The sequence below is a fragment of the Oncorhynchus mykiss genome, unplaced genomic scaffold (genome assembly GCF_013265735.2).
Source record: "Oncorhynchus mykiss isolate Arlee unplaced genomic scaffold, USDA_OmykA_1.1 un_scaffold_389, whole genome shotgun sequence".
Lineage (NCBI taxonomy): Eukaryota > Metazoa > Chordata > Actinopteri > Salmoniformes > Salmonidae > Oncorhynchus > Oncorhynchus mykiss.
In genome coordinates, this window is record NW_023493836.1 from 1,361 (window position 1) to 73,449 (window position 72,089).

Here is a 72,089-nt window from a genome sequence, read left to right on the forward strand (position 1 = left end):
TCATGAGTGAACAGGGAGTACAGGAGGGGGCTGAGCATGCACCCCTGAGGGGCCCCCTGTGATTAGGATCAGCGTGGCAGATGTGTTGTTACTTACTCCTACCACCTGGGGTGGCCCGTCAGGAAGTCCAGGATCCAGTTACCAGGTTCCTAAGCTTAGAGATGCGCTTTGAGGGCACTATGGTGTTGAAAGCGGAGCTGTAGTCAATGAATAGCATTCTCACCTTTGTTATTTTTTTTATCTAGGTAAGTCAGAACAAATTCTTATTTACAATGACAGCCTATGAAAGTGGGTTAACTTGTCACGAATCCAACACCTGCTGCTTATTCAAACCAGCCCACTGGGCACAGACGTCAGTTCAACATCTAGTTTCTATTTACATTTCTTGATTCGTCAACTAATGTGAATTTAACATGAAATCAACACAAAATGTCACCAGTCATTGGATATTGGTTGCAAGTTGGGTGATACACAAAATGTTACCCGTCATTGGATTTAGGTCGCAAGTTGGGTGAAACACAAAATGTTACCCGTCATTGGATATTGGTCGCAAGTTGGGTGAAACACAAATGTTGCCAGTCATTGGATTTAGGTTGCAAGTTGGGTGAAACACAAAATGTTACCTGTTACTTTCCCCCAGGAAAGTGGAACGAGGAACTCTTCTTTGAGACAATGATAAACAGCAATCTGTGGGAGATCTGTGGGATATTATAAAATAAGGATCTGCTGGAGTCCAAGTCAAACCAAGATTCTTTATTTCTGAGCTCAGAGAGAATAACAGAGTTACACAGCACAGTGTAGACAGTCTGAATTCCTGAAGCATTGGGTGATTAGCACATATCTTTATAGTTTCCTGTTCCTGGGCGGGACTTTATTCATACAAGGACACAGGTGCAAATTGGTTTGCAACACAGAATGATACTCCCAAGAACAGGAGCTTATAATAGGACAGTTTCACAAGGTTAGTCACATACTCAGTTATGTGGACACACAAAACAATTAACATTTTCCATTACAGAGTCTGAACATTTTCATTTCATTAAATCAGCAGTGGGCCAACAATGCAAATGTCAACAATGGAACTAATGCATCACATCCAAATATCACTTGATTATCTGTAGTGCTGGAGGAATGACACACCCAGATAAACACAAAGAGTTTAAAAAAAGGACAGTTTAAAAGAAGGAACCTGATCTTCTTTATATTCAAACTGACAGCCTCCATATTCACTTCATGTCTTCTAATAGAAACAAACAAATATATGTTTGAGTATACCCTGTACCATTTAATTTCATATGGCAAAGACAGGTAAACATATTGTCAGTCAACAATATAAGACAACGGGAGCACTGTGTATGTTCTCTGATGAATTTGAAGTCAATGTGATGTGAAATATCAATATACACGCTAAGAGAAGTAATTTCTCTATTCTCTAATGACGTTTAAGTGACTTATGAGTAATATGTTTTCCCACAGTCTGAGCTTTTCTAAGCCTTCTCCGCTGTGTGCAGTCTAATGTGTTCTTTCAGGCTTCCTAAATGGGCAAAAGCTTTGCAACCTGGGCGGAGTGGTAAGGCTTCTACCCTGTGTGTATTCTCATGCTTTTTCAGGTTTCCTCTCTGGTTGAAACACTTTCCACATTGGGAGCAGTGGTAAGGCTTCTCTCCCGTGTGTATTCTCTCATGTCGTTTCAGATCCCCTGAATGGATGAAACACTTTCCACATTGGGAGCAGTGGTAAGGCTTCTCTCCTGTGTGTATTCTCGCATGTTCTTTCAGCTCCCCCGACCGGTTGAAACACTTTCCACATTGGGAGCAGTGGTAAGGCTTCTCTCCTGTGTGTATTCTCTCATGATGTTTCAGCTCCCCGACTGGTTGAAACACTTTCCACATTGGGAGCAGTGGTAAGGCTTCTCTCCTGTGTGTATTCTCTCATGAGCTTTCAGGTTTGCTTTCCGGTTGAAACTCTTTCCACACTGGGAGCAGTGGTAAGGCTTCTCTCCTGTGTGTATTCTCTCATGAGCTTCCAGGTTTACTCTCTGGTTGAAACACTTTCCACATGGGAGCAGTGGTAAGGCTTCTCTCCTGTGTGTATTCTCTCATGTTGTTTCAGCTCCCTCGACTGGTTGAAACACTTTCACATTGGGAGCAGTGGTAAGGCTTCTCTCCTGTGTGTATTCTCTCGTGTTGTTTCAGCGCCCACGACTGGTTGAAACACCTTCCACATTGGGAGCAGTGGTAAGGCTTCTCTCCTGTGTGTATTCTCTCGTGAGCTTTCAGGTTTGCTTCTGGTTGAAACTCTTTCCACATTGGGAGCAGTGGTAAGGCTTCTCTCCTGTGTGTATTCTCTCATGAGCTTTCAGGTTTGCTTTCTGGTTGAAACTCTTTCCACATTGGGAGCAGTGGTAAGGCTTCTCTCCTGTGTGTATTCTCTCATGTTGTTTCAGCTCCCCCGAACAGACGAAACACTTTCCACATTGGGAACAGTGGTAAGGCTTCTCCCCTGTGTGCATTTTCTCATGTTGTTTCAGGTCCCATAACCGGTTACAATTTTTTCCACAGTGGGAGCAGTGGTGTCGTCTTGCTAGTTTGGACGTCCCTGGCTCTGGTTCCTCTGAGTCTGGTCTTTCTCCTGCCAAAGACAGTGTTATTTTTAAATAGAGACCCGAATGAATGAAACCACATGATAAAACAACCTTGCTACGAGGGTAAATCCTAAATCAGATCTCTCAATAACCCGAGGCCAGTTTTAACAATCTTAGTGTGATTTTAAAACAAATGTAGAGCTTCCTGGTAATTACTGATATGTTTACATTACTTATTTTATTCATCCTGTTTTACAAGTCAGAACACAAAAACCTGGACAGTTCTAGGACACTGAAGACACAGACGTCGCTGGATTCCAATTGAACAGGTGGTTCTAAATATATAACTTTCATAGCTATATGATACAGAATGTGACCTACACACTTCCTTAATCATAAAATAACTAAAGAAGTCATTTTGTGTGGAAGTCCAAAACTTGTTTTTACGTCGCAGATACAAAGCACATCAGTAACATCTCCCCGTTGTTGAAAGGGTTCGACACATTGCTGTTTAAATGGACCAATTTCTTATTTAGACATTCACAGATTTTCAACATTTTGATTATCGCTGATGTCATATTTTGGGTAAATGTTCCTAAAACTGATATTAACAACAAAAAACAAAAATATAAACGCAACATGTAAAGTGTTGGATGTTTCATGAGCATCACTGTTAGTCAACATTTATTCTTTGCCAAGATAATCCATCCACCTGACAGGTGTGGCATATCAAGAAGCTGATTGAACAACTTGGTTATTACACAGGTGCACCTTGTGGTGGGGATAATTAAAGAGAACCCGAAAATTTGCAGTTTGTTCACACAACAATGCCACAGGTCTCTGAGGGAGCGGGCAATTGGCATGCTGATTGCAGGAATGTCCACTGGAGCTGTTAGGAAATTTTATGTACAGTACCAGTCAAAAGGTTGGACTCACCTACTCATTCAAGGGTTTTTCTTTATTTTGACTATTTTCTACATTGTAGAATAATAAAGACATCAAAATTATTAAAAAACACATGGAATCATGTAGTAACCACAAGTGTTAAAATAAAATATATATTTTATTCTTCAAAAGTTGCCACCCTTGCTTTCTCTCAACCAGCTTCACATGGAATCCTTTTCCAACAGTCTTGTAGGCGTTCCCACATATGCTGAGAACTTGTAGGCCGCTTTCCCTTCACCTCTGCGATCCAACTCATCCCAAACCATCTTGATACAATACATTAGATTCAAAGGTACCGAAAAGTACAGTAAAAATTACTTCCATCTCTGGAAATGTGGGGGATTGTGTCGGGGATTGTGTAGGCCAGGTCATCTGATACAGCACTCCATCACTCTCCTACTTGGTCAAATAGCTCTTACACAGCCAGGAGGTGTGTTGGGTCATTGTCCTGTTGAAAAACAAATGACAGTGGGACTAAGCCCAAACCAGATGGGATGGCATATAGCTGTAGAATGCTGTGGAAGCCATGCTGGTTAAGAGTGACTTCTGTTAATCTACTCCTCGTCTCACAAAGACATGACGCTCGGATCCAAAATCTCACATTTGGACTCATCAGACCCAAGGACAGATATCCACCGGTCTAATGTCCATTGTTCGTGTTTCTTGGCCCAAGCAAGTCTCTTCTTCTTATTGGTGTCCTTTAGTAGTGGTTTCCTTGCAGCAATTCGAACATGAAGGCCTGATTCACGCAGTCTCCTCTGAACCGATGATGTTGAGATGTGTCTGTTACTTGAACTTTGTGAAGCATTTATTTGGGCTGCAATTTCTAAGGCTGGTAAACTCTAATGAACTTATGCATCAGAAGTAACTCTGGATCTTCCATTATTGTGGTGGTCCTTAAAGTAATGATGGACTGTTGCTTCTCTTTGCTTATTTGAGCTGTTCTTGACATAATATGGACTTCGTCTTTTACCCAATAGGGCTATCTTCTGTATACCCCCCTACCTTGTCACAACACAACTGATTGGCTCAAATACATTCAAACCTGCTATAGCACATTAACTCTTGAAACTAGGGGGCACTATTTTCATTTTTGGAAAAATAACGTTCAAACGGGCTATTTCTCAGGACCAGGTGCTAGAATATGCATATAATTGACAGCTAGGATAGAAAACACAAAAGTTTCCAACACTGTAAAAATATTGTCTGTGAATATAACATAACTGATATTGGAGGCGAAAGCCTGAAAAATATCCAATCAGGAAGTGACTCTCATTTTGAAACCTATGCGTTCCTATGCATCCCTATTGACCATTGAAAGGGATATCAACCAGATTCCTTTTTCTATAGCTTCCCTAATGTGTCTACAGTCACTAGACATGGTTTTTATTTTGAAAAATGAGCGTGAACGACAACATTGCGTCAGTGGTCAGGTGGTGGCTCTCAGATTGATTTGTGCGTAATAGACAAAGGCGGCCATTGTGCCTCTCGCTCCTCGTGAAAAGCCAATTGTCCTGGTTGATATATTATCAAATAGATATTTGAAAAACACCTTGAGGATTGATTATAAAAAAGGTTTGCCATGTTTCTGTCGGTATTATGGATCTAATTTTGAGTTTTTTTGTCAACAAAACGTGAAGAATAAACTGAGGTATTTTGGCTATAAAAAATAATCTTTATGGAACAAAATGAACATTTGCTGTCTAACTGGGAGTCTCGCGAGTGAAAACATCCGAAGCTCAAAGGTAAACGATTTAATTGGATTGCTTTTCTGATTTTCGTGACCAAGCTCCCTGCTGCTAGCTGGACATAATGCTATGCTAGGCTATCGATAAACTTACACAAATGCTTGTCTTGCTTTGGCTGTAAAGCATAATTTCAAAATCTGAGATGACAGGGTGATTAACAAAAGGCTAAGCTGTGTTTCACTACATTTCACTTGTGATTTCATGAATATGAATATTTTCTAGTAAGAATTTTTGTCTGTTGCGTTATGCTAATTAGTGTAGTTGATGACAATTCTCCCGGAAACGGGAGGAGTAGTTCCAAAAGGTTAAAACACATTAAAACCTGCTAGCGGAACGTTGACAACATCCGGTGAAATTGCAGAGTGCAAAATATTTATTTATTTGAACTTTAACTTTCATACATTCACAACTGCAAAGCTTAACTTCTTGTTAATCTAGCCACCGTGTCAGATTTCAGAAAGGCTTTGCGGCAAAAGCGAACCATGCGATTATCTGAGGACAGCACCCCATCAAACAAACACACGACAATCATATTTCAACCCGCCAGGCGCGACACAAACCTCAGAAATAATGATATAATTTGTGCCTTACCTTTGAAGAGCTTCTTCTTTTGGCACTCCAATATGTCCCATAAACATCACAAATGGTCCTTTTGTTCGATTAATTCCGTCGTTATATCTCCAAAATTTCCTTTTATTTGGTGCATTTCATAAAAAAAAACACTGGTTCCAACTCACCCAGCATGACTACAAAATATCTAATAAGTTACCTGTAAACGCTGTCCAAACATTTCAAACAACTTTCCTAATCTAACTTTAGGTATTTTAAAACATAAATAATCGAGAAAATTTAAGACGGGATAAACTGTGTTCAATACCGGATAAAAACAACGTGAAGCGCGTGACCTGGAGCGCGCATCAAAACATTAGAGAGCACTAGGCTGGACCCTCGTTCTGAATAACCGTACTTCTTAATTTCTCTAAAGAAAAACATCAACCAATTTCTAAAGACTGTTGACATCTAGTGGAAGCAATAGGAACTGCAACCAAGTGCCACACAAACCATTTGAAAACAGAGTCACCTCAACAACAAAAAATTCCTCCTGGATGGTTTGTCCACGGGGTTTCACCTGCCAAATAAGTTATGTTAAACTCACAGACATTATTTTTACAGTTTTAGAAACCTCAGAGTGTTCTCTATTCGACTCTACCAAATTATATAAATATCCTAGCTTCTGGGCCTGAGTAGCAGGTAGTTTACTTTGGGAACGCTTTTCATCCGGACGTGAAAATACTGCCCCCTATCCCAAACAGGTATAGGGAAAGAAATTCCACAACTTAACTTCTAAAAAGGCAATTAATTGAAATGAATTCCCAGTGACCACCTCATGATGCTACAGTCCTCCTTTAAGACTCCATAATGTTTCATCATTAGATGCTACAGTCCTCCTTTAAGACTCCATAATGTTTCCTCATTAGATGCTACAGTCCTCCTTTAAGACTGCATAATGTTTCATCATTAGATGCTACAGTCCTCCTTTAAGACTCCATAATGTTTCCTCATTAGATGCTACAGTCCTCCTTTAAGACTGCATAATGTTTCATCATAGATGCTACAGTCCTCCTTTAAGACTGCATAATGTTTCATCATTAGATGCTACAGTCCTCCTTAAGACTGCATAATGTTTCATCATTAGATGCTACAGTCCTCCTTTAAGTCTCCATCATGTTTAGAATGTGTCTGGAAGCGCTACTCTATCTATTCTACTCTCATCCTTTCAGTTTTAATAATATTTAATAATAATAATAATAATAATGTTATAATAGGTAATAACTAACTTTAATAACTAGGGTTAATACCTGCCTGGCGCACCAACAAAATCTTCATATTTACCCCCCTCTAACAATACCGCTACAGAATTAGCGTAGTAGGCCATGTAACTTAAGGTAATCAGAAATATGTATTCCTTGCCACCCATTCTGAAACTAACTGCAGCTCTATGTTAAGTGTTGCAGTCATTTCAGTCGCTGTAGTAGCTGACGGGTATAGTGTTGAGTCATCCGCATACATAGACTCACTGGCTTTACTCAAATGTCATTGGCATGTTGTTGGTAAAGATTGAAAAAAGTAGGTGCCAAACAGCTGCCCTGGGGAATTCCTGATTCTACCTTGATTTTGTTGTACAGGCTTCCATTAAAGAACACTCTTTGTGTTCCGTTAGACAGGTAGCTCTGGGGCGGCAGGTAGCCTAGTGGTTAGAGCGGTAGGCCATTAACCGAAAGATTGCTGGATCGAATCCCCGAGTTGACAAGGTAAAACTCTGTCGTTCTGCCCCTGAACAAGGCAGTCCTAGGCCATCATTGAAAAAATAATTTGTTTATAACTGACTTGCCTAGTTTAAATAAAGGTTACATTTTCAAAGAAAAACTCTTTATCCACAATATAGCAGGGGGTGTAAAGCCATTTTATCATCAATTTCTCTCAGCCAAACAGTCCATTTGCAAGTGCTGTGCTTGTTGAATGAACTTCCCTATAAGCTAAAAGTCTATATTTGTTTAATGTAAAACAGCATTGTATCTGGTCAAATATTTTTTTCCCAAAATTGTAAGGGTTGGTAACAGGCTGATTGGTCGGCTATTTAAGCCAGTAAAGGGAGCTTTACTATTCTTGGGTAGTGGAATAACTTTAGCTTCAACCAGGCCTTAGGGTACACACTTTCTAGTAGGCTTAAAATAAGACAAGGCAAATAGGAATGGCAATATCGGCCGCTATTATCTTCAATTTTCCATCCACGTTGTCAGACACCAGTGACTTGTCATTGTAGATTTTATTTGCCCAAAATTTCATTGAAGATGCTCCAAGATTTTTACTATCATTCTTCATGTAATTTATCTTTGTTTCATTGTGTACTTTCTTATTTTTATTCAGTTTAGTCAAATGATGTCTCAATTTGCAATAGGTTTGCCAATCAGTTATTCAGCCAGACCTATATGCCATCTCTTTTGCCTCCCTCTTCATCATATCATTTTAAAAATTCCTCATCAATCCACGTGGATTTAACAGTTTTTACAGTCATTTTCTTAATGGGTGCATGCTTATTAGTAACTGGTATAAGCAGTTTCAAATGTGTCACGGGCAGTGTCTGGTTGCTCCTCATTACACACCACGGACCAACAAATATTATTTACATCAACAACATAGCAAAAATGTATGACCTCTTATACACAATATTAGTCCCAGCCTTTGGAACTGTGGTTTTCCTAGACATGGCTCCTATATTGTGATCACTACATCTGGTGGATCTGGATACTGCTTTAAAACCCATTTCTGCAGCATTAGTAAAGATATGATCAAACCATGTTGATGATTTCATTCCTCTACTGTTTGTAACTACCCTGGTAGGTTGATTGATAACCTGAACAACCTGAAGGTTGCCGGCACTGGTTACAGTTTGAAGCTTTCTCTTGAGTGGGCAGCCTGATCACAGCTTTCCTCCAGTATTAGTTAATTAATTAACAGTGTCTTGAGTTTAGTTTGCCTGTTCTACAGTCTAGTAAAGATAGGGGGTTTGACTGCGACAGGCAATGTAACATCCATAATGTTTTAAGGAAAAGTTTTTGTAAAACAAGCACCTTACATTGGATCATCTTGAAACTTTCTCTCCAAAGCTACCTTTCATCAAGATTTTATATGGTCTATTGGTTTCTCTCTTTCATTGGCAGAATCCTTTTTCAGTGTTATGATATTCATAACATCCATATACACCAGTCTATCTTCCTGTCAACTAACAGAACTCTGCTGGTTATCCTGGTAACAGATACCGGTGGGCAGATCTATTGTATTTGTTCAAACTAAACTACAGCACTTACTTTGATGAGTCAAATCTGATCCTTTCTTCTCTTCTCCTCCTCTCACAGTTCCACTCAGCCCCATTGTTTTCCTGCAGTCCACCAGCAGCACAGACAAACTCTTCATACCCAGCAGTAAGGTGCTACCGGGAGAGGCACGACGCGGGGACTCCGGGAGGAGGAAGGGCTAGCATTGTCCTAGTAACCATAAAGAGGGGACACAGACACATGTCATTATGTGCTTTACAGAAACCCAGCCCAGACAGACCAAGCTGTATGCTAGACCAGACCAAGCTGTACCATCTGGTGTTCTGATCTGGAGAGACTCTTCTCTGCCTCGTCAGCATCAGGATGTTGTTGAGGCTCCCAGAGGATCCAGGATCGTCATGTCTCTCACCTGTGTGAATGACAACATCAAACAGACAGTCAACCTATGATCTTCTATTGCGATCACAGGGTCTTACCAGAGCCATTAATATGTCTAAAAAGGGCCTAAATTTATGCCTTTAAAAAAAATACTGTTTGTGATGCAAGTGTGAAAGGGTCGTTCCATGAAATGGGTGCTTTTACATCCCTTTGATATTTTATGTAGAAATGATGCACCAGAATTGGATTGTAGAATCCTGTTATACAAGATGAAGTGAGCTTTAATATAGACCACATGGAGAATAAAATACATCTAATTTAAAAAAATATATGTACCAATGGCAGTACTGAACAACATATTCAAGTGTAGAACTTCAGTAGAATCCCCCATTTAAAACCACATTAGTTCAACAATTGCATCGTTTGTGCCCCTGTTTTAAGACAGTACTCACGGATGGAAATCGGATATTCTGACTCCTCCCTTTTCACTCCTAAAACGTCGTCCTCCTCTTTTATTGAGATATCCTCCTCTTCCTCTTTTACTCCAAAAGGTTCTTCCTCTTCTTTCGCTACATTCTCCTCCTTCAATGTTACGGCATCTTCCTCATTTTTGATTCTGAAAGGTTCTTCCTCTTCTTTCACTATATTCTCCTTCTTCAATGTTACGGGATCTTCATCCTTTTTGATTCTGAAAGATTCTACCTTCTCATTTTCCACTCTGACAACCTCTTTCCCATCTTCCTCTTTCCCTGTAATATCATCCTCTTGTTTCAATGTGATAGCCTCCTCTTCCATTCTGAAAGCTTCTTCCTCTCCTTTCACCAGATCTTTCTCCGTCTAGTTTAGTGACCTCATGCTCCGGGCGATTAGCCTTGTGCAGTATCAAGTTAACACATTCGCTAATTTAAGAAGCAAACTACGTTTAAATTAACAAGTAGATGCGTAAACAGAATTGTGTTCTAAACACTAAGAATAATATACACAAGATTAGACTAAAGAGCTTAAATGCTCCGGATCTATGTTCGCTAGCAAACCACCGCATTGGTTGAAACGGAAGCCTTTTGTCTCTGTTGAAGAAGCCTCCTGTTCCGTCCACTAGATTATACGTCACGCAAGAAGCATCACCTGAAAAACTCACATCGCCATCTGCTGACTGGAGTGAGCAACACAGATCGGAACAAAATAAAGCAACGTCAAAAGAAGTCATTTAAAAACAACCAGATGTTATGTTCTCTTACTTCTTACAGCAATACTTTCCTCCAGGGCTGACCTGCCATTAGGCAGGATTAGGTGACAGATTGACGAGGGTGGCATATTCCGAGCTAAATGGACCGAGGCTCATCACTAACAACACCTCACATAATTCTGCCCAAAAACAATAAAAAAAACTTCTCACTCAGCGGCATGTGGGCTATTTAGGTGAGTGGTGGTGTTGCCACATGAAGCAGTGCCCACTTTGCAAAAGGCAACATGGACAGGTATGTCTCTCTACCTGTGTAGAGCACATGCCCCTTTACCCTTCCAGTCTCTAAAGTGCCCTGGTATAATTTGTATTCATTTTTTAATATAGTTATTCTGAACTCTCTGCCTCAAATTGTCATTAAATGTGCCTATGTGATTGTATTCCCTTCAACTTTTTGAAGATTAATCAGCCAGGAAATGCCCCTGTCTGAGTGCAGTCTACCACTATGTGTAGCTGTTAGCGATGATGCTAATGATCCACTATGTGTAGCTGTTAGCGATGATGCTAATGATCCACTATGTGTAGCTGTTAGCGATGATGCTAATGATCCACTATGTGTAGCTGTTAGCGATGATGCTAATGACAAACCATCTTCTGGTTGATGAAAAAGCTTTCCCACAAACCTTGTCAATTAAATGTTAACAACAAAGCAGTCTGTTCCTACCTGCAGAATATATAATGAATATTAGCATCAATCCAGTTGTGATTTGTTCAGCAAACTCTGCAATCACATGTGTGCTACAGCCACCACTTACCAAGCAAGGCTCTTGCTGGTGTCACTTCAATTAAAGGGTATCTACACATAAAAATGAACATGTCTTAGATTTTTCTCAGACTTCAAAAGTGGTCTCCTGATGTGGTTTAAGTATTGTTGTGAACTAGAACATCCAATGTTGTTGTTAACCAGAAAATCAGGGACATGTCAGAAAACCTGGAAAAACAAAAAGGAGAAAATGGAATTTAGGTTAAAAAAAATTGTGGTTAACCTCAAATATACTAATTGATTAAAAAAATCAAAGTAAAATGTAATACATAAAAAAGGTTTAAACGTTGTAAATTATATCATAAATAGGACTGGTGGAGTTGTCACACATGCAGATAACAAAAATATATGGAAATGTCTGCACTACCCAAAATTACAACCAAACTAATTGCAGCATTACCACAAAAATGGTGGAAAGGGGAAAAAAGTAAGAAACGTGTCTGTCAGTCCTGCATTAAAGACCAACATTGGTTAAAGAACATTATGAATGACGCAAGATTCAAAACTTGGAACTTTTCAATTTGAATTATTATACAAAATTATTGCAACCAATACAATGTTCTATATATGGGGGATACAATGAACCTCTGTAGATTGGGCTGCGAAGAGACAGAATCATTAGATCTTTTGTTTTAGTTCTGTCCATATGTTAGCTTGTTTTTGGTCGCATGTCAAGGAATGACAACATTTACCTGGAGCTAACTCTGCAGACAGCACTACTGGGGGATTTGAAAAGTCATAGACAATTGATCAATAATATAATAATACTTTTAGCAAACATGTTTATTTTTAATTTACTATCTGCAGCAACTATGAGAATATAAAGGTCAAGAACTTTGTGAAACATCACAGTTAAAAATATATGGCAAATAGAAATCAAACGGGGTGGTCCTTCAGAGATAGATGGGAGAGGTTTAGGGTAACTGAAGGATAGGACTGGATGGTCTTCAGAGATAGATGGGAGAGGTTTAGGGTAACTGAAGGATAGGACTGGATGGTCTTCAGAGATAGATGGGAGAGGTTTAGGGTAACTGAAGGATAGGACTGGGTGGTCTTCAGAGATAGATGGGAGAGGTTTAGGGTAACTGAAGGATAGGACTGGATGGTCTTCAGAGATATATGGGAGAGGTTTAGGGTAATGGAAGGATAGGACTGGATGGTCTTCAGAGATATATGGGAGAGGTTTAGGGTAACTGAAGGATAGGACTGGATGGTCTTCAGAGATATATGGGAGAGGTTTAGGGTAACTGAAGGATAGGACTGGATGGTCTTCAGAGATAGATGGGAGAGGTTTAGGGTAACTGAAGGATAGGACTGGATGGTCTTCAGAGATGGATGGGAGAGGTTTAGGGTAACTGAAGGATAGGACTGGATGGTCTTCAGAGATAGATGGGAGAGGTTTAGGGTAACTGAAGGATAGGACTGGATGGTCTTCAGAGATAGATGGGAGAGGTTTAGGGTAATGGAAGGATAGGACTGGATGGTCTTCAGAGATAGATGGGAGAGGTTTAGGGTAACTGAATGATAAAACACTATTGTATAATACACTGTGTCTGTAAAATGTACATAGTATGTATAAGCTGGACTTAGAAGCCAAAAAGTTGTTGTGCATTAGTTTCCTCCAATCAGGGAAGGGGTGATAGGGTTAGTGGAAAACAAAGGAAAATATATGTTTATACATACAGTGCCTTTAGAAAGTATTCAGGTTTTTAGAAATTATTACAAATGTATATGTATTTTTAAACAGAAATAACTGATTTACATAAGTATTCAGACCCTTTGCTATGAAAATTGAAATTGAGCTCAGGTGCATCTTGTTTCCATTGATCATCCTTGAGATGTTTCTACAACTTGATTGGAGTCCACCTGTGGTAATTTCAGTTGATTGGACATGATTTGGAAAGGCACACACCTGTCTATATAAGGTCCCACAGTTTGCAGCGCAAGTCAGAACAAAATGTAATGACTTCTTATGACATTGTTTGCCAGACTGAACATTGTAAATCATTTTTTTTCCAAACTGCGTTACCCACTCCAGTCAGCAGATGGCGATATGAGTTTTTCAGGTGATGCTTCTTGCGTGACGTATAATCTAGTGGACGTGACAGGAGGACTTCTTCAACAGCGACAAAAGGCTTCTGATTGAAACACGCTGTGCTTTGCGAGCAAACCTAAAACCAAAACATTGAAGCTCTTTTAGACCAATCTTGTGTATTTACTCTTAGGTAAACATAATTATATTCAAAACGCTATCTACTGGTTCATTTAAACGTAATTTGCTTGTTAAATTAGCAAATGTGTTACATTGATACTGTGTAACAGTATGTATAACTTTAATCTGTCCCCTCGCCCATACCCGGGCGCGAACCAGGGACCCTCTGCACGCATCAACATCAGTCACCCACGAAGCATCGTTACCCATCGCTCCACAAAAGCGGGAACCACTACTTCAAGGTGTCAGAGCAAGTGACGTCACCAATCGAAACGCCACTTAGCGCGCACTATCTACGGAAAGATATTCTCACTAATACCCAAGAACAAGGAGGTCTTTTAGATTTCAATACTCTAAATAATACTTTTAAAATAAATTGGAATCTGAAGTATATTATGAACCAGAACAGTATTTGGAATGTCATGCCCTTAGTATTTATTTGACTCTGGTAGTGGTTTAGAATTTTTTGCTTTGATGTCATTTCGATGTTGATAAAATCCTAGTAAAATTGGTCAAATTCTATAAGTCGATTTTAGCTTGGATGTTAGCGTATAAACACAATTTTCCCCCTCACAGATACTTTCTATGGAACAACTAAGATATACAATTTAAAAAGAAGCCAATTTTTTTTGTAACTGGTTTGAGAATAACTGGCTACTGATCAACCTAACCACAAATATTAGTCTCTTAGCTCTTATGGCAGGACTTTGACTGTGGTACATCACCTCCCCAGTCAACCTATTGTGTGTATTGAACATTCATATTCATATAGGGGTGTATTATGACATCAGATAGAACTACTCAGACATTCCAAATATCACTTGATTATCAGAGGGGTGAATTATGACATCATATAGAACTACTCAGACATTCCAAATATCACTTGATTATCAGAGGGGTGAATTATGACATCATATAGAACTACTCAGACATTCCAAATCAGGCTTCATCCACATCATGAAGGTGGATATTGATCCAACCATTTCAAAAGTAATGACCGGGCTGATGGAAACAGGTTATGCCTGTACACTTTAATAAATGGCGACATTTTGTTACTTCATTTGACAATTTGTTTGTATATTTGTGTCAGTAAAAATGTCTAAGCGAGAAATGGCTGTGGAAACTCCTTTATGCGCAAATATTTATATAACAACCATCACATCTTAGTTAACTTGGAGTCACGTGATGATATGTTGTGTGGTCCTCCCACTACGATTCGGAAACCCATGTAGTTTATTAGGCTACAGATGAAATAAGTTATGAACTTCACAGGGTGGTGAAACTACATGTGATGAGCTTGATGCTCCATTCCAATACACTTTGAGGGTCTTATTCTGGTGACATGATGACCGATGCTTGGTTGCCATTTGACAAAGAAAATAATTGCTCTCACCCATAATAATCTCATCATTCAGGTAACAACGTTTATTGAACCAGTGGGAGGTTTGTAAATGCCCCAAGGAAAGTCGAAAGAGGAACTCTTCATTGAGACAATGATAAACAGCAATCCTTGGGAGAGTTGTGGTGGATATTATAAACTAAGGATCTGCTGGAGTCCAAGTCAAACCAAGTCTCTTTATTTCTGAGCTCAGAGAGAATAACAGAGTTACACAGCGCAGTGTAGACCGTCTGAATTCCTGAAGCATTGGGTGATGAGCACATATCTTTATAGTTTCCTGTTCCTGGGAGGGACTTTATTCATACAAGGATGCAGGTGCAGCTGGTTTGCAACACAGAATGATCCTCCCAAGAACAGGAGATTATAATAGGACAGTTTCACAAGGTTAGTCACATACTCAGTTATGTGGACAGACAAACAACTAACGTTTTCCATTACAGAGTCTGAACATTTTCATTTCATTAAATCCTCAGTGGGCCAACAATGCAAACGTCAACAATGGAACAAATGCATCGCATCCAAATATCACTTGATTATCTGTAGTGCTGGAGGAATGACACACCCAGATAAACACAAAGAGTTTAAAAAAAGGACAATTTAAAAGAAGGAACCTGATCTTCTTTATATTCAAACTGACAGACTCCATATTCAATTCATGTTTTCTAATAAAAACAAACAAATATATGTTTGAGTATACCCTGTACCATTTAATTTCATCTGGTAAAGACAGGTAAACACATTGTCAGTCAACAATATAAGACAACGGGAGCACTGTGTATGTTCTCTGATGAATTTTAAGTCAATGTGATGTGAAATATCAACATACACGCTAAGAGAAGTAATTTCTCTCTCCTGTGTGGATTCTCTAATGACATTTAAATGACTGTTATGAGTAATATGTTTTCCCACAGTTTGAGCCTTTATAAGCCTTCTCCTCTGTGTGCAGTCTAATGTGTTCTTTCAGGCTTCCTAAATGGGCAAAAGCTTTGCACCCTGGGAGGAGTGGTAAGGCTTCTGCCCTGTGTGTATTCTCTCATGTCGTTTCAGCTCCCCTGACCGGTTGAAACACTTTCCACATTGGGAGCAGTGGTAAGGCTTCTCTCCTGTGTGTATTCTCTCATGTTGTTTCAGGTCCCCCGACTGGTTGAAGCACTTTCCACACTGGGAGCAGTGGTAAGGCTTCTCTCCTGTGTGTATTCTTTCATGTTGTTTCAGGTTTCCTCTCTGGTTGAAACACTTTCCACATTGGGAGCAGTGGTAAGGCTTCTCTCCTGTGTGTATTCTCTCATGAGCTTTCAGCAGCCCCGACCGGGTGAAACACTTTCCACATTGGGAGCAGTGGTAAGGCTTCTCTCCTGTGTGTATTCTCTCGTGGGCTTTCAGGTTTGATTTCCAGTTGAAACGCTTTCCACACTGGGAGCAGTGGTAAGGCTTCTCTCCTGTGTGTATCCTTTCATGAGCTTTCAGCATCTCCGACCGGGTGAAACACTTTCCACATTGGGAGCAGTGGTAAGGCTTCTCTCCTGTGTGTATTCTCTCGTGGGCTTTCAGGTTTGATTTCCAGTTGAAACAATTTCCACACTGGGAGCAGTGGTAAGGCTTCTCTCCTGTGTGTATTCTTTCATGAGCTTTCAGCTTCCCTGGATGGTTGAAGCACTTTCCACATTGGGAGCAGTGGTAAGGCTTCTCTCCTGTGTGTATTCTCTCATGGGCTTTCAGGTTTGATTTCCAGTTGAAACGCTCTCCACACTGGGAGCAGTGGTAAGGCTTCTCCCCTGTGTGTATTCTCTCATGTTGTTTCAGGTATACTCTCTGGTTGAAACACTTTCCACATTGGGAGCAGTGGTAAGGCTTCTCTCCTGTGTGTATTCTCTCATGTTGTTTCAGGTCCCATAACCGGTTACAACTCTTTCCATAGTGGTAGCAGTGGTGTCGTCTTGCTAGTTTGGACGTCCCTGGCTCTGGTTCCTCCGAGTCTGGCCTTTCTCCTGCCAAAGACAGTGTTATTTTTAAATAGAGACCCGAATGAAACCACGTGATAAAACAACCTTGCTACGAGGGTAAATCCTGAATCAGATCTCTCAATAACCCGAGGCCAGTTTTAACAATCTTAGTGTGATTTTAAAACAAATGTAGAGCTTCCTGGTAATTACTGCTATGTTTACATTACTTATTTTATTCATCCTGTTTTACAAGTCAGAACACAAAAACCTAGACAGTTCTAGGACACTGAAGACACAGACGTCGCTGGATTCCAATTGAACAGGTGGTTCTAAATATATAACATTCATAGCTGTATGATACAGAATGTGACCTACACACTTCCTTAAACATAAAATAACTAAAGAAGTAATTTTGTGTGGAAGTCCAAAACTTGTTTTTACGTCGAAGATACAAAGCACATCAGTAACATCTCCCCGTTGTTGAAAGGGTTCGACACATTGCTGTTTAATTGGACCAATTTCTTATTTAGACATTCACAGATTTTCAACATTTTGATTATCGCTGATGTCATATTTTGTGAAAAAGTCAAAAATAAGGTGAAATATTTGGGTAAAATGTTCCTAAAACTGATAGTAACTACAATAAACAAAAATATAAACGCAACATGTAAAGTGTTGGATGTTTCATGAGCTGAAAAAAAAAGATTGCAGAATTTTTTACATCCCTGTTAGTCAACATTTATTCTTTGCCAAAATAATCCATCCACCTGACAGGTGTGGCATATCAAGAAGCTGATTGAACAGCTTGGTTATTACACAGATGTACCTTGTCCTGGGGGTAATAAAAGGCTACTCGAAAATGTGCAGTTTGGTCACACAACAATGCCACAGATCTCTGAGGGAGCGGGCAATTGGCATGCTGACTGCAGGAATGTCCACTGGAGCTGTTGTCAGGGAATTTAATGTACAGTACCAGTCAAAAGGTTGGACTCACCTACTCATTCAAGGGTTTTTCTTTATTTTTACTATTTTCTACATAGCAAAATAATGGAGAAGACATCAAAATGATTAAAAAACACATGGAATCATGTAGTAACCACAAGTGTTAAAATAAAATATATATTTTATTCTTCAAAAGTTGCCACCCTTGCTTTCTCTCAACCAGCTTCACCTGGAATCCTTTTCCAACAGTCCTGTAGGAGTTCCCATATATGCTGAGAACTTGTAGGCTGCTTTTCCTTTTGGGTGAGGTCGAGGCCAGGTCATCTGATGCAGCACTCCATCTTGGTCAAATAGCTCTTACACAGCCTGGAGGTGTGTTGGGTCATTGTCCTGTTGAAAAACAAATGACAGTGGGACTAAGCCCAAACCAGATGGGATGGCATATCGCTGCAGAATGCTGTGGTAGTCATGCTGGTTAAGTGTGACTTGAATAAATAAATCACTGACATTGTCAATAGCAAAGCACCCGCACACCATCAATCACATCTCCTCCTCCATGCTTCACGGTGGGAACCACACATGCGGAGATAATCTGTTCATCTACTCCTCGTCTCACAAAGACATGACGCTCGGAACCAAATACTCAAATTTGGACTCATCAGACAGATATCCACCGGTCTCATGTCCATTGCTCGTGTTTCTTGGCCCAAGCAAGTCTCTTCTTCCTATTGGTGTCCTTTAGTAGTGGTTTCCTTGCAGCAATTCGACCATAAAAGCCTGATTCACGCAGTCTCCTCTGAACCGATGATGTTGAGATGTGTCTGTTGCTTGAACTTTGTGAAGTATTTATTTGGGCTGCAATTTCTAAGTCTGGTAACTCTAATGAACTTATGCATCAGAAGTAACTCTGGATCTTCCATTCTTGTGGTGGTCCTTAAAGTAATGATGGACTGTTGCTTCTCTTTGCTTATTTGAGCTGTTCTTGACATAATATGGACTTCACCTTTTACCCAATAGGGCTATCTTCTGTATACCCCCCTACCTTGTCACAACACAACTGATTGGCTCAAACACATTAAAAACCTGTTATGGCACATTAACTCTTGAAACTAGGGGGCACTATTTTCATTTTTGGAAAAATAACATTCCCAAAGTAAACGGGCTATTTCTCAGGACCAGGTGCTAGAATATGCATATAATTGACAGCTTAGGATAGAAAACACTATAGTTTCCAAAACTGTAAAAATATTGTCTGTGAATATAAAAGAACTGATATTGCAGGCGAATGCCTGAGAAAAATCCAATCAGGAAGTGACTCTTATTTTGAAGCCTCTGCGTTCCTATGCATCCCTATTGACCATTGAAAGGGATATCAACCAGATTCCTTTTTCTATGGCTTCCCTAATGTGTCTACAGTCACTAGACATGGTTTCAGGCTTTTGTTTTGAAAAATGAGCGTGAACGACAACATTGCGTCAGTGGTCAGGTGGTGGCTCTCAGATTGATTTGTGCGTAATAGACAAAGGCGGCCATTGTGCCTCTCGCTCTTAGTGAAAAGCCAATTGTCCCGGTTGATATGGCTATCGATAAACTTACACAAATGCTTGTCTTGCTTTGGCTGTAAAGCATAATTTCAAAATCTGAGATGACAGGGTGATTAACAAAAGGCTAAGCTGTGTTTCACTATATTTCACTTGTGATTTCATGAATATTTTCTAGTAAGATTTTTTGTCCGTTGCGTTATGCTAATTAGTGTAGTTGATGACAATTCTCCCGGATCCGGGAGGAGTAGTTCCAAAAGGTTCAAACACATTAAAACCTGCTAGCGGAACGTTGACAACATCCGGTGAAATTGCAGAGTGCAAAGTATTTTTTTATTTATTAGAAATATTTAACTTTCATACATTCACAAGTGCAAAGCTTAACTTCTTGTTAATCTAGTCACCGTGTCAGATTTCAAAAAGGCTTTACGGCAAAAGCAAACCATGCGATTATCTGAGGAAAGCACCCCATCAAACAAACACATGACAATCATATTTCAACCCGCCAGGCACGACACAAACCTCAGAAATAATGATATAATTCGTGCCTTACCTTTGAAGAGCTTCTTCTTTTGGCACTCCAATATGTCCCATAAACATCACAAATGGTCCTTTTGTTCAATTAATTTCGTTGTTATATCTCCAAAATGTCCATTTATTTGGCGCGTTTGATTTAAAAAAAACACTGGTTCCAACTCACCCAGCATGACTACAAAATATCTAATACGATACCTGTAAATGCTGTCCAAACATTTGAAACAACTTTCCTAAACCAAATTTTAGGTATTTTAAAAAGTAAATAATCGAGAAAATTTAAGATGGGATAAACTGTGTTCAATACCGGATAAAAACAACGTGAAGCGCGTGACCTGGAGCGCGCATCAAAACATTAGAGAGCACTAGGCTGGACCCTCGTTCTGAATAGCCGAACTTCTTCATTTCTCTAAAGAAAAACATCAACCAATTTCTAAAGACTGTTGACATCTAGTGGAAGCAATAGGAACTGCAACCAAGTGCCACACAAAACCATTTGAAAACAGAGTCACCTCAACAACAAAAAATTCCTCCTGGATGGTTTGTCCTCGGGGTTTCACCTGCCAAATAAGTTATGATATACACACAGACATTATTTTAACAGTTTTAGAAACTTTAGTGTTTTCTATCCAAACCCAAACCTGTATGATACAGAATGTGACCTACACACTTCCTTAAACATAAAATAACTAAAGAAGTAATTTTGTGTGGAAGTCCAAAACTTGTTTTTACGTCGCAGATACAAAGCACATCAGTAACATCTCCCCGTTGTTGAAAGGGTTCGACACATTGCTGTTTAAATGGACCAATTTCTTACTTAGACATTCACAGATGTTCAACATTTTGATTATCGCTGATGTCATATTTTGGGTAAATGTTCCTAAAACTGATAGTAACAACAAAAAAACAAAATATAAATGCAACATGTAAAGTGTTGGATGTTTCATGAGCATCACTGTTAGTCAACATTTATTCTTTGCCAAGATAATCCATCCACCTGACAGGTGTGGCATATCAAGAAGCTGATTGAACAGCTTGGTTATTACACAGGTGCACCTTGTGCTGGAGATAATTAAAGGCTACTCGAAAATGTGCAGTTTGTTCACACAACCTCTGCGATCCAACTCATCCCAAACCATCTTGATACAATACATTAGATTCAAAGGTACCAAAAAGTACAGTAAAAATTACTTCCATCTCTGGAAATGTGGGGGATTGTGTCGGGGGATTGTGTAGGCCAGGTCATCTGATGCAGCACTCCATCACTCTCCTACTTGATCAAATAGCTCTTACACAGCCAGGAGGTGTGTTGGGTCATTGTCCTGTTGAAAAACAAATGACAGTGGGACTAAGCCCAAACCAGATGGGATGGCATATAGCTGTAGAATGCTGTGGAAGCCATGCTGGTTAAGAGTGACTTCTGTTCATCTACTCCTCGTCTCACAAAGACATGACGCTCGGATCCAAAAATCTCAAATTTGGACTCATCAGACCCAAGGACAGATATCCACCGGTCTAATGTCCATTGTTCGTGTTTCTTGGCCCAAGCAAGTCTCTTCTTCTTCTTCTCCTTTAGTAGTGGTTTCCTTGCAGCAATTCGAACATGAAGGCCTGATTCACGCAGTCTCCTTGTTAATCTCCTTGTTAATCTAGCCACCGTGTCAGATTTCAAAAAGGCTTTACGGCAAAAGCGAACTATGCGATTATCTGAGGACAGCACCCCATCAAACAAACACATGACAATCATATTTCAACCCATGACAATCATATTTCAACCCACCAGGCGCGACACAAACCTCAGAAATAATGATATAATTCGTGCCTTACCTTTGAAGAGCTTCTTCTTTTGGCACTCCAATATGTCCCATAAACATCACAAATGGTCCTTTTGTTCGATTAATTTCGTTGTTATATCTCCAAAATGTCCATTTATTTGGCGCGTTTGATTTAAAAAAAACACTGGTTCCAACTCTCCCAGCATGACTACAAAATATCTAATACGATACCTGTAAATGCTGTCCAAACATTTCAAACAACTTTCCTAATCCAACTTTAGGTATTTTAAAACGTAAATAATCGAGAAAATTTAAGATGGGATAAACTGTGTTCAATACCGGATAAAAACAACGTGAAGCGCGTGACCTGGAGTGCGCATCAAAACATTAGAGAGCACTAGGCTGGACCCTCGTTCTGAATAGCCGAACTTCTTCATTTCTCTAAAGAAAAACATCAACCAATTTCTAAAGACTGTTGACATCTAGTGGAAGCAATAGGAACTGCAACCAAGTGCCACACAAAACCATTTGAAAACAGAGTCACCTCAACAACAAAAAATTCCTCCTGGATGGTTTGTCCTCGGGGTTTCACCTGCCAAATAAGTTATGTTATACTCACAGACATTATTTTAACAGTTTTAGAAACTTTAGAGTGTTTTCTATCCAAACCTACCAATTATATGCATATCCTAGCTTCTGGGCAGGTAGCAGGTAGTTTACTTTGGGAACGCTTTTCATCCAGACGTGAAAATACTGCCCCCTATCCCAAACAGGTTAAGACTCCATAATGGTTCATCATTAGATGCTACAGTCCTCCTTTAAGACTCCATAATGCTTCATCATTAGATGCTACAGTCCTCTAAGTCTCCACCATGTTTAGAATGTGTCTGGAAGCATCACTCTATCTATTCTACTCTCATCCTTTCGGATTTAATAATATTTAATAATAATAATAACAATGTTATAATAGGTAATAACTAACTTTAATAACTAGGGTTAATACCTGCCTGGAGCACCAACAAAATCTTCATATTTACCCCCCACCGCTACAGAATTAGCGTAGTAGGCCATGTAACTTAAGGTGATCAGAAATATTTAGGACTAACATTCCTTGCCACCCATTCTCAAACTAACTGCAGCTCTATGTTAAATGTTGCAGTCATTTCAGTCGCTGTAGTAGATGACGTGTACAGTGTTGAGTCATCCGCATACATAGACACACTGGCTTTACTTAAATGTCACTGGCATGTTGTTGGTAAAGATTGAAAAAAGAAGGTGCCAAACAGCTGCCCTGGGGATTTCCTGATTCTACCTTGATTTTGTTGTACAGGCTTCCATTAAAGAACACTGTGTTCTGTTAGACAGGTGTTGGGGAATAATCAGAATTGGTTGGTAACATAGGTAAGATGTTTTATATTCATCATATGTTTGTAAGTTACTTCTCATCAGAATGTTATTTTTGTATAATACTGTGGCGGGGTTGCAGTATCTGTTCTATGTCAAGACTAAGTTGTTTGGGCCGGAGAGAGGGGAGAGGTCAAGAGTGTATCTCTTGGCTCCACAATGTCTGTGTGCCAGTCAGTGTGTCTCTGTGATCTTGTCAAGATAGGATGGATTTGATATATGCCTGGAGGATTGGTTTATGGTTCTGAGTTTGAGAAAATAACATGTTTTAGGAGACAAAGCTGAACGATGAATTATGCCGATAATGCTGTGTTATCCTATGCTGTCTCACTAGGGAACACACTTTCTAGTGGGCTTAAATTGAAGATAATGCGAATAGAACTGGCAATATCGGCCGCTATTATCCTCAATCATTTTCCATCCACGTTATCAGACACCATGCCATTGTTGATTTTTTGACCCAAAATTCAATTGAAGGTGTTCCAAAGCTTTTTACAATCATTCTTCATGTCATTTATCTTTGTTTCATAGTGTAGTTTCTTCTTTTTATTCAGTTTAGTCACATGATTTCTCAATTTGCAATAGGTTTGCCAATCAGTTATTCAGCCAGACCTATATGCCATCTTTTTTGCCTCCCTCTTCATCATAACATTTTTAAATTCCTCATCAATCCACGTGGATTTAACAGTTTTTAGTCATTTTGTTAATGGGTGCTTGCTTATTAGTAACTGGGATAAGCAATTTCATAAACGTGTCAAGGGCAGCGTCTGGTTGCTCGTCATTACACACCACGGACCAACAAATATTGTTTTCATTGTTGGAATCGGCCAAACTTTGAACATGGAGTCATTAAAGAAGTGATAGGAAGTGAAAGAGACTGGCTGTTATGTCAGAAGTTAATGGTTCTCTGAAGAAAGACAGGTGGCTTTGGAATGTGTTGGGTGGACAAGAGGAGAGCAAAGTGTGAAACAGGGGAGGCAGACAAACATCTGTGGATTAGATGAAGGAGAGGTTGAGGTCAGGACAGATTCTCATCAGGGAGATAAAGGTCTGGTATCCTGTTACCCTCTAGACTCTCTTCCTGTGGAACCATAAGATGTAAGGATTGGAGAGAAGGAGGAGTGTCTTAAGTGGGATATATATCTGGATGGAACAAATGTTGGGTTGTCTGAATTACAGATGTACAGAACCTTTGGGAATAATTAAACTTGGTTAAAGCTTCTCTAGTGTCCGTGAGTTAATTACTGTGAAAATAAACAACCTAATAACATCAACAACACAGGAATCACCACAAACAATTGTATGACCTCTTATATAGAACATTAGGCCCAGCCTTTTGGAACTTTGGTTGTCCTAGATATGACTACTATATTGTGATCACAACAGCCGATGAATTTGGATACTGCTTTCAAACACATTTCTGCAGTAATAGTAAAGATATGATCAAAATATGTTGATTCAATTTCTGTACTGTTTGTAACTACCCTGGTAGGTTGATTGATAACCTGAACCAGGTTGCAGGCACTGGTTACAGTTCGAAGCTTTCTCTTGAGTAGGCAGCCTGATCACAGCTTTCCTCCAGTATTAGTTTATTAATTAACAGTGTCTTGAGTTTAGTTTGCCTGTTCTACAGTCTAGTAAAGATAGGGGGGGTTGACTGGGACAGGCAATGTAACATCCATAATGTTTTGAGAAAAAGTTTTTGTAAAACAAGCACCTTACATTGGATCATCTTGAAACTTTCTCTCCAAAGCTGACTTTAATCAAGGTTTTATATGGTCTACTGATTTCTCTCTTTTCATTGGCAGAATCCTTTTTCAGTGTTATGATATTCATAACATCCATATCCATCAGTCTATCTTCCTGACAACGAACAGAACTCTGCTGGTTGTCGTGGTAACAGATACCAATGAATATATCTATTTATTTGTTCAAACTAAACTACAGCACTTACTTTGAGTCAAATCTGATCCTTTCCTCTCTTCTCCTCCTCCCACAGTTCCACTCAGCCCCATTGTTTTCCTGCAGTCCACCAGCAGCAAGGTGCTAACAGGAGAGGCATGACACGGGGACTCCGAGAGGGTGGAAGGGCTAGCGTTGTCCTGGTAACCATAAAGAGGGGACACAGACGCACATCATTATGGATGCTGATGTCACTTGTCATGAAGTGCTCTACAGAAACCCAGCCCAGACCCCAATAGAGAAAGCTGTATGCTAGACCAGACCAAGCTGTATGCTAGACCAGACCAAGCTGTACCATCTGGTGTTCTGATCTGGAGAGACTCTTCTCTTCCTCGTCAGCATCAGGATGTTGTTGAGGCTTCCCAGAGGATCCACGATAGTCATGTGTCTCTCCTGTGTGAATGAGAACATCAAACAGATGGTAAACTTATGACCATCTATTGCAATCATAGAGCAATCGAAGAGTCTTACAAGAGGCATGCATATGTCTAAAATGGCCACTTTCATCATGATTTCCTAAAATATTGTTTGTGATGCAAATGTAAAAGGGTCGTTCCACAAAATGGGTGGCCTTTGTTATTTTAAGTAGAAAATATGCACCAATATAGAATTTTAAAAGCCTGTTATATTAGATGAGGGGAACTTTAATATAGGCCACATGGAGAATTCAATACATCTAATTGAAAAGTCCCTAAAATATATGAACCAATGGCAGATTGACCCTTTAACAATTCCTACAGTACTGAACAACATATTCAAGTGTAGAACTTCAGTAGAATGCCACTTTAAAACCACACATTAGTTCAACAACGGCATAGTTTGTGACCCTGTTGAAGACAGTACTCACTGGTGTTAATCTGATATTCTGTCTCTTCCTCTTTCACTCCCAAAAAGTCTTCCTCCTTCACCTTTATTGAGATAGCATCATCTTCCTCTCTAAACGGTTCTTTCTCTTCTTTCACTATAACAGCCTCCTCTTCCTCCTTTTTCATTCTGAAAGATTCTTTCTCCATACAGCAGACCCCCTCTTCATTAGTAAGGGAGGAGTAGTTTAGTGAGCTCATGGTCAGGGATGTTAGCTAGCTAGCTAGCATTAGCGTCTAGCCTAGTGCTAGGCTCAGTATCAATCTTTAACACGTTTGCAAATTGAACCAGTTGATACGTTAACCGAAAATCGTTTAAAACACTGAGATTAGATAATGTACATTAGCATGGTCTAAAACGTCAATCTTTCAGTTTTATGTTGGCTAGCAAGCTACCGACGTGGTTGAAAGAGTTGGCGCCTTGTTGTTCCTGAAGAAGCGTCCGTCCAGTCCATTATACGTCACGAAAGAAGCATCACCTGAAAGACGCTCGTCGCCATCTGCTGGCTGGAGTTTTTCAGCTCAACAGTTTCCCATGTGTACCAAGAATGGTCCACCACCCAAACAGTGGTGGTCAGTGCCGTTTAAGATGAGGCAGGACGATTTGTGTTTTCATGAGCATGGCCTTAATTCTATTACAGCATATTGGACGACTGTCATTCATATTTCACTCACCCTGTTCAATGTAACAGCAATAGGTTTAGGCTACTACATGATACTCTAATTGTCCCTATACCCATCATGAGGTAGCAACCTAGCCTATGAATGAAAGTTTAGAATGTAGGTTCACACAGGTCGAGAGAACATTTTGCGATGACAGACAGTGACACATAGACAGACAGTGACACATTCAATACTGCCTTGCACACTCTCGCCTGCATCTAGCTGAAATAGAGATATCACTGGACAAATTCAGGTATGTTTATCCCAGTTTTGTTCCATTTAAACGTTTGTCAACAGAATCGGCGGAATGAATACACCCCTGATCATGCATAAACACAGTTCACTTTCATTACAGACACGTTGTATTCCTTCTTGCATCTATGTGCTCTCCTCTTATCACCTTCTCCCTTTGTTTCTGTACTTCAATGCACAACACATCAGCTGTATGTCACCAGGGGAAAAAACCTTTCCAAGCCAAACCATTTCATAACTGCTACACACAGCTTACATTGTTGTCAACATATTAGCTAAAATAACATCATAGTCAACAGAGCTAAAATAACTAACTCGTGAGTAAACCTGCTACAATCATGCAGTAACGTTACAGTGTACAGTCAGTAAGCAGTTTAGCACTTACCTTGGCGGGTCCCAGTGGCAATAAATTAGTAAAACCAAAGGCTAGCCTTGACTTGGAAGAGTTCTAGTGTTGTGTTGGATAGTCATAGCCAGCTAGCTAACATAGCATCCCTTTGTTTGAGCCAAGTGTTTGAGTAGGCTAAACTAGATAGCTGCATTTGCTAGCTAAGTAAGTGAAAATGAAAGTGGAAAATAAATGACGAAATATCTCTCTCTCGCTTCTCCTTCATTTTGGAATAAAATAATTTGTTCAAAACTGTTCAACTATTGTATTTTTCTCTCTTTTAGTCAACTACTCACCACATGTTATGCACTGCAGTGCTAGCTAGCTGTAGCTTATGCTTTCAGTACTAGATACATTATCTGATCCTTTCATTGGTTGGACATCATGTCAGTTCATGCTGCAAGAGCTCTGATAGGTTGGAGGACGTCCTCCGGAAGTTGTCATAATTACTGTGTAAGTCTATGGAAGGGCTTGAGAACCATGAGCCTCCAAGGTTTTGTATTGAAGTCAATGTACCCAGAGGAGGATGGAGGATGCAAAATAGTATGTTTTAATAAATTATTTGGTGACGTGATTATATTTAGTATAGTTTTATCTAAAAAGGACCACTTTTAAATATTTTACCATTTTCATTTTTCTGAAAATAACTGAGGACGATGGTTCTCCCCTTCCTCCTCTGAGGAGACCCCACTGCACCCAAAGGACACCCAGCCAACTTGACACAATTGTGGGAAGCATTGGAGTCAACATGGGCCAGCATCCCTGTGGAATGCTTTCGACACCTTGTAGAGTCCATGCCCCAACGAATTGAGGCGGTTTAGAGGGGAAAAGGGGAGGGTCCAACTCCATATTAGGAAGGTGTTCCAGATGTTTGGTATAATCAGTGGATACATCTGCAATGTAGCAGACACTTTTATCCAAAGGGATTTGCAGTCATGTGTGCAAACACTGTACATATGGGTGGTCCCAGGAATCAAACCCACTACCCTGGTTTAACAAGCACTATACTCCACCAACTGAGCTACAGGACCACAAGGAATGATCAAGGAATGACGCAGATAAACACACACAGCCTGAGTTTCAGAAATATAATTGTATCAAAGACCGTAACATTGAAACTGACATACTTCATATTTAGTTACAATCAAATATTATTTGTCACATGCGCTGAATACAACAGGTGTAGATCTTAACGTGAAATGCTTACTGACAAGCCCTTAACCAACAACGTAGATAAGAAAAATAAGGGTTGAGAAAATATTCCCAAAATAAAAAGTTTTAAAAAGTAGCTCAGTACCGAGGGGTAGCTCAGGCCTGAGGTGTAGACATTACCATGACATTCTTACTGACAAGCCCTTAACCAACAATGTAGTTAAGAAAAATAAGAGGTAAGAAAAAAAGTTACACAATAAAAAAATATACAGTGTTTACAGAGTCAATGTGGAGGCTGTATACAGGGGGTACCAGTACAGAGTCAATGTGGAGGCTATATACAGGGGGTACCAGTACAGAGTCAATGTGGAGGCTATATACAGGGGGTACCAGTACAGAGTCAATGTGGAGGCTATATACAGGGGGTACCGGTACAGAGTCAATGTGGAGGCTATATACAGGGGGTACCGGTACAGAGTCAATGTGGAGGCTATATACAGGAGGTACCAGTACAGAGTCAATGTGGAGGCTATATACAGGGGGTACCGGTACAGAGTCAATGTGGAGGCTATATACAGGAGGTACCAGTACAGAGTCAATGTGGAGACTATATACAGGAGGTACCAGTACAGAGTCAATGTGGAGGCTATATACAGGGGGTACTGGTACAGAGTCAATGTGGAGGCTATATACAGGAGGTACCAGTACAGAGTCAATGTGGAGGCTATATACAGGAGGTACCAGTACAGAGTCAATGTGGAGGCTGTATACAGGAGGTACCAGTACAGAGTCAATGTGGAGGCTATATACAGGAGGTACTGGTACAGAGTCAATGTGGAGGCTATATACAGGAGGTACCAGTACAGAGTCAATGTGGAGGCTGTATACAGGAGGTACCAGTACAGAGTCAATGTGGAGGCTATATACAGGAGGTACCAGTACAGAGTCAATGTGGAGCCTATATACAGGAGGTACCTGTACAGAGTCAATGTGGAGGCTATATACAGGGGGTACTAGAACAGAGACAATGTGGAGGCTATATACAGGGGGTACCAGTACAGAGTCAATGTGGAGGCTATATACAGGGGGTACCAGTACAGAGACAATGTGGAGGCTATATACAGGGGGTACCAGTACAGAGTCAATGTGGAGGCTATATACAGGAGGTACCAGTACAGAGTTAATGTGGAGGCTATATACAGGAGGTACCAGTACAGAGTCAATGTGGAGGCTATATACAGGAGGTACCAGTACAGAGTCAATGTGGAGGCTATTTTCAGGGGGTACCAGTACAGAGTCAATGTGGAGGCTATATACAGGAGGTACCAGTACAGAGACAATGTGGAGGCTATATACAGGGGGTACCAGTACAGAGTCAATGTGGAGGCTATATACAGGGGGTACCAGTACAGAGACAATGTGGAGGCTATATACAGGAGGTACCAGTACAGAGACAATGTGGAGGCTATATACAGGAGGTACCAGTACAGAGACAATGTGGAGGCTATATACAGGAGGTACCAGTACAGAGACAATGTGGAGGCTATATACAGGGGGTACCAGTACAGAGTCAATGTGGAGGCTATATACAGGAGGTACCAGTACAGAGTCAATGTGGAGGCTATATACAGGGGGTACCAGTACAGAGTCAATGTGGAGGCTATATACAGGAGGTACCAGTACAGAGACAATGTGGAGGCTATATACAGGAGGTACCAGTACAGAGTTACATATCAGGAGCAGGTGTTGAAATAAAATACATACAGCTTTATACAGTTTGATTTAATGAGGCTTAATGACCAAAAGCACAATTCTATTTTGTAAACATGAGACAAGTCTACGAGGAGATGCGTGTCTCATGAACTTTAAGTAGCCTTTATTTGTTGTGATATAATCCTTTCGAGACAGGATTGTGTCACGGATCTGGGGAAGTGGACCAAAGCATTTCTGCAGCATTGAAGGTCCTAAAGAACACAGTGGCCGCCATCATTCTTAAATGGAAAGTTTGGAAGTTTGGAACCACCAAGACTTCCTAGTGCTGGCCGCCCAGCCAAACTGAACAATTGGGGGAGAAGGGCCTTGGTCAGGGACGTTACTGAGAACCCGATGGTCACTCTGACAGAGCTCCAGAGTTCCTCTGTGGAGATGGGAGAACCTTCCAGAAGGACAACCATCTCTGCAGCACTCCACCAATTTGGCCTTTTTGGTAGAGTGGCCAGACGGAAGCCACTTCTCAGTAAAAGGCACATGAAAGTCTGTTTGGAGTTTGCCAAAAGGCACCTAAAGGACTCTCAGACCATGAGAAACAAGATTCTCTGATCTGGTGAAACCAAGATTGAACTCTTTGACCTGAATGCCAAGCGTCAGGTCTGGAGGAAACCTGGCACCATCCCTACGGTGAATCGTGATGATGGCAATATCATGGTGTTATTGGGGATATTTTTCAGTGGCAGGGACTGGGAGACTAGTCAGGATCGAGGGAAAGATGTACGGAGCAAAGTACAGAGAGATAATTGATGAAAACCTGCTCAAGAGCACTCAGGACCTCAGACTGGGGCAAAGGTTCCCTTTCCACAGGACAACGACCCTAAGCACACAGCAAAGACAACATAGAAGTGGCTTTGGGACAAGTCTCTGAATGTCCTTGAGAGGCCCAGCCAGAGCCCGGATTTGAATCTGATCAAACAACTCTGAAGAAATCCTGAAAATAGCTGCGCATTGACGCTCTCCATCCAACCTGACAGATCTTGAGAGGATCTGCAGAGAAGAATGGGAGAAAACACCACAAATACAGGGGTGCCAAGATTGTAGTGTTATACCCAAGGCGGCTTGAGGCTATAATCACTGCCAAAAGTGCTTCAACAAAGCACTCTCTGCTCAACAACACTGACTGTGAATCAATCTGGTTGATTCTCTGGTTGATTCTCTGCTCAACAACACTGACTGTGAATCAATCTGGTTGATTCTCTGGTTGATTCTCTGCTCAACAACACTGATCGCGTCAAACTTTTCTGTGTGTCCAGGCTGTCACTTCTGTCATCAGCTACTAACACCAGTGCTGCACCTTTGTCCTTGTCCCTGGATGACGGCTTCCTGCTCCCTCTTCCATAGTGAGAACACTGATGGCTCAACATGGTTTTCTGAGAGACTGGATGAAGGCATCCTGCTCCCTCTTCCATAGTGGGAACACTGCTGGCTCAACATGGGCTTCCTGGTTATGAAAGAAAGTGTGGTGGTCAATGGTAGCCTCTCCCATTGTTTGAAGCAGTTGTAGTCTTTGTTGGCATGCATCCAGACCCCAGAATGGTAGTAGAAAGGAGCCTGTTCCCCGCATGCTTCCTCACAATCATTGTCTGGATCGACCACTCCCCCACCTGACCACAGGACCAGTATTGCTGACTGATCTTCATTCCTACAGCCTTCATCACCGCCCCTGGAGTCTCTTCACTGTCTGATCTTCATTCCTACAGCCTTCATCACCATCCCTGGAGTCTCTTCACTGTCTGATCTTCATTCCTACAGCCTTCATCACCATCCCTGGAGTCTCTTCACTGTCTGATCTTCATTCCTACAGCCTTCATCACCGTCCCTGGAGTCTCTTCACTGTCTGATCTTCATTCCTACAGCCTTCATCTCCATCCCTGGAGTCTCTTCACTGTCTGATCTTCATTCCTACAGCCTTCATCTCCGTCCCTGGAGTCTCTTCACTGTCTGATCTTCATTCCTACAGCCTTCATCACCGCCCCTAGAGTCTCTTCACTGACTGATCTTCATTCCTACAGCCTTCATCACCGCCCCTAGAGTCTCTTCACTGACTGATCTTCATTCCTACAGCCTTCATCACCGTCCCTGGAGTCTCTTCACTGTCTGATCTTCATTCCTACAGCCTTCATCTCCATCCCTGGAGTCTCTTCACTGTCTGATCTTCATTCCTACAGCCTTCATCTCCGTCCCTGGAGTCTCTTCACTGTCTGATCTTCATTCCTACAGCCTTCATCACCACCCCTGGAGTCTCTGCACCGAGTAAGTGAAGATAGTATAAGAAACCTGTCCCATTCTACTTGTCTATTATCTTTGTTTAGAAATAGTCATTTGTGTGACCTACTGATTTTCCCTACAATTTATTTTAAGGATTTAGAAATATAGAAATGGTAGAACGAGGAATGTCAGAGTCTGGAATATAAATATATACAGTTGGTTTAAAATGTATATGATGGTGTGTCTAGACATTATGGACCGTATATGAATATAAAAGGTGTGTACAGCAGTAGTTATATAGGATGAGCCTTGACTAGAATACAGGGTGGAGTACTGGGTGGTAGACGGCTAGTAACAGTGACTAAGTTCAGGACAGGATACTGGGCGGAGGCCGGCTAGAAGTGACTATTTGAACATTCATATTGAACAGCCTTACCTATAGAGTAGCACCACCACCCATCAGACCATTCTCATGTTGATGTCAAAGCTGCAGTGTATTGTTGCTGTAGGAGTTTATGATTAATAATCCTATTTCAAGACACACTAAGATGTCACCATACTATTCATTTAAAGCCCCTCTGTCAGATATAAATCATCAGAGTGGGAAACCAACTGACATGGAAACAATGGAACAAATGTATCACTATCAGAGGGGTCTATTATGACATCATATAGAACTACTCAGACATTCCAAATCAGGCTTCATCCACATCATGAAGGTGGATATTGATCCAACCATTTCATAAGTAATGACCGGGCTGATGGAAACAGGATATGCCTGAATATTTTAATAAATGGTGACATTTTGTTACTTCGTTTGACAATTTGTTTGTCTTTTTGTGTCAGTAAAAATGTTTAAGCGAGAAATGGCAGTGGAAACTCTTTGATGCGCAAATATTTATATAACAACCATCACATCTTTGTTAACTTGGAGTCACTTGATGATATCTTGTGTGGTCCTCCCACTACGATTCGGGAACCCATGTAGTTTATTAGGCTACAGATGAAATAAGTTATGAACTTCACAGGGTGGTGAAACTACATGTGATGAGCTTGATGCTCCATTCCAATACACTTTGAGGGTCTATTATAAAATAAGGATCTGCTGGAGTCCAAGTCAAACCAAGATTCTTTATTTCTGAGCTCAGAGAGAATAACAAACAGAGTTACACAGCGCAGTGTAGACAGTCTGAATTCCTGAAGCATTGGGTGATGAGCACATATCTTTATAGTTTCCTATTCCTGGGCGGGACTTTATTCATACAAGGACACAGGTGTAAATTGGTTTGCAACACATAATGATAGTCCCAAGAACAGGAGATTATAATAGGACAGTTTCACAAGGTTAGTCACATACTCAGTTATGTGGACACACAAACAACTAACATTTTCCATTACAGAGTCTGAACATTTTAATTTCATTAAATCATCAGTGGGCTACAATGCAAATGTCAACAATGGAACTAATGCATCACATCCAAATATCACTTGATTATCTGTAGTGCTGGAGGAATGACACACCCAGATAAACACACAGTCAGAGTTTAAAAAAGGACCATTTTTGGAATCTGATCTACTCTATATTCAAACTGACATTCTCCATATTCAATTCATGTTTTCTAATAGAAACAAACAACTATATGTTTAAGTATACTTTGTACAATTCACTTTCATCTGGTAAAAACAAGTAAACACATTCTTAGTCAACAATATAAGACAACAGGAGCACTGTGTATGTTCTCTGATTCATTTTAAGTCAATGTGATGTGAAATATCAATATTACAAGTAATTCTTCTCTTTTGTGTGGATTCTCTTATGACGTTGAAGTGACTGTGATGAGTAATATGTTTTCCCACAGTCTGAGTATTTAGTAAGCCTTCTCATGTATTCTTTCAGGCTTCCTAAATGGGCAAACGCTTTGCACACTGGGAGCAGTGGTAAAGCTTCTCCCCTGTGTGGAGTCTCATGTGTTTTAATTTTTAAAATGTTTAATTTTACCTCCCTTTTTCTCCCCAATATCGTGGTATCTAATTGTTAGTAGCTACAATCTTGTCTCATCGCTACAACTCCCGTACGGGCTCGGGAGAGACGAAGGTCAAAGTCATGCGTCCTCCGATACACAACCCAACCAAATCGCAGTGTTAAGCAGTGTTAAGGCTTCTCCCCTGTGTGTATTTTCCCATGTTGGTTCAGGTGTCCTTTCTGGTTAAAACTCTTTCCTATTTTTACCAATGACCATACAGTTTTTAAATTCCTCATCAATCCATGGAGCCTTAACAGTTCTAACAGTCAGTTTCTTAACAGGTATATGTTTATCAATAATTGGAAGAAACAATTTAATATGGTAAAAACAGGTAAACACATTGTCAGTGTACAATATAAGACAACGGGAGCACTGTGTGTGTTCTCTGATGAATTTTAAGTCAATGTGATGTGAAATATCAATATACACGCTAAGAGAAGTCATTTCTCTCTCCTGTGTGGATTCTCTAAAGACGTTTAAGTGACTGTTCTGAGTAATATGTTTTCTCACAGTCTGGCCTTTTGTAAGCATTCTCCTCTGTGTGCAGTCTCATGTGTTCTTTCAGGCTTCCTAAATGGGCAAAAGCTTTGCACCCTGGGAGGAGTGGAAAGGCTTCTCCCCTGTGTGTATTCTCTCGTGTCGTTTCAGCCCCCCTGACCGGTTGAAACACTTTCCACACTGGGAGCAGTGGTAAGGCTTCTCACCTGTGTGTATTTTCTCATGATGTTTCAGGTTCCCTAAATTGTTAAAACTCTTTCCACACTGGGAGCAGTGATAAGGCTTCTCTCCTGTGTGTATTCTCTCATGTCTTTTCAGCTCCTTTGACCGGATGAAACACTTTCCACACTGGGAGCAGTGGTAAGGCCTCTCCCCTGTGTGTATTCTCTCATGTTGTTTTAGGTTCCCTAAATTGTTAAAACTCTTTCCACACTGGGAGCAATGGCAAGGCTTCTCCCCTGTGTGTATTCTCTCATGTTGTTTCAGGGTCCCTAAATTGTTAAAACTCTTTCCACACTGGGAGCAGTGGTAAGGCTTCTCCCCTGTGTGTATTCTCTCATGAACTTTCAGGTTTGAGTTCTCATTAAAACACTTTCCACACTGGGAGAAGTGGTAAGGCTTCTCCCCTGTGTGTATTCTCTCATGTCGTTTCAGCTTCCCTAAACCGATAAAACTCTTTCCACACTGGGAGCAGTGATAAGGCTTCTTCCCTGTGTGTATTCTCTCATGCCGTTTCAGTTTCCCTAAATTGTTAAAACTATTTCCACACCGGGAGCAGTGATAAGGCTTCTCCCCTGTGTGTATTCTCTCGTGCAGTTTCAGATGCCCTGGCCGGTTGAAACACTTTCCACACTGGGAGCAGTGGTAAGGCTTCTCCCCTGTGTGTATTCTCTCATGAGCTTTCAGGTGTGCTTTCTGGTTAAAACTCTTTCCACACTGGGAGCAGTGGTAAGTCTTCTCCCCTGTGTGTATTTTCTCATGTTGTTTCACGTCCCATAACCGGTTACAACCCTTTCCACAGTGGGAGCACTGGTGTCGTCTTGCTGGTTTGGACGTCCCTGGCTCTGGTTCCTCTGAGTCTGGTCTTTCTCCTGCCAAAGACAAGTGTTTAAAAAAAATAGGGACCCGAATGAAACCACATGATAAAACAACCTTGCTACGAGAGTAAATCCTAATCAGATCTCTCAATAACCCGAGGCCAGTTTTAACAATCTTAGTGTGATTTTAAAACAAATGTAGAGCTTCCTGGTAATTACTGCTATGTTTACATTACTTATTTTATTCATCCTGTTTTACAAGTCAGAACACAAAAAACAGACAATTCTATGACACTCAAGACACAGACGTTGCTGGATTCCTATCAAGCAGGTGGTTCTAAATACAGTATATCACAAAAGTGAGTACACCCCTCACATTTTTGTAAATATTTGAGTATATCTTTTCATGTGACAACACTGAAAAAATGACACTTTGCAACAATGTAAATTAGTGAGTGTACAGCTTGTTTAACAGTGTAAATTTGCTGTCCCCTCAAAATAACTCAACACACATTAATGTCTAAACTGCTGGCAACAAAAGTGAGAATGTCCAAATTGGGCCCAAAGTGTCAATATTTTGTGTGGCCACCCACCATCATTTTCCAGCACTGCCTTAACCCTCTTGGGCATGGAGTTCACCAGAGCTTCACAGGTTGCCACTGGAGTCCTCTTCCACTCCTCCATGACGACATCACGGAGCTGGTGGATGTTAGAGACTCCTCCACCTTCCATTTGAGGAGGCCCCACAGATGCTCAATAGGGTTTAGGTCTAGAGACATGTTTGGCCAGTCCATCACCTTTACCCTCAGCTTCTTTAGCAAGGCAGTGGTCATCTTGGAGGTGTGTTTGGGGTCGTTATCATGTTGGAATACTGCCCTTCGGAGGGGATCATGCTCTGCTTCAGTATGTCACAGTACATGTTGGCATTCATGCTTCCCTCAATGAACTGTAGCTCCCCAGTACCGGCAGCACTCATGCAGCCCCAGACCATGACACTCCCACCACCATGCTTGACTGTAGGCAAGACACGCTTGTCTTTGTACTCCTCACCTGGTTGCCGCCACACACACTTGACACCATCTGAACCAAATAAGTTTCTTGGTCTCATCAGACCAGAGGACATGGTCCAGTAATCCATGTCCTTAGTCTGCTTGTCTTCAGCAAACTGTTTTTCTTATGCATCATCTTTAGAAGAGGCTTCCTTCTGGCACGACAGCCATGCAGACCAATTTGATGCAGTGTACGGCGTATGGTCGGAGCACTGACAGGCTGACCCCCCACCCCTTCAACCTCTGCAGCAATGCTGGCAGCACTCATACGTCTATTTCCCAAAGACAACCTCTGGATATGACGCTGAGCACGTGCACTCAACTTCTTTGGTCGACCATGGCGAGGCCTGTTCTGAGTGGAACCTGTCCAGTTAAACCGCTGTATGGTCTTGGCCACCGTGCTGCAGCTCAGTTTCAGGGTCTTGGCAATCTTCTTATAGCCCAGGCCATCTTTATGTAGAGCAACAATTATTTTTCTCAGATCCTCAGAGAGACCTCTGCCATGAGGTGCCATGTTGAACTTCCAGTGACCAGTCAGTATGAGGGAGTGTGAGAGCGATGACACCAAATTTAACACACCTGCTCCCCATTCACACCTGAGCCCTTGTAACACTAACGAGTCACATGACACCGGGGAGGGAAAATGGCTAATTGGGCCCATTTTGGACATTTTCACTTAGGGGTGTACTCACTTTTGTTGCCAGCGGTTTAGACATTAATGGCTGTGTGTGGAGTTATTTTGAGGGGACAGCAAATGTACACTGTTATACAAGCTGTACACTCACTACTTTACATTGTAGAAAAGTGTCATTTCTTCAGTGTTGTCACATGAAAAGATATACCTAAATATTTACAAAAATGTGAGGGGTGTACTCACTTTTGTGATATACTGTATATAACTTTCATAGCTGCTTTAAACCCCATTTCTGCAGCATTAGTAAAGATATGATCAAACCATGTTGATGATTTCATTCCTCTACTGTTTGTAACTACCCTGGTAGGTCGATTGATAACCTGAACAAGGTTGCCGGCACTGGTTACAGTTCGAAGCTTTTGCTTGAGTGGGCAGCCTGATCACAGTTTTTCTTCAGTACTAGTTAATTAATGACCAAAGTCTTGAGTTTAGTTTGCCTGTTCTACAGTCTTGTAAAGATAGGGGCGTTGACTGGGACAGGCAATGTAACATCCATAATGTTTTAAGGAAAAGTTTTTGTAAAACAAGCACCTTGATCATTGAAACCTCTCCGAAGCTAACTTTCATCAAGGTTTTATATGGTCAATTGGTTTCTCTCTTTTCATCGGCAGAATCCTTTCTCAGTGTTATGATATTCATGACATCCATATACACCAGTCTATCTTCCTGTCAACTAACAGAACTCTGCTGGTTATCCTGGTAGCAGATACCAGTCTATCTTCCTGGTAACAGATCTATTGTATTTGTTCAAACTAAACTACAGCACTTACTTTGATGTGTCAAATCTGCTCCTTTCTTCTCTGCTCCTCCTCTCACAGTTCCACTCAGCCCCATTGTTTTCCTGCAGTCATCCAGCTGCACAGACAACCTCTTCATACCCAGCAGTAAGGTGCTACCAGGAGAGGCATGATACAGGGACTCCGGGAGGGAGGAAGGGCTAGCGTTGTCCTGGTAACCATAAAGAGGGGACACGGACGCACATCATTATGGATGCTGATGTCACTGTTGTCATGAAGTGATTTACAGAAACCCAGCCCAGACCCAGAGAGATCAAGCTGTATGCTAGACCAGACCAAGCTGTATGCTAGACCAGACCAAGCTGTATGCTAGACCAGACCAAGCTGTATGCTAGACCAGACCAAGCTGTATGCTAGACCAGACCAAGCTGTATGCTAGACCAGACCAAGCTGTATGCTAGGCCAGACCAAGCTGTATGCTAGACCAGACCAAGCTGTATGCAGCATTCCCCAAGAGAGGATGACTTTCACTTTAGCAGTGATAAATTCATGAACTTCTTTGAGGAAAAGATTATGATTATTAGAAAGCAAATTACGGACTCCTCCTTAAATCTGCGTATTCCTTCAAAGCTCAGTTGTCCTGAGTCTGCACAACTCTGCCAGGACCTAGGATCAAGAGAGACGCTCAAGTGTTTTAGTACTATATCTCTTGACACAATGATGAAAATAATCATGGCCTCTAAACCTTCAAGCTGCATACTGGACCCTATTCCAACTAAACTACTGAAAGAGCTGCTTCCTGTGCTTGGCCCTCCTATGTTGAACATAATAAACGGCTCTCTATCCACCGGATGTGTACCAAACTCACTAAAAGTGGCAGTAATAAAGCCTCTCTTGAAAAAGCCAAACCTTGACCCAGAAAATATAAAAAACTATCGGCCTATATCGAATCTTCCATTCCTCTCAAAAATTTTAGAAAAGGCTGTTGCGCAACAACTCACTGCCTTCCTGAAGACAAACAATGTATACGAAATGCTTCAGTCTGGTTTTAGACCCCATCATAGCACTGAGACGGCACTTGTGAAGGTGGTAAATGACATTTTAATGGCATCGGACCGAGGCTCTGCATCTGTCCTCGTGCTCCTAGACCTTAGTGCTGCTTTTGATACCATCGATCACCACATTCTTTTGGAGAGATTGGAAACCCAAATTGGTCTACACGGACAAGTTCTGGCCTGGTTTAGATCTTATCTGTCGGAAAGATATCAGTTTGTCTCTGTGAATGGTTTGTCCTCTGACAAATCAACTGTAAATTTCGGTGTTCCTCAAGGTTCCGTTTTAGGACCACTATTGTTTTCACTATATATTTTACCTCTTGGGGATGTTATTCGAAAACATAATGTTAACTTTCACTGCTATGCGGATGACACACAGCTGTACATTTCAATTAAACATGGTGAAGCCCCAAAATTGCCCTTGCTAGAAGAATGTGTTTCAGACATAAGGAAGTGGATGGCTGCAAACTTTCTACTTTTAAACTCGGACAAAACAGAGATGCTTGTTCTAGGTCCCAAGAAACAAAGAGATCTTCTGTTGAATCTGACAATTAATCTTAATGGTTGTACAGTCGTCTCAAATAAAACTGTGAAGGACCTCGGCGTTACTCTGGACCCTGATCTCTCTTTTGAAGAACATATCAAGACCATTTCAAGGACAGCTTTTTTCCATCTACGTAACATTGCAAAAATCAGAAACTTTCTGTCCAAAAATGATGCAGAAAAATTAATCCATGCTTTTGTCACTTCCAGGTTAGACTACTGCAATGCTCTACTTTCCGGCTACCCGGATAAAGCACTAAATAAACTTCAGTTAGTGCTAAATACGGCTGCTAGAATCCTGACTAGAACCAAAACATTTGATCATATTACTCCAGTGCTAGCCTCTCTACACTGGCTTCCTGTCAAAGCAAGGGCTGATTTCAAGGTTTTACTGCTAACCTACAAAGCATTACATGGGCTTGCTCCTACCTATCTCTCTGATTTGGTCCTGCCGTACATACCTACACGTACGCTACGGTCACAAGACGCAGGCCTCCTAATTGTCCCTAGAATTTTTAAGCAAACAGCTGGAGGCAGGGCTTTTTCCTATAGAGCTCCATTTTTATGGAACGGTCTGCCTACCCATGTCAGAGACACAAACTCGGTCTCAACCTTTAAGTCTCTACTGAAGACTCATCTCTTCAGTGGGTCATATGATTGAGTGTAGTCTGGCCCAGGAGTGGGAGGGTGAACGGAAAGGCTCTGGAGCAACGAACCGCCCTTGCTGTCTCTGCCTGGCCGGTTCCCCTCTTTCCACTGGGATTCTCCGCCTCTAACCCTATTACAGGGGCTGAGTCACTGGCTTTACTGGGGCTCTCTCATGCCGTCCCTGGAGGGGGTGCGTCACCTGAGTGGGTTGAGTCACTGATGTGGTGTGGGGGCTGTGCTTTGGCAAAGTGGGTGGGGTTATATCCTTCCTGTTTGGCCCTGTCCGGGGGTGTCCTCGGAGTGGGCCACAGTGTCTCCTGACCCCTCCTGTCTCAGCCTCCAGTATTTATGCTGCAGTAGTTTATGTGTCGGGGGGCTAGGGTCAGTTTGTTATATCTGGAGTACTTCTCCTGTCCTATTCGGTGTCCTGTGTGAATCTAAGTGTGCGTTCTCTAATTCTCTCCTTCTCTCTCTCGGAGGACCTGAGCCCTAGGACCATGCCCCAGGACTACCTGACATGATGACTCCTTGCTGTCCCCAGTCCACCTGGCTTTGCTGCTGCTCCAGTTTCAACTGTTCTGCCTTATTATTATTCGACCATGCTGGTCATTTATGAACATTTGAACATCTTGGCCATGTTCTGTTATAATCTCCACCCGGCACAGCCAGAAGAGGACTGGCCATCCCACATATGCTCTCTCTAATTCTCTCTTTCTTTCTCTCTCTCGGAAGACCTGAGCCCTAGGACCATGCCCCAGGAATACCTGACATGATGACTCCTTGCTGTCCCCAGTCCACCTGACTGTGCTGCTGCTCCAGTTTCAACTATTCTGCCTTATTATTATTCGACCATGCTGGTCATTTATGAACATTTGAACATCTTGACCATGTTGTGTTATAATCTCCACCCGGCACAGCCAGAAGAGGACTGGCCACCCCACATAGCCTGGTTCCTCTCTAGGTTTCTTCCTAGGTTTTGGCCTTTCTAGGGAGTTTTTCCTAGCCACCGTGCTTCTACACCTGCATTGCTTGCTGTTTGGGGTTTTAGGCTGGGTTTCTGTACAGCACTTTGAGATATCAGCTGATGTACGAAGGGCTATATAAATAAATTTGATTTTGATTTATGCTAGACCAGTCCAAGCTGTATGCTAGACCTGTTGATGCCACTGTTGACATGAAGTGTTTTACAGAAACCAATCCCAGACCCAGAGAGAGCAAACTGTATGCTAGGCCAGACCAAGCTGTATGCTAGGCCAGACCAAGCTGTACCATCTGGTGTTCTGATCTGGAGAGACTCTTCTCTTCCTCGTCAGCATCAGGATGTTGAGGCTCCCCAGAGGATCCACCATAGTCATGTCTCTCTCCTGTGTGAACGAGGACATCAAACAGATGGTAAACTTATGACCATCTATTGCAATCATAGAGTTACAAGAGGCATGCATATGTCTAAAATGGCCACTTTCATCATGATTTTGTAAAATATTGTTTGTGATGCAAATGTAAAAGGGTCGTTCCACAAAATGGGTGGCTTTTGCATCCCTTTGTTATTTTAAGTAGAAAATATGCACCAATATTGAATTTTAACAACCTGTTATATTAGATGAGGGGAACTTCAATATAGACCACATGGAGAATTCAATACATCTAATTGAAAAGTCCCTAAAATATGTACAAATTGCAGATCGACCCTTTAACAATTCCTACAGCACTGAACAACATATTCAAGTGTAGAACTTCAGTAGAATGCCACTTTAAAACCACACATTAGTTCAACAACGGCATAGTTTGTGTCCCTGTTAAAGACAGTACTCACTGGTGTTAATCTCATATTCGGTCTCTTCCTCTTTCACCCCCAAAACGTCTTCCTTCTTCACCTTTATTGAGACAGCATCCTCTTCCTCTCTAAACGGTTCTTTCTCTTCTTTCACTATAACAGCCTCCTCTTCCTCCTTTTTCATTCTGAAAGATTCTTTCTCCATACAGCCGACCACCTCTTCATTAGCAAGGGAGGAGTAGTTTAGTGAGCTCATGGTCAGGGATGTTAGCTAGCTAGCTAGCATTAGCGTCTAGCCTAGTGCTAGGCTCAGTATCAATCTTTAACACGTTTGCAAATTGAACCAGTTGATACGTCAACCGAAACTTGTTTAAAACACTGAGATTAGCTAATGTACATTAACATGGTCTAAAACGTCAATCTTTCAGTTTTATGTTGGCTAGCAAGCTACCGACGTGGTTGAAAGAGTTGGCGCCTTGTTGTTCCTGAAGAAGCGTCCGTCCAGTCCATTATACGTCACGAAAGAAGAGTCAACTGAAAGACGCTCATCGCCATCTGCTGACTGGAGTGGGTAACGCAGTTTGGAAACAATAGTTACTACACTTTTTGTATTGGAAAGAACGTCATAATTATTTAACAATAAGCTGATACATTTTCTCTTCCAAATAATACGTTCCTGTACACAGACTTAGAAGCTCAATATGAATATGTAGATGATGAATAAATACATCTATGAATAGGTAGTGTGTTGATATACATTTTCTCTGTTAATTTTTCACATTCTTTTTTATCTACATGTGACCATACTATTCCCTTAAAGCCACGCTCTATAAGATACAAATCATCCTGTAAACAACAGAACAAATGCATCACATGCAAATAGCACTTGATTATCTGTAGTGCTTTACACTGGGTAGACAAAACATTAAGAACAGCTGCTCCTTCCATGACTTAGAAAGACTAGGTGAATCCAGGCTAAAGCTATGATCCTTTACTGATGTCACTAGTTAAATCCACTTCAATCCGTGTAGATGAAGGGGGGAGACAGGTTAAATAAGGATTTTTAAGCCTTGAGACATGAGACATGGATTGTGCATGTGTGCCATTTGGAGAGTTAATGGGGAAGACAAAATATTTAAGTTACTTTGCACGGGGTATGGTAGTGGGTGCCAGGCGCACCGGTTTGTGTCAAGAACTGCAACGCTGCTGGGTTTTTCAGCTCAACAGTTTCCCATGTGTACCAAGAGTGGTCCACCACCCAAACAGTGGTGGTCAGTGCCGTTTAAGATGAGGCAGGACGATTTGTTTTTTCATGAGCATGGCCTTAATTCTATTACAGCATATTGGATGACTGTCATTCATATTTCACTCACCCTGTTCAATGTAACAGCAATAGGTTTAGGCTACTACATGATACTCTAATTGTCCCTATACCCATCATGAGGTAGCAACCTAGCCTATGAATGAAAGTTTAGAATGTAGGTTCACACAGGTCGAGAGAACATTTTGCGATGACAGACAGTGACACATAGACAGACAGTGACACATTCAATACTGCCTTGCACACTCTCGCCTGCATCTAGCTGAAATAGAGATATCACTGGACAAATTCAGGTATGTTTATCCCCGTTTTGTTCCATTTAAACGTTTGTCAACAGAATCGGCGGAATGAATACACCCCTGATCATGCATAAACACAGTTCACTTTCATTACAGACACGTTGTATTCCTTCTTGCATCTATGTGCTCTCCTCTTATCACCTTCTCCCTTTGTTTCTGTACTTCAATGCACAACACATCAGCTGTATGTCACCAGGAGAAAAAACCTTTCCAAGCCAAACCATTTCATAACTGCTACACACAGCTTACATTGTTGTCAACATATTAGCTAAAACAACATCATAGTCAACAGAGCTAAAATAACTAACTCGTGAGTAAACCTGCTACAATCATGCAGTAACGTTACAGTGTACAGTCAGTAAGCAGTTTAGCACTTACCTTGGCGGGTCCCAGTGGCAATAAATTAGTAAAACCAAAGGCTAGCCTTGACTTGGAAGAGTTCTAGTGTTGTGTTGGATAGTCATAGCCAGCTAGCTAACATAGCATCCCTTTGTTTGAGCCAAGTGTTTGAGTAGGCTAAACTAGATAGCTGCATTTGCTAGCTAAGTAAGTGAAAATGAAAGTGGAAATAAATGACGAAATATCTCTCTCTCGCTTCTCCTTCATTTTGGAATAAAATAATTTGTTCAAAACTGTTCAACTATTGTATTTTTCTCTCTTTTAGTCAACTACTCACCACATGTTATGCACTGCAGTGCTAGCTAGCTGTAGCTTATGCTTTCAGTACTAGATACATTATCTGATCCTTTCATTGGTTGGACATCATGTCAGTTCATGCTGCAAGAGCTCTGATAGGTTGGAGGACGTCCTCCGGAAGTTGTCATAATTACTGTGTAAGTCTATGGAAGGGCTTGAGAACCATGAGCCTCCAAGGTTTTGTATTGAAGTCAATGTACCTAGAGGAGGATGCAAAATAGTATGTTTTAATAAAGTATTTGGTGACGTGATTATATTTAGTATAGTTTTATCTAAAAAGGACCACTTTTAAATATTTTACCATTTTAATTTTTCTGAAAATAACTGAGGACGATTGTTCTCCCCTTCCTCCTCTGAGGAGACCCCACTGCACCCAAAGGACACCCAGCCAACTTGACACAATTGTGGGAAGCATTGGAGTCAACATGGGCCAGCATCCCTGTGGAATGCTTTCGACACCTTGTAGAGTCCATGCCCCGACGAATTGAGGCGGTTTAGAGGGGAAAAGGGGAGGGTCCAACTCCATATTAGGAAGGTGTTCCAGATGTTTGGTATAATCAGTGGATACATCTGCAATTTAGCAGACACTTTTATCCAAAGGGATTTGCAGTCATGTGTGCAAACACTGTACATATGGGTGGTCCCAGGAATCAAACCCACTACCCTGGTTTAACAAGCACTATACTCCACCAACTGAGCTACAGGACCACAAGGAATGATCAAGGAATGACGCAGATAAACACACAGCCTGAGTTTCAGAAATATAATTGTATCAAAGACCGTAACATTGAAACTGCATATTTAGTTACAATCAAATATTATTTGTCACATGCTCTGAATACAACAGGTGTAGATCTTAACGTGAAATGCTTACTGACAAGCCCTTAACCAACAACGTAGATAAGAAAAATAAGTGTTAAGAAAATATGCAGCATTGAAGGTCTTAAAGAACACAGTGGCCGCCATCATTCTTAAATGGAAAGTTTGGAACCACCAAGACTTCCTAGTGCTGGCCGCCCAGCCAAACTGAACAATTGGGGGAGAAGGGCCTTGGTCAGGGACGTTACTGAGAACCCGATGGTCACTCTGACAGAGCTCAAGACTTCCTCTGTGGAGATGGGAGAACCTTCCAGAAGGACAACCATCTCTGCAGCACTCCACCAATTTGGCCTTTTTGGTAGAGTGGCCAGACGGAAGCCACTTCTCAGTAAAAGGCACATGAAAGTCTGTTTGGAGTTTGCCAAAAGGCACCTAAAGGACTCAGACCATCAGATACAAGATTCTCTGATCTGATGAAACCAAGATTGAACTCTTTGGCCTGAATGCCAAGTGTCAGGTCTGGAGGAAACCTGGCATCATCCCTACAGTGAATCGTGGTGGTGGCAATATCATGGTGTTGGGATATTTTTTCAGCGGCAGGGACTGGGAGACTAGTCAGGATCAAGGGAAAGATGTACGGAGCAAAGTACAGAGAGATAATTGATGAAAACCTGCTCAAGAGCACTCAGGACCTCAGACTGGGGCAAAGGTTCACCTTCCAACAGGACAACGACCCTAAGCACACAGCGAAGACAACATAGAAGTGGCTTTGGGACAAGTCTCTGAATGTCCTTGAGTGGCCCAGCCAGATCCCGGATTTGAACCTGATCGAACAACTGTGAAGAAATCCTGAAAATAGCTTCGCAGTGACGCTCTCCATCCAACCTGACAGATCTTGAGAGGATCTGCAGAGAAGAATGGGAGAAAACACCACAAATACAGGGGTGCCAAGATTGTAGTGTTATACCCAAGGCGGCTTGAGTCTATAATCACTGCCAAAAGTGCTTCAACAAAGCACTGAGTTAAGGTTCTGAATACTTATTTAAATGTGATATTTCAGTTTTAATTTTAAAATGCATTTGCAAACATTTCTAAAATCCTGTTTTTGCTTCGTCATTATAGGGCGTTGTTGTGCAGATTCATTGTAAGGGATTTCCTCCTCTTCTTCCGAAGAGGAGAGGCGAGAAGGATCGGAGGACCAATATGCGGCGTGGTAAGTGTCCATGGTTCTTTTAATAAGAAATAGTACACATGAACAACTGAATACAAAAAACAATAACCGTGGAACGAACGAAACCCAAAACAGTACCGTGTGGTGAAAAACACAGACACGGAAACAAACACCCACCAACGCACAGTGAAACCCAGGCTACCTAAGGATGATTCTCAATCAGAGACAACTAATGACACCTGATTGAGAACCACCGAAGGAAATAAAGGAAATAAAGGTCAGAACGTGACATTCTTGAAGAAAACCTCCCAATTTAATCAATTTTAGAATATTCCAGTAAATTCAGGAAGTAAACTGAAAATTCCCAATTCTCTTCTATGGTTTTCAATGAGGAAAATGTGGAATTTGGTTTACTTTCTGAATTGACTGGAAATGAAATGGATTTGACTCCAACCCTGGTTTTACTACAAATCTGTCAACGTCATCATTTAGTCAATCGATGTTATAATGCATAAAGCTCACAGATGTGATCGTTCTCATTCAGAGTAAATTATTCTAATTGAATAAAACAGAATTAAACAAATCAAATGTATTATGTACCTGAATAACTTCAACAACCTGGTTGATTCTCTGGTTGATTCTCTGCTCAACAACACTGACTGTGAATCAATCTGGTTGATTCTCTGGTTGATTCTCTGGTTGATTCTCTGGTTGATTCTCTGCTCAACAACACTGACTGTGAATCAATCTGGTTGATTCTCTGGTTGATTCTCTGGTTGATTCTCTGCTCAACAACACTGACTGTGAATCAATCTGGTTGATTCTCTGCTCAACAACACTGATCGCGTCAAACTTTGCTGTGTGTCCAGGCTGTCACTTCTGTCATCAGCTACTAACACCAGTGCTGCACCTTTGTCCTTGTCCCTGGATGACGTCTTCCTGCTCCCTCTTCCATAGTGAGAACACTGATGGCTCAACATGGTTTTCTGAGAGACTGGATGAAGGCATCCTGCTCCCTCTTCCATAGTGGGAACACTGCTGGCTCAACATGGGCTTCCTGGTTATGAAAGAAAGTGTGATGGTCAATGGTAGCCACTCTCATTGTTTGAAGCAGTTGTAGTCTTTGTTGGCATGTATCCAGACCCCAGAATGGTAGTAGAAAGGAGCCTGTTCCCCACATTGCTTCCTCACAATCATTGGCTGCCTCGACCACTCCCCCACCTGACCACAGGGCCAGTATTGCTGACTGATCTTCATTCCTACCGCCTTCATCACCACCCCTGAAGTCTCTTCACTGTCTGATCTTCATTCCTACAGCCTTCATCACCACCCCTGGAGTCTCTGCACCGAGTAAGTGAAGATAGTATAAGAAACCTCTCCCATTCTACTATCTTTGTTTAGAAATAGTCATTTGTGTGACCTACTGATTTTCCCTACAATTTATTTTAAAGATTTAGAAATATAGAAATGGTAGAACCGGAAACTAATATAAAAGGTGTGTACAGCAGTAGTTATATAGGATGATACTGGGCGGAGGCCGGCTAGAGGTGACTATTTAACAGTCTGATGACCTGGAGATAGACCACACATTAAGTATTGTGGTGGCAGCATCATGTTATGGGTATGCTTGTCACTGGCAGGGAGTTTATCAGGATCAAAATAAATATGAAAGGAGCAAAGTGTAGACTTTGTATAGGCACTGTACAGCCTTAACTGTGGAGTGACCCCATAAAATGGGATATCAGCCAACTCAGTGACAACCACAGAACACAACTATGTATAGTTTACACAAATATGAGTCTCTTAGCTCTTTTTGCAGGACTTTGACTGTGATACATCACCCTCCATAACCAACCTATTGTGTGTATTGAACATTCATATTGGACAGCCTTACCTATAGAGTAGCACCACCACCCATCAGCCCGTTCTCTTCTTGATGTCAAAGCTGCATTGTATTGCTGCTATAGGATTTTATGATTAATAATCCGATTTACTTCAAGCCCCACTAAGATGTCACCATACTATTCATTTAAAGCCCCTCTGTCAGATATACATCATCAGAGTGGGAAACCAACTGACATGGAAACAATGGAGTAAATGTATCACTATCAGAGGGGTGTTATATGACATCAGATAGAACTACTCAGACATTCCAAATATCACTTGATTATCAGAGGGGTGAATTATGACATCATATAGAACTACTCAGACATTCCAAATCAGGCTTCATCCACATCATGAAGGTGGATATTGATCCAACCATTTCAAAAGTAATGACCGGGCTGACGGAAACAGGTTATGCCTGAATATTTTTATAAATGCTGACAGACGATATGTTAGTTTGTCTGACATGGTTGGGTCTTTTTGTGCCAGTATAAACGTTTTAGTGAGAAATGGCGATGGAAACTCCTTTATGTACAAATATTTATATATCAATGATGACTAATTATGTATACATTTCAATCAGGACTGACTAATCAGAATACTAGCGTGTTACTGTATATGTACTAACCCAAATACTATTATGTTACTGTATATGTACTAATCAGAATACTATTCTGTATATGTATGAGTTTTCTTTCTTGATCCCAGTACTGAAAATAATGTGTGTGTGAATGTGGTCAAGAGTTTAGAACAATGACGGTCTGTTCCTTGGTACAAATGAATGAACTATATCTCCAAACTGACTAGAATGCTTATCTACACTAGCTGACCTTGGCTCAAGGCGAGGAGGGAAGGCTTGAGAACTATAGAGCCTTTCTACCAGTGTCAAGAAGAGACGGAACAATTAGAAAACGCTGACGTCATTTTCCGTTTATAACCTGTGGTAAAATGTGTACTCAGTACTCTCTTGAATAAACTCTGCTGTCTGATTTTAAGACTGGGCTCTGTCTATCATTATAGAATAAGGGAATTATTATTCCTTATGAATTGACAGAGTGTTTAATTTTAATTGGGTATTAAAACAGAGAGCAATTTAATTCCTTCAACAAATAACCCTCATATCTGAGTTAACTTGGAGTCACGTGATGATATGTTGTGTGGTCCTCCCTCTAAAACTTGGAAAACCACGTAGTTTATTAGGCTACAGATGAAATAAGTTATGAACTTCACAGGGTGGTGAAACTACATGTGATGAGCTTGATGCTCCTTTCCAATACATTTTGAGGGTCTTAATCTGGTGACATGATGACCGATGCCTAGTTGCCATTTGACAAATAAAATAATTGCTCTCACCCATAATAATCTCATCAATCGGGTAACCACGTTTATTCAACCAGTGGGAGGTTTGTAATTGCCCCCAGGAAAGTCGAAAGAGGAACTCTTCATTGAGACAATGATAAACAGCAATCTGTGGGAGAGTTGTGGTGGATATTATAAAATAAGGAGTCCAAGTCAAACCAAGATTCTTTATTTCTGAGCTCAGAGAGAATAACAGAGTTACACAGCGCAGTGTAGACAGTCTGAATTCCTGAAGCATTGGGTGATGAGCACAATTTTATTTGTCACATACACATGGTTAGCAGATGTTAATGCGAGTGTAGCGAAATGCTTGTGCTTCTAGTTCCGACAATGCAGTAATAACCAACAAGTAATCTAGCTAACAATTCCAAAACTACTACCTTAATTATAGACACAAGTGTAAGGGGATAAAGAATATGTACATAAAGATATATGAATGAGTGATGGTACAGAGCGATGGTATCATCTCCTTAGTTTTGTAGGTCAAATATATGTTTGAGTATACCCTGTACCATTTAATTTCATATGGTAAAGACAGGTAAACACATTGTCAGTCAACAATATAAGACAACGGGAGCACTGTGTATGTTCTCTGATAAATTTTAAGCCAATGTGATGTGAAATATCAATATACACGCTAAGAGAAGTAATTTCTCTCTCCTGTGTGGATTCTCATATGACGTTTAAGTGATTGTTATGAGTAATATGTTTTCCCACAGTCTGAGCTTTTCTAAGTCTTCTCCTCTGTGTGCAGTTTAATGTGTTCTTTCAGGCTTCCTAAATGGGCAAAAGCTTTGCACCCTAGGAGGAGTGGTAAGGCTTCTGCCCTGTGTGTATTCTCTCATGTCGTTTCAACGTCCCTGATTGGCTGAAACACTTTCCACACTGGGAGCAGTGGTAAAGCTTCTCCCCCGTGTGTGTTCTCTCGTGTTGTTTCAGGTGCCATAACGCACTACAACCCTGTCCACATTGGGAGCAGTAGTAAGGCTTCTCTCCTGTGTGTATTCTCTCATGTCGTTTCAGTGTCCCTGAAAGGCCGAAACACTTTCCACACTGGGAGCAGTGGAAAGGCTTTTCCCCTGTGTGTATTCTCTCATGCTGTTTCAGCTCCCCCAAATGGTTGAAGCGCTTTCCACATTGGGAGCAGTGGTAAGGCTTCTCTCCTGTGTGTATTCTCTCATGGTGTCTCAGGGTCCCTAAACCGGTAAAACTCCTTCCACACTGGGAGCAATGGTATGGCTTCTCCCCTGTGTGTATTCTCTCGTGCTGTTTCAGCTCCCCCGACTGGTTGAAACGCTTTCCACATAGGGAGCAGTGGTAGGGCTTCTCTCCTGTGTGTACTCTCTCATGTCGTTTCAGCTCCCCTGAATGGTTGAAACACTTTCCACACTGGGAGCAGTGGTAAGGCTTCTCTCCTGTGTGTACTCTCTCATGTCGTTTCAGCTCCCCTGAATGGTTGAAACACTTTCCACACTGGGAGCAGTGGTGAGGCTTCTCCCCCGTGTGTTCTCTCTCGTGCTGTTTCAGGAGTCCTCTCTTGTTGAAACACTTTCCACACTGGGAGCAGTGGTAAGGCTTCTCCCCTGTGTGTATTATCTCATGTTGTTTCAGACCCCATAACCCGTTACATCCCTTTCCACATTGGGAGCAGTGGTAAGGCTTCTCCCCTGTGTGTATTATCTCATGTTGTTTCAGGTCCCATAACCCGTTACAACCCTTTCCACATTGGGAGCAGTGGCAAGGCTTCTCTCCTGTGTGTATTCTCTCATGCTGTTTCAGATGAAAAGGCCGTTTGAAACACTTTCCACACTGGGAGCAGTGGTAAGGCTTCTCCCCTGTGTGTATTATCTGGTGTTGTTTCAGGTGTGCTTTTTGGTTGAAACACTGTCCACACTGGGAGCAGTGGTAAGGCTTCTCCCCTGTGTGTATTCTCTCATGAGCTTTCAGGTGTGCTTTCTGGTTAAAACTCTTTCCACAGTGGGAGCACTGGTGTCGTCTTGCTGGTTTGGACGTCCCTGGCTCTGGTTCCTCTGAGTCTGGTCTTTCTCCTGCCAAAGACAGTGTTATTTTTAAATAGAGACCCAGATGAAACCACATGATAAAACAACCTTGCTACGAAGGTAAATCCTAAATCAGATCTCTCAATAACCTGAGGCCAGTTTTAACAATCTTATTACAAACTTATTTCATTCATCCTATTTTACAAGTCAGAACACAAAAACCTAGACAGTTCTAGGACACTGAAGACACAGACGTCGCTGGATTCCAATTGAACAGGTGGTTCTAAATATATAACTTTCATAGCTGTATGATACAGAATGTGACCTACAAACTTCCTTAAACATCAAATAACTAAAGAAGTCATTTTGTGTGGAAATCCAAAACTTGTTTTTACATCGAAGATACAAAGCACATCAGTAACATCTCCCCGTTGTTGAAAGGGTTCGACACATTGCTGTTAAAACCAATTTCTAATTTAGACATTCACAGATTTTCAACATTTTGATTATCGCCGATGACATATTTTGGGTAAAGTAAAAAATAAGGTGAAATATTTGGGTAAATGTTCCTAAAACTGATAGTAACTACAATAAACAAAAATATAAACGCAACATGTAAAGTGTTGGATGTTTCATGAGCATCACTGTTAGTCAACATTTATTCTTTGCCAAGATAATCCATCCACCTGACAGGTGTGGCATATCAAGAAGCTGATGGAACAGCTTAATAAAAGGGGGTAATAAAAGGGTAATAAAAGGCTACTCGAAAATGTGCAGTTTGGTCACACAACAATGCCACAGGTCTCTGAGGGAGCGGGCAATTGGCATGCTGACTGCAGGAATGTCCACTGGAGCTGTTACGGAATTGAATGTACAGTACCAGTCAAAAGTTTGGACTCACCTACTCATTCAAGGGTTTTTCTTTATTTTTACTATTTTCTACATTGTAAAATAATGGAGAAGACATCAAAATTATTAAAAAACACATGGAATCATGTAGCTCCCCACAGGTGTTAAAATAAAATATATATTTTATTCTTCAAAAGTTGCCACCCTTGCTTTCTCTCAACCAGCTTCACCTGGAATCCTTTTCCAACAGTCTTGTAGGCGTTCCCACATATGCTGAGAACTTGTTTTCCTTCACTCTGCGATCCAACTAATCCCAAACCATCTCGATTTGTTGTACAGGCTTCCATTAAAGAACATTCTCTGTGTTCTGTTAGACAGGTAGCTCTGGTGCGGCAGGTAGCCTAGTGGTTAGAGCGGTAGGCCAGTAACCGAGAGATTGCTGGATCTTATCCCCGAGTTGACAAGGTAAAACTCTGTCGTTCTGCCCCTGAACAAGGCAGTCCTAGGCCGTCATTGAAAATAATAATTTGTTCTTAACTGACTTGCCTAGTTAAATAAAGGTTATATTTTAAAATAAAAACTCTTTATCCACAATATAGCAGGGGGTGTAAAGCCATACGTTTTTTTCAGCAGCAGACTACGATCGATAATGTCAAAAGCCGCACTGAGTCAAACAAAACAGCCCCAACAATATTTTATCATCAATTTCTCTCAGCCAGTCAGTCATTTGTAAGTGCTGTGCTTGTTGAATGAACTTCCCTATAAGCTGAAAGTCTATATTTGTTTACTGTAAAATAGCATTGTATCTGGTCAAATATTTTTTTCCCAAAAATGTAAGGGTTGGTAACAGGCTGATTGGTCAGCTATTTAAGCCAGTAAAGGGGGCTTTACTATTCTTGGGTAGTGGAATGACTTTAGCTTCCCTCCAGGCCTGAGGGCACACACTTTCTAGTAGGCTTAAATTAAAGACAAGGCAAATAGGAATGGCAATATCGGCCGCTATTATCCTCAATTTTCCATCCACGTTGTCAGACACCAGTGACTTGTCATTGTAGATTTTATTTGCCCAAAATTTCATTGAAGATGCTCCAAAGATTTTTACTATCATTCTTCATGTAATTTATCTTTGTTTCATTGTGTACTTTCTTCTTTTTATTCAGTTTAGTCAAATGATGTCTCAATTTGCAATAGGTTTGCCAATCAGTTATACAGCCAGACCTATATGCCATCTCTTTTGCCTCCCACTTCATCATACCATTTTTAAAATTCCTCATCAATTCACGTGGATTTAACAGTTTTTACAGTCATTTTCTTAATGGGTGCTGCTTATTAGTAACTGGGATAAGCAGTTTCAAATGTGTCAAGGGCAGTGTTTGGTTGCTCATCATTACACACCACGGACCAACAAATATTATTTACATCAACAACATAGGAATCACTACAAAAAAATGTATGACCTCTTATACACAATATTAGTCCCAGCCTTTGGAACGGTGGTTTTCCTAGACATGGCTACTATATTGTGATCACTACATCTGATGGATCTGGACACTGCTTTAAAACCCATTTCTGCAGCATTAGTAAAGATATGATCAAACCATGTTGATGATTTCATTCCTCTACTGTTTGTCACTACCCTGGTAGGTTGATTGATAACCTGAACAAGGTTGCCGGCACTGGTTACAGTTTGAAGCTTTCGTTTGAGAGGGCAGCCTGATCACAGTTTTCCTCCAGTATTAGTTAATTAATAACAAAGTCTTGAGTTTAGTTTGCCTGTTCTACAGTCTTTTAAAGATAGGGGTGTTGACTGCGACAGGCAATGTAACATCCATAATGTTTTAAGGAAAAGTTTTTGTAAAACAAGCACCTTACATTGGATCATCTAGAAACTTTCTCTCCAAAGCTACCTTTCATCAAGGTTTTATATGGTCTATTGGTTTCTCTCTTTTCATTGGCAGAATCCTTTTTCAGTGTTATGATATTCATAACATCCACTCTATCTTCCTGTCAACTAACAGAACTCTGCTGGTTGTCCTGGTAACAGATACCGGTGGGCAGATCTAATGTATTTGTTCAAACTAAACTACAGCACTTACTTTGATGAGTCAAATCTGATCCTTTCTTCTCTTTTCCTCCTCTCACAGTTCCACTCAGCCCCATTTTTTTCCTGCAGTCCACCAGCAGCACAGACAACCTCTTCATACCCAGCAGTAAGGTGCTACCGGGAGAGGCACGACGCGGGGACTCCGGGAGGGAGGAAGGGCTAGCATTGTCCTAGTAACCATAAAGAGGGGACACAGACACATGTCATTATGTGCTTTACAGAAACCCAGCCCAGACCCAGATAGAGCAAGCTGTATGCTAGACCAGACCAAGCTGTATGCTAGACCAGATCAAGCTGTATGCTAGACCAAACCAAGCTGTATGCTAGACCAGACCAAGCTGTACCATCTGGTGTTCTGATCTGGAGAGACTCTTCTCTGCCTCGTCAGCATCAGGATGTTGTTGAGGCTCCCCAGAGGATCCACCATAGTCATGTCTCTCTCCTGTGTGAACGAGAACATCAAAATGAGTAGTAAACTCCCTTTGATATTTTAAGTAGAACATATGCTTCAATATTGAATTTTAACAGCCTGTTATATTAGATGAGGGGAACTTTAATATAGACAACATGGAGAATTCAATACATCTAATTGAAAAGTCCCTAAAATATATGAACCAATGGCAGATTGACCCTTTAACAAATCCTACAGTACTGAACAACATATTCAAGTGTAGAACTTCAGTAGAATGCCCCTTAAAAACCACACATTAGTTCAACAACTGCATAGTTTGTGCCCCTGTTTTTAAGACAGTACTCACTGATGGTAATCGGATATTCTGTCTCCTCCTCTTTCACTCCCAAAACGTCTTCCTCCTTCACCTTTATTGAGACAGCATCCTCTTCCTCTCTAAAAGGTTCATTCTCTTCTATCACTATAACAGCCTCCTCTTCCTCCTTTTTCATTCTGAAATGTTCTTTCACTATAACAGCATCTTCTTCCTTCACTATAACAGTCTCCTCTTCCTCCTTTTTTATTCTAAAAGGTTCTTTCTCTTCTTTCACTGTAACCTCATCCTCTTCTTCAATGTTCATTGCCAGAGCTTCTTTCTGCAAACAGCAGACCTCCTCTTCTATAGCAGGGGATGAGTACTTTAATGAACTCATGGTAAGGGATGTTAGCTAGCTCGTTAGCATTAGCGACTAGCCTAGTGCTAGGCTCAGCATCAATCTTTAACAAGTTTGCAAATTAGGTTACAGTTAACCAGTTAATACGTCAACAGAACTGTGTTTAAAACACTGAGATTAGATCATGTACATTAAGATGGCCTAAATCGTCAATCTTTCACTTTTATGTTGGCTAGCAAGCTACCGAGGTGGTTGAAAGAGTAGCCGCGTCGTTGTTCCTGAAGAAGCGTCCGTCCAGTCCATTATACGTCACGGAAGAATCATCACCTGAAAGACGCTTATCGCCATCTGCTGTCTGGAGTGGGTAACGCAGTTTGGAAACAATACACTACACTACACTTTTGTATTGGAAAGAACGTACCGTAATTTCTAATATCTAAAAAGGATTAAACTTTTTTACATGTTTTATCATTTTTTTTTTTTTAATGAAAATCACTGAGGAGGGTCCTCCCCTTCCTCCTCTCAGGAGCCTCCACTTCCTCCTCTGAGGAGCCTCCCCTTCCTCCTCTCAGGAGCGTCCCCTTCCTCCTCTGAGGAGCATCCCCTTCCTCCTCTGAGGAGCCTCCCCTGCACGCAAAGGACATCCAGCCAACTTGTGTGGGAAGCATTGGAGTCAACATGGGCCAGCATCCCTGTGGAAAGCTTTCGACACCTTGTAGAGTCCATGCCCCGACGAATTGAGGCTAATCTGAGGGAGAAAGAGGAGGGTCCAACTTCATATTAGGAAGGTGTTCGAAATGTTTGGTATAATCAGTGGATATATCTGCCATTTAGCAGACACTTTTATCTGAAGGGATTTGCAGTCATGTTTGCAAACAATTAACATATGGATGGTCCCAGGAATACTCCACCAACTGAGCAACAGGACCACAAGGAATGATCAAGGAATGACACAGATAAACACACACAGCCTGAGTTTCAAAAATATAATTAAATCATTAGACCGTAACATTGAAACTGACATACTTCATATTAGACGTAGACCGATTAATTTGGGCGCATTTCAAGTTTGTATAAACATTTTTTTTACACCTTTATTTAATCTTTATTTAACTCGGCAAGTCAGTTAAGAACACATTCTTATTTTCAATGACGGCCTTGGAACGGTGGGTTAACTGCCTTGTCCAGGGGTAGAACGCTAGATTTGAACATTGTCAGCTCGGGGGAATCAAACTTGCAACCTTACAGTTAACTCGTCCAACGCTCTAACCACCTGCCTCTCATTACACTCCACGAGGATCCTGCCTGTTACACGAATGTAGTAGAAGTTGCTAGCTAGCATTAGACTTCTTAGAAAAACAATCAATCAATCATAATCACTAGTTATAACTACACATGGGTGATGATATTACTAGTTTATCTAGCATGTCCTGTCGATGCGGTGCGTATCGTTGCTCCAATGTGTACCTAACCATAAACACCAATGCCTTTCTTAAAATCAATACACAGAAGTATATATTTTTAAACCTGCATATTTAGCTAGAAGCAATCCAGGTTAGCAGGCAATATTAACCAGGTGAAATTGTGTCACTTCTCTTGCGTTCATTGCACGCAGAGTCAGGGTAGATGCAACAGTTTGGGCAGCCTGGCTCATTGCAAACTAATTTGCCAGGACTTTTGGTTGTGCAATGTAACAAGTATATTTAGACTTAGGGATGCCACTCTTTAGATAAAATACCGAACGGTTCCGTATTTCACTGAAATAATAAACGTTTTGTTTTCAAAATGATAGTTTCCGTATTCGACCATATTAATGACCAAAGGCTAGCTAGTTAGCGGGCGCACGCTAATAGCGTTTCAAACGTCACTCTCTCTGAGACTTGGAGTAGTTATTCCCCTTGCTCTGCAAGGGCCTGCGGCTTTTGTGGAGCGATGGGTAACGCTGCTTCGAGTGTGGCTGTTGTCGATGTGTTCCTGGTTCGAGCCCAGGTAGGGGCGAGGAGAGGGACGGAAGCTATACTGTTACACTGGCAATACTAGAGTGCCTATAAGAACATCCAATAGTCAAAGGTATATGAAATACAAATGGTATAGAGAGAAATAGTTCTATAAATAATATATTAACTACAACCTAAAACCTCTTACCTGGGAATATTGAAGTCTCATGTTAAAAGGAACCACCAGCTTTCATATGTTCTCATGTTCTGAGCAAGGAACTCAAACGTTAGCTTTCTTACATGGCACATATTGCCATTTATTTACTTCTCCGACACTTTGTTTTTGCATTATTTAAACCAAATTGAACATGTTTCATAATTTATTTGAGGCTAAATTGATTTTTATTGATGTATTATATTAAGTTAAATAAGTGTTCATTCAGTATTGTTGTAATTGTCATTATTAGAAAAACAAATAAAAAAATTGTCCAATTAATTAATTAATCGCTCTAATAATCGGTATCAGCGTTGAAAAATCATAATCGGTCGAACTCTACTCCATATTTAGTTCAAATAAAATATTATTTGTCACATGCGCTGAATACAACAGGTGTAATGCTTACTGACAAGCCCTTAACCAACAATGTAGTTAAGAAAAATAAGGGTTAAGAAAATATTTCCTAAATTAAAAAAAATTAATAATAACAAAACAATAACGAGGCTATATACAGGAGGTACCAGTACAGAGTCAATGTGGAGGCTATATACATGAGGTACCAGTACAGAGTCAATGTGGAGGCTATATACAGGAGATACCAGTACATAGTCAATGAGGAGGCTATATACAGGAGGTACCAGTACAGAGTCAATATGGAGGCTATATACAGGGGTACCAGTACAGAGTCAATGTGGAGGCTATATACAGGAGATACCAGTACAGAGTCAATGTGGAGGCTATATACAGGAGGTACCAGTACAGAGTCAATATGGAGGCTATATACAGGGGGTACCAGTACAGAGTCAATGTGGAGGCTATATACAGGAGGTACCAGTACAGAGTCAATGTGGAGGCTATATACATGAGGTACCAGTACAGAGTCAATGTGGAGGCTATATACAGGAGGTACCAGTATAGAGTCAATGTGGAGACTATATACAGGAGGTACCAGTATAGAGTCAATGTGGAGGCTATATACAGGAGGTACCAGTATAGAGTCAATGTGGAGGCTATATACAGGAGGTACCAGTATAGAGTCAATGTGGAGGCTATATACAGGAGGTACCAGTATAGAGTCAATGTGGAGGCTATATACAGGAGGTACCAGTATAGAGTCAATGTGGAGGCTATATACATGAGGTACCAGTATAGAGTCAATGTGGAGGCTATATACAGGAGGTACCAGTATAGAGTCAATGTGGAGGCTATATACAGGGGATACCAGTACAGAGTCAATGTGGAGGCTATATACAGGGGATACCAGTACAGAGTCAATGTGGAGGCTATATACATGAGGTACCAGTACAGAGTCAATGTGGAGGCTATATACAGGAGATACCAGTACAGAGTCAATGTGGAGACTATATACAGGAGATACCAGTACAGAGTTAATGTGGAGGCTATATACAGGGGGTACCAGTACAGAGTGGAGGCTACACAAGGGATGTTTACATACACTTAGGTTGGAGTCATTAAAGTGGTTTTCAACCACTCCACAAATGGCTTGTTAACAAACTATAGTTTTGGCAAGTCAGTTAGGACATCTACTTTGTGCATGGCACAAGTCATTTTTCCAACAATTGTTTACAGACAGATTATTTCACTTATAATTCACTGTATCACAATTCCATTGGGTCAGAAGTTTACATACACTATGTTGACTTTGCCTTTAAACAGCTTGGAAAATGCCAGAAAATTATGACATGGCGTTCGAAGCCTCTGATAGGCTAATTGAAATAATTGGAGTCAATTGGAGGTGTACCTGTGGATGTATTTCAAGGTCTACCATCAAACTCAGTACCTCTTTGCTTGACATCATGTGAAAATCAAAAGAAATCAGCCAAGACCAAGGAAATATAATTGTAGACCTCCACATGTCTGGTTCATCCTTCGGAGAAATTTCCAAACGCCTGAAGGTACCATGTTCATCTTTCATTAGTGCAAATCAATCCCAGAACAACAGCAAAAGACCTTGTGAAGATGCTGGAGGAAACAGGTACAAAAATATCTATATCCATAGTAAAATTAGTCCTATATCAACATAACCTGAAAGGCCACTCAGCAAGGAAGAAGCCACTGAAGAAGGACCTTGGCTAGGGATGTATCCTTGTTTTGAATCCCAGCCACCATAGGAGGCCTTTTGCCTTTTGGTAGGCCGCCGTTGTAAATAAGAATTTGTTCTTAACTGACTTGCCAAGTTAAATAAAGGTTCAATAATAAATAAATCAAATACAAATAAAGTACAGAGAGATAATTGATGAAAACCTGCTCCAGAGCACTCAGGACCTCAGACTGGGGCAAAGGTTCACCTTCCAACAGAACAACGACCCTAAGCACACTGACAAGACAACACAGAAGTGGCTTCGGGACAAGTCTCTGAATGTCCTTGTGTGGCCCAGCCAGAGCCTGGACTTGAACCCGATCGAACATCTCTGGAGAGACCTGAAAATAGCTGTGCAGCGACGCTCCCCATCCAACCTGACAGAGGTTGAGAGGATCTGCAGAGAAGAATGGGAGAAAAATACAGGTGTGCCAAGCTTTTAGCGTCATACCCAAGAATACTTGAGGCTGTAATCGCTGCCAAAGGTGCTTCAACAAAGTACTGAGTTAAGGGTCTGAATACTTATGTAAATGTTATATTTCAGTTTTTAATTATAAAATACATTTGCAAACATTTCTAAAACCCTGTCTTTGCTTTGTCATTATGGGGTGTTGTGTGTAGATTGATGAGGAAAACATCCCAATTGAATCCATTTTAGATTAAGACGAACATAACAAAATGTGGAACAAGTCAAGAGGTCTGAATACCTCCCGAATGCGTTGTATGTAGACCAGAATATCAGGAACAGGCTGGATGTGAGAAGGAGTGTGGCATCTCACTGCCATTCAGCATTCAGGAAGTAAACTGAAAATGCCAATTCCCTTCTATGGTTTTCAATTATGAAGAGGTGGAATTGGAATTTGATTTACTTCCTGAATTGACTGGAATTGAATTGGAATTGAATTGGAATTGACTCCAAACCTGGTTTTACTACAAAGCTGTCAGCTTCATCATTCAGTCAATCGATGTAATAATGCATAACGCTCACAGATGTGCTTGTTCTCATTCAGAGAACATTTTTTAGTTGAATAACAAGAAAACAAGAAAAACATTTTATTATGCACCTGAATAACTTGGACATGGACAACCTGGTTGATTCTCTGCTCAACAACACTGACTGTGAATCAATCTGGTTGATTCTCTAATCAACAACACTGATTGTGAATCAATCTGGTTGATTCTCTGCTCAACAACACTGATTGTGAATCAATCTGGTTGATTCTCTGCTGAACAACACTGACTGTGAATCAATCTGGTTGATTCTCTGCTCAACAACACTGATTGTGAATCAATCTGGTTGATTCTCTGCTCAACAACACTGACTGTGAATCAATCTGGTTGATTCTCTGCTCAACAACACTGACTGTGAATCAATCTGGTTGATTCTCTGCTCAACAACACTGACTGTGAATCAATCTGGTTGATTCTCTGGTTGATTCTTCATCACCGTCACTGGAGTCTCTTCACTGTCTGATCTTCATTCCCACAGCCTTCATCTCCATCCCTGGAGTCTCTTCACTGTCTGATATTCATTCCTACAGCCTTCATCACCGTCCCTGGAGTCTCTTCACTGTCTGATCTTCATTCCTACAGCCTTCATCTCCATCCCTGGAGTCTCTTCACTGTCTGATCTTCATTCCTATAGCCTTCATCACCGTCACTGGAGTCTCTTCACTGTCTGATCTTCATTCCTACAGCCTTCATCATCGTCCCTGGAGTCTCTTCACTGTCTGATCTTCATTCCTACAGCCTTCATCTCCGTCCCTGGAGTCTCTTCACTGTCTGATCTTCATTCCTACATCCTTCATCTCCATCCCTGGAGTCTCTTCACTGTCTGATCTTCATTCCTACAGCCTTCATCTCCGTCCCTGGAGTCTCTTCACTGTCTGATCTTCATTCCCACAGCCTTCATCGCCATCCCTGGAGTCTCTTCACTGTCTGATCTTCATTCCTACAGCCTTCATCTCCGTCCCTGGAGTCTCTTCACTGTCTGATCTTCATTCCCACAGCCTTCATCTCCATCCCTGGAGTCTCTTCACTGTCTGATCTTCATTCCTACAGCCTTCATCTCCATCCCTGGAGTCTCTTCACTGTCTGATCTTCATTCCCACAGCCTTCATCTCCATCCCTGGAGTCTCTTCACTGTCTGATCTTCATTCCTACAGCCTTCATCTCTGTCCCTGGAGTCTCTTCACTGTCTGATCTTCATTCCCACAGCCTTCATCTCCATCCCTGGAGTCTCTTCACTGTCTGATCTTCATTCCTACAGCCTTCATCTCCATCCCTGGAGTCTCTTCACTGTCTGATCTTCATTCCTACAGCCTTCATCACCATCCCTGGAGTCTCTTCACTGAGTAAGTAAAGATAGTATAAGAAACCTCTCCCATTCTACTTGTCTATTATCTTTGTTTAGAAATAGTCATTTGTGTGACCTACTGATTTTCCCTACAATTCATTTTAAGGATTTAGAAATATTGAAATGGTAGAACGAGGAATGTCAGAGTCTGGAATATAAATATATACAATTTGTTTAAAATGTATATGATGGTGTGTCTAGACATTATGGACCGTATATGAATATAAAAGGTGTGTACAGCAGTAGTTAGAGTGCCTTGCGAAAGTATTCGGCCCCCTTGAACTTTGCGTCCTTTTGCCACATTTCAGGCTTCAAACATAAAGATATAAAACTGTATTTTTTTGTGATGAATCAACAACAAGTGGGACACAATCATGAAGTGGAACGACATTTATTGGATATTTCAAACTTTTTTAACAAATCAAAAACTGAAAAATTGGGCGTGCAAAATTATTCAGCCCCCTTAAGTTAATACTTTGTAGCGCCACCTTTTGCTGCGATTACAGCTGTAAGTCGCTTGGGGTATGTCTCTATCAGTTTTGCACATCGAGAGACTGAAATTTTTTCCCATTCCTCCTTGTAAAACAGCTCGAGCTCAGTGAGGTTGGATGGAGAGCATTTGTGAACAGCAGTTTTCAGTTTTTTCCACAGATTCTCGATTGGATTCAGGTCTGGACTTTGACTTGGCCATTCTAACACCTGGATATGTTTATTTTTGAACCATTCCATTGTAGATTTTGCTTTATGTTTTGGATCATTGTCTTGTTGGAAGACAAATCTCCGTCCCAGTCTCAGGTCTTTTGCAGACTCCATCAGGTTTTCTTCCAGAATGGTCCTGTATTTGGCTCCATCCATCTTCCCATCAATTTTAACCATCTTCCCTGTCCCTGGTGAAGAAAAGCAGGCCCAAACCATGATGCTGCCACCACCATGTTTGACAGTGGGGATGGTGTGTTCAGGGTGATGAGCTGTGTTGCTTTTACGCCAAACATAACGTTTTGCATTGTTGCCAAAAAGTTCAATTTTGATTTCATCTGACCAGAGCACCTTCTTCCACATGTTTGGTGTGTCTCCCAGGTGGCTTGTGGCAAACTTTAAACAACACTTTCTATGGATATCTTTAAGAAATGGCTTTCTTCTTGCCACTTCCATAAAGGCCAGATTTGTGCAATATACGACTGATTGTTGTCCTATGGACAGAGTCTCCCACCTCAGCTGTAGATCTCTGCAGTTCATCCAGAGTGATCATGGGCCTCTTGGCTGCATCTCTGATCAGTCTTCTCCTTGTATGAGCTGAAAGTTTAGAGGGACGGCCAGGTCTTGGTAGATTTGCAGTGGTCTGATACTCATTCCATTTCAATATTATCACTTGCACAGTGCTCCTTGGGATGTTTAAAGCTTGGGAAATCTTTTTGTATCCAAATCCGGCTTTAAACTTCTTCACAACAGTATCTCGGACCTGCCTGGTGTGTTCCTTGTTCTTCATGATGCTCTCTGCGCTTTTAACGGACCTCTGAGACTATCACAGTGCAGGTGCATTTATACAGAGACTTGATTACACACAGGTGGATTGTATTTATCATCATTATTCATTTAGGTCAACATTGGATCATTCAGAGATCCTCACTGAACTTCTGGAGAGAGTTTGCTGGGGCTGAATAATTTTGCACGCCCAATTTTTCAGTTTTTGATTTGTTAAAAAAGTTTGAAATATCCAATAAATGCCGTTCCACTTCATGATTGTGTCCCACTTGTTGTTCAGTTTTATATCTTTATATCTTTATGTTTGAAGACTGAAATGTGGCAAAAGGTCGCAAAGTTCAAGGGGGCTGAATACTTTCGCAAGGCACTGTATATAGGATGAGCCTTGACTAGAATACAGGGTGGAGTACTGGGTGGTAGACGGCTAGTAACAGTGACTAAATTCAGGGCAGGATACTGGGCGGAGGCCGGCTAGAAGTGACTATTTGAACATTGATATTGGACAGCCTTACCTATAGAGTAGCACCACCACCCATCTGCCCATTCTCTTCTTGATGTCAAAGCTGCAGTGTATTGTTGCTATAGGAGTTTATGATTAATAATCCTATTTCAAGACACACTAATATGTCACCATACTATTCATTTAAAGCCCCTCTGTCAGATATAAACCATCAGAGTGGGAAACCAACTGACATGGAAACAATGGAGCAAATGTATCACTATCAGAGGGGTTTATTATGACATCATATAGAACTACTCAGACATTCCAAATATCACTTGATTATCAGAGGGGTGAATTATGACATCATATAGAACTACTCAGACATTCCAAATCAGGCTTCATCCACATCATGAAGGTGGATATTGATCCAACCATTTCAAAAGTAATGACCAGGCTGATGGAAACAGGATATGCCTGTACACTTTTATAAATGCTGACAGACGATGTGTTAGTTCGTTTGACATGGTGGGTTGTGTCAGTAAAAACGTTTTAGTGAGAAATGGCGATGGAAACTCCTTTATGTACAAATATTTATATAATAACCATCATGTCTTAGTTAACTTGGAGTCACGTGATGATATGTTGTGTGGTCCTCCCTCTAAAACTTGGAAAACCATGTAGTTTATTAGGCTACAGATGAAATAAGTTATGAACTTCACAGGGTGGTGAAACTACATGTGATGAGCTTGATGCTCCTTTCCAATACACTTTGAGGGTCTTAATCTGGTGACATGATGACCGATGCTTGGTTGCAATTTGACAATTAAAATAATTGCTCTCACCCATAATAATCTCATCATTCAGGTAACAACGTTTATTGAACCAGTGGGAGGTTTGTAAATGCCCCCAGGAAAGTCGAAAGAGGAACTCTTCATTGAGACAATAATACACAGCAATCTGTGGGAGAGTTGTGGTGGATATTATAAAATAAGGATCTGCTGGAGTCCAAGTCAAACCAAGATTCTTTATTTCTGAGCTCAGAGAGAATAACAGAGTTACACAGCGCAGTGTAGACAGTCTGAATTCCTGAAGCATTGGGTGATGAGCACATATCTTCATAGTTTCCTGTTCCTGGGAGGGACTTTATTCATACAAGGATGCAGGTGCAGCTGGTTTGCAACACAGAATGATACTCCCAAGAACAGGAGATTATAATTGGACAGTTTCACAAGGTTAGTCACATACTCAGTTATGTGGACACACAAACATTTTCCATTACAGAGTCTGAACATTTTCATTTCATTAAATCATCAGTGGGCCAACAATGCAAATGTCAACAATGGAACTAATGCATCACATCCAAATATCACTTGATTATCTGTAGTGCTGGAGGAATGACACACCCAGATAAACACACACAGTCAGAGTTTAAAAAAGGACAATTTAAACACATGGAATCTGATCTATCCTACATTTGAACACAAGGAAACTGATTTACATTATATTCAAACTGAAATACTCCATATTGTCATGATGTGGCCTTTTCTGGGTATAGATTGTGGCTTCCCCCTCTCCTACACCCAGGTTCTGTTATCTCAGGTCGTAAATACCTGGCAGAGACTCTCTCACCCTTTTCATACAGAGAGAGACCACAGAGTGAACAAAGGAATTCACATGGCCGAACTCCTAAATCCCCAAAATGGCAAAATTAAACTATATGTCCACCTTTGAGAGTGTGGGAAGGGACTGTGGACACTTAAGGGACAGTTATGTTGAGTGTGTTTCATTTGGTGACCTCAGAGAGGACAGGAAACACTCATAACTATGTCTCTGAATGTGTACATTTCTCAATTATGGGGTTTGCATCTAATTATTGTATGAAATGAATGAGTAAAGATGCAACTATATATGAAATGATGTTAAATGATGTTAAACCTTTAATGTGAGAGAATTGTATTCCTTTAAAAGTTTAACTAAGTCATTGGTCCGTCCCTGAGGGCACAGACATGATCTGGTGTCATGGAACCGCCTATCCTATTGGTTTAACTAAGTCATTGGTCCGTCCCCGAGGGCACAGACATGATCTGGTGTCATGGAACCGCCTATCCTATTGGTTTAACTAAGTCATTGGTCCGTCCCCGAGGGCACAGACATGATCTGGTGTCATGGAACCGCCTATCCTATTGGTTTAACTAAGTCATTGGTCCGTCCCCGAGGGCACAGACATGATCTGGTGTCATGGAACCGCCTATCCTATTGGTTTAACTAAGTCATTGGTCCGTCCCCGAGGGCACAGACATGATCTGGTGTCATGGAACCGCCTATCCTATTGGTTTAACTAAGTCATTGGTCCGTCCCCGAGGGCACAGACATGATCTGGTGTCATGGAACCGCCTATCCTATTGGTTTAACTAAGTCATTGGTCCGTCCCTGAGGGCACAGACATGATCTGGTGTCATGGAACCGCCTATCCTATTGGTTTAACTAAGTCATTGGTCCGTCCCCGAGGGCACAGACATGATCTGGTGTCATGGAACCGCCTATCCTATTGGTTTAACTAAGTCATTGGTCCGTCCCCGAGGGCACAGACATGATCTGGTGTCATGGAACCGCCTATCCTATTGGTTTAACTAAGTCATTGGTCCGTCCCCGAGAGCACAGACATGATCTGGTGTCATGGAACCGCCTATCCTATTGGTTTAACTAAGTCATTGGTCCGTCCCCGAGGGCACAGACATGATCTGGTGTCATGGAACTGCCTATCCTATTGGTTTAACTAAGTCATTGGTCCGTCCCCGAGGGCACAGACATGATCTGGTGTCATGGAACCGCCTATCCTATTGGTTTAACTAAGTCATTGGTCCGTCCCCGAGGGCACAGACATGATCTGGTGTCATGGAACCGCCTATCCTATTGTTACGAATAAAAGCCCCTCCTAAAAAAAATCCTCTTCAGACTGAGCAAACCAATCACAGCATGAGCTGTGATTGCGAATAGTTTAGACAACGCATACCTTGATGTAAGCTGAGGTGGCACATTTGAGTTCCAAGACTAGAAAACCATCCCACGTGGAGCATTGGCTACACGGCTGGAAATGGTTCAACTCTGAGACTATCAATCCCAACAGAGTAAGAGCATTGGTAGGTCTGTGGGGGCAGCTAGAAATGATGTAAACTTGGGATGCGAATGACGACAACCGCCGAAACATCTATTCTATGAGAACATTTCTGAATGGTAATCTGAGGTATCCATTCTAACCAAGAAAGACTTTGAACTTCAGGGAAACAGAAGGAGAGAGACTCAGATGAACTCTCCAGCAGACGGACCGGATTCCAACAGATCACAACGGCGTAAATATATATTGACTGCAATTATTCCTGAATGAGTGAGCATTCGTGTGCAAAGGATTAGCATTTCAAATAATATACATTTGAAGTTGGAAGTTTACATACACTTAGTGGGGCAAAAAAGTATTTAGTCAGCCACCAATTGTGCAAATTCACTTAAAAAGATGAGAGAGGCCTGTAATTTTCATCATAGGTACACTACAACTATCACAGACAAAATGAGGAAAACAAATCCAGAAATATTTATATATAAACAAGTAAACATTCTCTCCTGTGTGGATTCTGATGAGTAAAATGCCTTCCCCCCAGTCTGAACATTTGTAAAGCTTCTCCCCCGTGTGCGGTCTCATGTCTTCTTTCAGGTGTCCTAATTGGGTAAAAACGCATTGCACGCTGGGATCAGTGGTAAGATTTCTTCCCTGTGTGAATTCGCTCATGCACTTTCAGGTTTCCTGACTGGCTAAAACTCTTTCCACACTGGGCACAAAGGAAAGGCTTCTCCCCTGTGTGTATTCGCAAATGATCTTTGAGGATACCTAACTGCATAAAACTCTTTCCACACTGGGAGCAATGGTGAGGCTTCACTCCTGTGTGAATCCTCTCATGTCTTTTCATGTTAACTAAATGGTTAAAACTCTTTCCACAATGGGAGCAGTAGTAAGGCTTCTCCCCTGTGTGTATTCGCAAATGGTCTTTGAGGATACCTAACTGCATAAAACTCTTTCCACACTGGGAGCAATGGTGAGGCTTCACTCCTGTGTGTATCCTCTCATGTCTTTTCATGTTAAGTAAATGGTTAAAACTCTTTCCGCAATGGGAGCAGTGGTATGGCTTCTCCCCTGTGTGTATCCTCCTATGTCTTTTCATGTTTCCTAACTGGCTAAAACTATTTCCACACTGGCCGCAATGGTATGGCTTCTCTCCTGAGTGTATTCGCTCATGAGCCTTCAGGCTTCCTAACAGGCTAAAACTCTTTCCACACTGGCCGCAATGGTATGGCTTCTCTCCCGTGTGTGTCCTCTCAGGTCTTTTCAGGCTTCCTAACTTGATCTGGGAGCAGAGGTGTCGTCTTGATGTTGTGGAGGTCTTTGGTTCCTCCAAGTTTGGTTTTCCTCCTGCCAAAGACAGTGTTTATATAAAAAGAGACCAGAATGAAACCTCCACTCTCCAATTTTGTGTAAATTTGTTTACATTGCTTTGCCAAGATAATCCATCCACGTGACAGGTGTAGCATATCAAAAAGCTGATTAAACAGCATTACATAGGTGTACCTTGTGCTGGGCACAATAAAAAGCCACTCTAAAATATACAGTTGTCACACAACACAATGCCACAGATGTCTCAAGTTTTGAGGGAGTGTGCAAATGGATTGGGGACTGCAGGAATATCCACTGGAGCTGCTACCAGAGAATTTAATGTTGCATTCTCTACCATCAGCCGCCTCCAATGTATTTTTTAGAGAATTTGGAAGTCCGTCCAACAGGCCTCACAACCGCAGATCAAGGACCTCCACATCGTCTGAGATCAGCCACCCGGACATCTGATGAAACTGAGGAGTATTTATCCTTGAGGACTATTTAACAAAGCCCTTTTGTGGGGAAAACTAATTCTGATTCGCTGGGCCTGGCTCCCAAGTGGGTGGGCTTATGCCCCAACAGACCCACCAATTGCTGCGCCCCTGCCCAGTCATGTGAAGTCCATAGATTAGGGCCTAATAAATGTATTTACTACTTTCCTAATTTGAACTGTAAATCATTGAAATTGTTGTTTTCATATCTGTTCAGTATATACATACAGTGGGGAGAACAAGTATTTGATACACTGCCGATTTTGCAGGTTTTCCTACTTACAAAGCACGTAGAGGTCTGTAATTTTTTATCATAGGTACACTTCAACTGTGAGAGACGGAATCTAAAACAAAAATCCAGAAAATCAAATTTTTAAGTAATTAATAATAATTAATTTGCATTTTATTGCAGGACATAAGTATTTGATCACCTACCAACCAGTAACAATTCCGGCTCTCACGTTTTTCTTTAAGAATCCCTCATGTTCTCCACTCATTACCTGTATTAACTGCACCTGTTTGAACTCGTTACCTGTAGAAAAGACACCTGTCCACACAGTCAATCAAACAGACTCCAACCTCTCCACAATGGCCAAGACCAGAGAGGGTGTAAGGACATCAGGGATAAAATTGTAGACCTGCACAAGGCTGGGATGGGCTACAGGACAATAGGCAAGCAGCTTGGTGAGAAGGCAACAACTGTTGGTGCAATTGTTAAAAAATGGAAGAAGTTCAAGATGACGGTCAATCACCCTCGGTCTGGGGCTCCATGAAAGATCTCACCTTGTGGGGCATCAATGATCATGAGGAAGGTGAGGGATCATCCCAGAAATACACGGCAGGACCTGGTCAATGACCTGAAGAGAGCTGGGACCACAGTCTCAAAAAGAACCATTAGAAAATAATTAGTAACACACTATGCCGTCATGGATTAAAATCCTGCAGCGCACGCAAGGTCCCCCTGCTCAAGCTAGCGCATGTCCAGGCCCGTCTGAAGTTTGCCAATGACCATCTGGATGATCCAGAGGAGGAATGGGAGAAGGTCATGTGGTATGATGAGACAAAAATAGAGCTTTTTGGTCTAAACTCCACTCGCCGTGTTTGGAGGAAGAAGAAGGATGAGTACAACCCCAAGAACACCATCCCAACTGTCAAGCATGGAGGTGGAAACATCATTCTTTGGGGATGCTTTTCTGCAAAGGGGACAGGACGACTGCACTGTATTGAGGGGAGGATGGATGGGGCCATGTATCGCGAGATCTTGGCCAACAACCTCCTTCCCTCAGTAAGAGTATTGAAGATGGGTCGTGGCTGGGTCTTCCAGCATGACAACGACCCGAAACACACAGCCAGGGCAACTAAGGAGTGGCTCTGTAAGAAGCAACTCAAGGTCCTGGAGTGGCCTAGCCAGTCTCCAGACCTGAACCCAATAGAAAATCGTTGGAGCGAGCTGAAAGTCCGTATTGCCCAGCGACAGCCCCGAAACCTGAAGGATCTGGAGAAGGTCTGTATGGAGGAGTGGGCCAAAATCCCTGCTGCAGTGTGTGCAAACCTGGTCAAGAACTACAGGAAACATATGATCTCTGTAATTGCAAACAAAGGTTTCTGTACCAAATATTAAATTCTGCTTTTCTGATGTATCAAATACTTATGTCATGCAATAAAATGCAAATGAATTACTTAAAAATCATACAATGGAATTTTCTGGATTTTTGTTTTAGATTCCGTCTCTCACAGTTGAAGTGTACCTATGATAAAAATTACAGACCTCTACATGCTTTGTAAGTAGGAAAACCTGCAAAATCGGCAGTGTATCAAATACTTGTTCTCCCCACTGTGTATAGAGAACCAGTCAAAAGTTTGGACACACCTACTCATTCAAGGGGTTTTTCTTTATTTGTACATTGTAGAATAATAGTGAAGACATCAAAACTATGAAATAACACAAACGGAATCATGTAGTAAACAAAAAAAAGTGATAAACAAATCAAAATATATTTTATATTTGAGATTCTTCAATTAGCCACCCTTTGTCTTGATGACAGCTTTGCACACTATTGGCATTCTCTCAACCAGCTTCATGAGGTAGTCATCTGGAAAGCATTTCAATTAACAGGTGTGCCTTGTTTAAATATTAATTTGTGTTTTTCCTTCTTAGTGCGTTTGAGCCAATCAGTTGTCTTGTGACAAGTTAAAGGGGTATACAGAAGACAGCCCTATTTGGTAAAAGACCAAGTCCAAATGGCTCAAATAAGCAAAGAGAAACAACAGCCCATCATTACTTGAAGACATGGTCAGTCAATACCGAATATTTCAAGAACATTGAAAGTTTCTTTAAGCACAGTCGCAAAAAACATCAAAAGCTACGATGAAACTGGCTCTCATGAGGACCTCCACAGGAAAGGAAGACCCAGAGTTACCTCTGCTATGATGAAACTGGCTCTCATGAGGACCTCCACAGGAAAGGAAGACCCAGAGTTACCTCTGCTACGATGAAACTGGCTCTCAT

The 72,089-nt window shown here is 41.3% G+C and overlaps 3 protein-coding genes across 3 annotated transcripts in view; all 3 read right to left on the reverse strand.

Annotated features, from left to right (window-relative positions):
• Positions 1–15,901: 15,901 nt before the first annotated feature.
• Positions 15,902–42,820, reverse strand: LOC110518115 (zinc finger protein 431-like). Its single transcript, XM_036974022.1, has 7 exons — positions 42,772–42,820; positions 38,578–38,625; positions 35,118–36,118; positions 26,057–26,288; positions 25,505–25,602; positions 25,202–25,349; positions 15,902–17,096 (listed from the first exon to the last, which is right to left on the reverse strand). The coding sequence occupies exons 1-7, from the start codon at positions 42,818–42,820 to the stop codon at positions 16,078–16,080; spliced, it is 2,595 nt and encodes an 864-aa protein (XP_036829917.1). The 3' UTR covers positions 15,902–16,077.
• Positions 42,821–50,662: 7,842 nt separating this feature from the next.
• LOC110518116 (zinc finger protein 135-like) lies at positions 50,663–52,423 on the reverse strand. Its single transcript, XM_021595841.2, has one exon. It carries the CDS (start codon positions 52,208–52,210, stop codon positions 50,915–50,917), a length of 1,296 nt encoding a protein of 431 aa, XP_021451516.2. The 5' UTR covers positions 52,211–52,423; the 3' UTR covers positions 50,663–50,914.
• A 15,009-nt stretch (positions 52,424–67,432) lies between these two features.
• Positions 67,433–72,089, reverse strand: part of LOC118954549 (zinc finger protein 239-like) — a 10,035-nt gene continuing 5,378 nt past the window's right edge. Inside the window, exon 3 of the mRNA XM_036974028.1 lies at positions 67,433–69,128. Within this exon, the coding sequence (XP_036829923.1) occupies positions 68,413–69,128 (716 nt within the window). The 3' untranslated portion in view covers positions 67,433–68,412. The remainder of the gene's footprint in view (positions 69,129–72,089) is intronic.

Bases quoted from the DNA above. Each gene is read 5' to 3' on its own strand.
- LOC110518115 (XM_036974022.1), bottom strand. From the start codon at position 42,820: ATGAGCTCACTAAACTACTCCTCCCTTGCTAATGAAGAGGTGGTCGGC. The intron at 25,603-26,056 runs GTGAGTACTGTC...TCATTCACACAG, and splicing joins AGAATATCAGATTAACACCA to GAGAGACACATGACTATCGT. The intron at 17,097-25,201 runs GTAAGTGCTGTA...TGTCTTTGGCAG, and splicing joins AGGATCAGATTTGACTCAAA to GAGAAAGGCCAGACTCGGAG.
- LOC110518116 (XM_021595841.2), bottom strand. From the start codon at position 52,210: ATGTGGTTTCATCTGGGTCTCTATTTAAAAATAACACTGTCTTTGGCA.